General features: G+C 39.0%; 3 protein-coding genes and 1 long non-coding RNA gene across 6 annotated transcripts; 2 read left to right on the plus strand and 2 right to left on the minus strand.

The window, feature by feature from the left end:
* Positions 1–1143: 1143 nt before the first annotated feature.
* Positions 1144–15113, minus strand: LOC143437390 (uncharacterized). 3 transcript variants are annotated; one of them, XM_076922219.1, is made up of 6 exons: positions 15051–15113; positions 12710–12820; positions 10457–10570; positions 7295–7421; positions 7036–7096; positions 1144–5859 (listed from the first exon to the last, which is right to left on the minus strand). In XM_076922219.1, the coding sequence occupies exons 3-6, from the start codon at positions 10541–10543 to the stop codon at positions 4815–4817; spliced, it is 1320 nt and encodes a 439-aa protein (XP_076778334.1). In that variant the 5' UTR covers positions 10544–10570; positions 12710–12820; positions 15051–15113; the 3' UTR covers positions 1144–4814. The 3 variants fall into 3 exon arrangements, with proteins under 3 accessions (XP_076778334.1, XP_076778335.1, XP_076778336.1); XM_076922220.1 differs by having other exon boundaries at positions 14948–15113; XM_076922221.1 differs by lacking the exons at positions 10457–10570; positions 12710–12820; positions 15051–15113 and having other exon boundaries at positions 1144–6494; positions 7295–7358.
* A 762-nt stretch (positions 15114–15875) lies between these two features.
* On the plus strand, positions 15876–19463 carry LOC143437391 (uncharacterized). Its single transcript, XR_013106887.1, has 3 exons — positions 15876–15980; positions 17966–18068; positions 18324–19463. It is a non-coding gene; the product is annotated as an uncharacterized LOC143437391 (long non-coding RNA).
* A 4518-nt stretch (positions 19464–23981) lies between these two features.
* On the plus strand, positions 23982–27753 carry LOC143437392 (uncharacterized). Its single transcript, XM_076922223.1, has 2 exons — positions 23982–25172; positions 25477–27753. The coding sequence occupies exon 1, from the start codon at positions 23982–23984 to the stop codon at positions 24756–24758; it is 777 nt and encodes a 258-aa protein (XP_076778338.1). The 3' UTR covers positions 24759–25172; positions 25477–27753.
* LOC143437284 (uncharacterized) lies at positions 26366–59369 on the minus strand. Its single transcript, XM_076922096.1, has 8 exons — positions 58880–59369; positions 56628–56738; positions 54250–54362; positions 48739–48865; positions 48480–48540; positions 46316–47289; positions 26710–26801; positions 26366–26626 (listed from the first exon to the last, which is right to left on the minus strand). The coding sequence occupies exons 3-8, from the start codon at positions 54334–54336 to the stop codon at positions 26366–26368; spliced, it is 1602 nt and encodes a 533-aa protein (XP_076778211.1). The 5' UTR covers positions 54337–54362; positions 56628–56738; positions 58880–59369.
* Between the last annotated feature and the right edge of the window lie 12720 nt (positions 59370–72089).

Below are 72089 nucleotides of genomic sequence, written 5' to 3' on the forward strand. Positions count from 1 at the left end.
GCATGTGGTTCAACAAACTGATGGCTTCTGTACGAGATGCTATTCAAATGAAACCCATACAGGTCCACTATTACAGGCTGGAAGTAAGGGACTCTGAAACCTGTATCATCAAGACTGACGAGGATTAACCCCTAACTTACAGGCTAAGCCGGATAGTCAATGACAGGTAAGAGAGCATACCGAGACCCTTGCCCCTAAAAGAAGGGAGGCCTCACCATCCTAAGACAGGAGCTCAACCAAGGGCTGTTGAGTATCCAAGGATGGGAAAGGGAAGCTGGGGTCCTTTGCTCCAACCTAGGACAGGCATAGTTTCCTTAAGTTTTCCCAGCCTTCCCTTTTGAAAAAAAATTTTAAAAGGTGGACCTGTTGGGGGCCGACTTTTAGCAGAAAGCGGTTACCATCTTTGCAGACATCTTGAGCCATATACCCTGACATGAGACTTGTATTACAATAGCCTACAACAGCTGAGCACACTCAGATAACATCTTGCTTCAGATACCCAGGGCTTTCCTTGGGTATGTGAGATTAAGGTGTGTGAGATTAAAGGTGTCTAACTTAAGAGTTTGACTTAGAAATCAGATTTAGAGACAAGACCTAAGGGCATGATTAAAGGTGTGACTTAGAGGCATGGCTTAGAAGTGAGACATATAAAGGTGAGAGGCAGACAGAAGAGTAAGAGAGAGAATCAGACACTTAGAGGAAGCATACTCTTTAGCGAGACTCTTTAGAGAGTACAGCTAGACTTGGGACTTGGACTAGAAAGAGAGACTGAAGAATAATCGGGATTGAATCACACTATGTCTGATCTCCATTCTTCGAGTCTGTCCTCACTCTCTCTCTTGCAGAACCCCAACCTGAAGACCTGAGAGGCAGCTTGGGCCTGGATACAGTGGCCAACCAAAATCGGGGCAGCCCGAGCCTCAACTTTTTGCTCAGGTTGAGACAGTGAAAAGGTTTTATCTCACTGATTACATTTGTAAGATATGTCTTCAATATGTGTTCTTCTATGTATTCAAATATGTCTATAATATACAAATGTTGGGAAGAAGCAAAAGAAAGTTGCCCTAAGGACTGCCTTTTTGTTATCAACCTCCTTTTAATCATAAATTCAAACTAAATTTTAGGTCATAGGGGACCTGTGTATTTAACAATATTTGATCAGCTTTCAGCACTCATGTTTTCTTACCTAAAACATAACAAGTTTTCCTAACCATGATTTTTGTTATTCATGTTTTATTCCTCAAAACATAATGCAAGTTCCAAACCACAAAAGAACAAATGACACTGATAGTGTAGACCATACAACCTACATTCTGTATCATTTGACATACTGTAAAACAAACAAAAGAAAAAATCAAGATTGGGAGAAATTTTTAACTGTAACTTGGCACAGGACTTTGTGGTTTTGACTTCTGGAAGCTATATAACTTTCTGGTTAAGGGTGGGGGTGAGGTTGGAGTATTGCAGATAAGCTTCTGAGTGGAATTTTGTGGCCCTGATTTATCAGCAGTGACTTGATTACAATGAATTCTTATCATATACCTTGTCCTGTGTTTGACTTGTGTCAGATCTCAGTGGACCCCATGATATAATGGCTTTGGCACAGTATATAACCACTGTCCAGTATGAACAGTTTCATAATGATGAAGACTACATAGGTGTGCAAAATCTTCATTATTCTAAACATGTCCATTAGGACTCTGTGGGTGTGTCCTGAGTCACAGAGGGTATGGTTAAGTCTCACGGGGCATGTCCTAAGAAACAGGGGGACATGCTTAAAACTCAGTGGGCATGTCCTGAGACATGGGGTGCATGATTAGCACTTAGGAGGCAACTCCAGAGGCATAGGGGCCATGCTTAAGACTCATGGGAATGTCCTGAGTCATAGGAGGGCATGTTTAAGACTGAGCGGCATGTCCTGAGTCACAGGGAGCATGTTCAGGACTCTGGGGGTGTGTTTAAGACTTCGGAGGCATGTCCTATGTCACAGGGGGCGTGCTTAGACTCTAGTACATATTCTTTCGTGATAATGAAGACTAGAAAATTGTGCAAAGGCTTGACTGTATTAAATACACTCACATGGTTTCTGTCTTAGTGTTTCCATTGCTATGAAGAGAAATCATGAAAAAGGCAACTTCTATAAAAGCAACAGGATAATTGGGACTGGCTTACAGTTTCAGAGATTTAGTTCTTTTTCATCATAGCAGGAAGCATGGGAGGCATAAAAGAAAACATGATGCTTGTGAAGAAGCTGAGAGTTCTGCTTCTTGATCCAAAGGCAGCCAGGAAGAGACTGTCTGCCAGGGAGCTAGTAGGAGGGCCCATTCTGCACTGGGTGGAACTTCAAAGCCTTCAGTGATGCACTTCCTCCAAGGCCACATCTCATAATAACTTCCTCCCACTCCCTGAGCCAAGCATATTTATACTACCACATTCCACTGCCTGGCCCCCATATGATTGTGCAAACACATGAGTGTATGGAGACCATATTTAAAAATAGCATAATACAAAATATGTGAGGTTCAAATTAAAAAGTCCTCATCATCTATAGAAGTCTCATAAATGTTAAAAGTCCAAAGTTCAAAGTCTCTTCTGAGATCATTCTAATCATGTAACTGTAACTTCCTATACGTTCATAAATATAGCACATAAGATCCATCCAAATTCAAAGGATATAGGTCACCATTCCTTACCACCATTCTGAGGAAATACTGGGCCAAAAGGAGACCAAAAGCCAGCAAGGCAATTTCCAAACTCTGCATCTCCATGTCTGATGTCAAAGCATTCTTCAGATCTCCAACTCCTTCCTGCCTTGCTCACTGCAGCACAATTCTTTCTCTTTGGCTGATTTTATTTCCTGAAAGTAGTTTCCCTGAGAATGTATCCCACAGCTCAGGAATCTAAAACTCTTGGGGTTGCCAAAGTAACTTCAAAATTACAGCTTCTTGTTCCAGTATCTGGGATCCACAGATGATCTTCTGTGCTCCTCAAAAGAAGCTGGGTCTCTCTCCAGCTCTTCCCTCTGTAGTACACTAGGTTCTGCTTGACTCCACTCAACTGCTGCTGCTGTTCTTTCTGCTCCTTCCATGGGACTTACATCTTCAGCATGCTAGATTCTTCTGTGACAAACATTCTTGACTGTGTTTCTCTCATGCTCCCTTCATGGTACCAAGCCTTAGCTACAACTGCATGAAACATTCATGCCTTAAAACCAGTGCCACCTGGGTGAGTCTTACATAGGACTGAGTCAAGCTGAACCACAAGGGACAACCTTGGCTACCTCTGGAATACAACTTCTTTGTCCTCTCAGAAAACACTTAACAGAATGTCACCTCAGTGATGCTGGTTTCTTCTTTATCCCCACTAATTTTCTAACCACAGCCAACCAGCATCAATTGTCTCAGTTGTCCCTTCTATTCTTGCCTCTAAAAGCAGAGCCACATGGACAAAGTTCCTGAGTTCCTCTGCCTGCTGGGGCTGGAACATGGCCCCTTCTGCTACTTCGTCACCAGCTTTCTATTTTTCAACAATCTCACTGCCTAAGCTTGACTGTCCTGGATCTTATTCAGTAGATTAACCTTGAACTCAGAGATCTGCATATGTCTGTCTGCTGAATGCTGGGATAAAAGGTGTGTGACACTTTGCCTGTACCTAAGCTTTTCATTGCCCCAAATTTGTTCTGTACTACAGGGAGCCAGCCTGGCTCTGAGAGGGTAGTGGCAGGGGCACAGAGTAAGACTCTGGTAATGACATTAAAGTCTGAGGGTCTCAGGGCTCTCTGGCTTTCTGGCCTGTACTGAAATGCTGGTGATAACTTATAAAAAGTCCTAAAAACTTCTTCTGAGGGTAAGAGACTGCAGGCTTAGGTGATTAACACCTGCAGCCTAACAGCAGAGGATTAGGCAATGTAGCCTTTGTTCTATCTCAGCAGGAACTGCTGGGCTCTAACATGCTAGTCTGAGATCACAGGAAGAAAAGACACTTTAAAAAGTTGCTATAGATTTATTTAAGTGTAAAAGGTATCCTATGCAGCTATCTGAGGGGAAAGGTAAAAAAAATCCTGAGTGGGGAGAAGGAAAAAATTCTAACAAAGTAAAAATTCTAAGGGAGAAAACTTCTAAGCAGGGGGAAAGGAAAGGACTAAGGGCCCCTAACTAACTCACTCACTAACTCACTAACTTTACCTTTGTCTTTGTCTTCAGTATTTATACATCATTCTGAGTACATGATCACATGTCACAAAGTTCATCACAAGTTCACACCAAAATTCAAATCATAAATTGAAATAGAAGTTTACAACACAGAATGTTTACATGAATATCCATTAGGAGCAATTATCTAGCTAGACATTCATCAGCTGTCTAGCTCCACAGGTTCACTGAAAGATTGAAACTATAACTTAAGAAATTAGTGAAGTTTTGCATAGACAAACCCAGGGAATGTTTTCTCTTCTGTCCATGTACCTATAATAAATCATTAATTCCCTTTTAGTGACCATTGGTTAATTGTTTTACTTCTTGGAATGTGCTCTGAGCTAGAGAAAGTCTGGATACTATCTCTCTTGGGGCAATTAACTGATAACACTTTGGAGACCGGCAGAGTTCTTACTGCAGTTTTGACCATGCCTGAGGGACTTAATAGCAGTCCTGTTAAGGTTTCTCTCCAGTATGTGTTCTTTTATGTTTTCAAAGATTACTGTGAAATGAAAAGGCTTTACCACATTGATTACATTCATAAGGTCTCTCTCTGGTATGTGTTATCTTATGACATTGGAGACCATTGTGACCTGAAAAGGCTTTACCACATTGATTACATTAATAAGGTTTTTCTCCAGTATGTGTTCTTTTATGTATTTGGAGATGACTGTGACATGAAAAGGCTTTACCACATTGATTACATTCATAAGGTTTCTCTCCAGTATGTGTTCTTTTATGGATTTGGAGATTACTGTGACTTGAAAAGGCTTTAACACATTGATTACATTCATAAGGTTTCTCTCCAGTATGTGTTCTTTTATGATATTGTAGACCACTGTGACATGAAAAGGCTTTACCACATTGATTACATTCATAAGGTTTCTCTCCAGTATGCGTTCTTTTATGTATTTGGAGATTACTGTGACATAAAAAGGCTTTACCACATTGATTACATTCATAAGGTTTCTCTCCAGTATGTGTTCTTTTATGGATTTGGAGACCACTGTGACATGAAAAGGTTTTACCACATTGATTACATTCATAAGGTTTTTCTCCAGTATGTGTTCTTTTATGTGTTTGGAGATTACTGTGACTTGAAAAGGCTTTACCACATTGATTACATTCATAAGGTTTTTCTCCAGTATGTGTTCTTTTATGATATTGTAGACCACTGTGACATGAAAAGGCTTTACCACATTGATTACATGCATAAGGTTTCTCTCCAGTATGTGTTTTTTTATGTATTTGGAGACGACTGTGACTTGAAAAGGCTTTACCACATTGATTACATTCATAAGGTTTCTCTCCAGTATGTGTTCTTTTATGATATTGTAGACCACTGTGACTTGAAAAGGCTTTACCACATTGATTACATTCATAAGGTTTCTCTCCAGTATGTGTTCTTTTATGATATTGTAGACCACTGTGACATGAAAAGGTTTTACCACATTGATTACATTCATAAGGTTTCTCTCCAGTATGTGTTTTTTTATGTATTTGGAGACGACTGTGACTTGAAAAGGCTTTACCACATTGATTACATTCATAAGGTTTCTCTCCAGTATGTGTTCTTTCATGAATTTGGAGATGACTTTGTTGTGTAAAGCCTTTACCACATTGGTTACATTCATAAGGTTTCTCTCCAGTATAACTTTTTTCATGCCTGCAACAGTAATGGGCATATGTGAAAGCTTTACCACATTCATTACCGTGATCAATCATTTTACCAATATGAATAAATTTTACAGTTGGTCTAATAATAAAGAACACTCAGATCATAAGGATTTATCACTTTGATGTTTTTAACATGTCATAAGAAATATGTGATAACTCAGAGCATTAAAACACTGAATGCATTCTCAGATTTTTCTGCAATGTGCATCACACCACAGCAGCACTGTGAACCAAGGTTTAACAAAAGAATTTACATATCTAGTACCCACAGAGTTTTTCTGCAGTGTGACTTTGTGGATATTCCCAGTAAAGTCAGAAAACCAATTAACTGCAAACATCTATCATATTCAGAATGTCTACCAAAGGCAGAATACTACATATCTTCTCATTGTTCTGAAGTAGATAGAGGCACGTTGTTCTTTTTAGTATCTCTATGCTCACAAGGTTTCATTCATTCTGACAATGGATACACCCATTAAAAAGGAATTACAAGCCAGGCGGTGGTGGTGCATGCCTTTAATCCCAGCACTTGGGAGGCAGAGGCAGGCGGATTTCTGAGTTCGAGGCCAGCCTGGTCTACCGAGTGAGTTCCAGACAGCCAGGAATACACAGAGAAAATCTGTCCTGAAAAAAAATAACAAACAAACAAACAAAAAAAAAAAAACAAAAAAAGGACGAACAAATGAAAGTTTTCTACGTTGAATTCACACACATTGACTTTTTGTTCATTGTAGACATGATTAATGTTCCTCCAGGACATTCTTGACTCTCATAAACTGACCTCACAATAAACTTAAAAGTTTCACTACAAGAATATGAGCATCACCAACTTTATCATGGACTATTTGCTTATTAGAAAGTTATGAATACATGTTTATCACTATTCAATGAGACTATACAAATTGGTAGTTCCACAACATAGTTCTAATGGAGATACAAATCAAATGAAGGAATCACTGAAGGCATTGTTTCCTTCTCTTATGGAATTGCCTTGCAAACACCAATCAGATAACTGACATTGAGGTACATAGTTTTGGGAGACTGTTATAATCATAGCTACAATAAAAGAACTGATATTTTACACACTTGCTTTACTTTAGAGCTTCCAGATCATATACAAATTTCCTCACAACCATATTTATATCAGCTTAAACATTAAAATTACCTTTCATGACTTCTAGAAGTTTGACATTGTTCTTCAATATGATGGTCTTCCAAATTATAGCCTATAACACGGTACCAGAAAGTAAATGATATGGTATTGGAATTAGGCAAAATTCAAGTTACACTGAATTTTCACAGCAATGAACCTAATTTATTCAACTCAGTATTACTTGTTCTCTATTGAAATAAGAGATGATCATCATTATTCAAGAAACATTTTTCCCTTATTTTGAAAAGCAAAAGAAAATTCACAGTCTTACCTATAGCAGTGAGGTTCCAGTAGGTTTCCAGCATCACATCTTTGTAGAGATTCTTCTGGGAAGGATCCAGCAAATTCCACTCTTCTGAAGTGAAGTTCACATGCACATCATCATAAGTCACTGCATCCTAAAATATCACACATATGTGTCCAACACAAAGCCTGATACTGACATCACTACAAAGTAAATGTGTGCTTCCTAGACAATATAATCATATAATTCAGGTGATTCCTCCACTTATTTCCTGACACTCGAATTATAATATAATCACTATGTCAGTTTAGAAGGAACATGAAATATAAGGTTCACCTGCATCACTTCTGAACCCTTAGAATAGGATATAGCCTTGCAACACAAATGGCAATTGAGAGGGATATGCAGGGGGAAACAGATCAACTGTACTGAGCACACATCTGAAAAGCTGTATGAACAATTACTAACTACAAAAGTGATGGGCAAGCTGTGTGTATTTACTCATGTCTTTAATCGCAGAGGTACAGGCAGGTGTATGTCATATAGCTGGATGCCAGCACAGTCTATGAAATGAGTTTCAGGACAGCAAAATGTACATGTTAAGAACCTCACTCTGCTACAAAAATAAACCAGGAAAAAAATGATACAATGAACTCACAGTTCTTTACTGTAGTTCCTGCAAAGAATTATAAGTTCACTGCAGTTCTGTATTCATCTTGCATAAACGTAAAATGAGCCACTTTAAACAGCAACATTAATTAAATTTTACTAAAAGGGAATGTATGTTTAAACAGTTAAAATGGACAGATGAAAATATTAGTAATGTGTATGTTTTGGTTTTTTTGGTTTTTTATTTTTGAGACAGAGTTTCTCTGTATAGCCCTCGCTGTCCTGAAACTCACTCTGTAGACCAGGCTGGCCTTGAACTCAGAAATACTGCCTCTGCATCACAAGGGCTGGTATTAAAGGTGTGCGCCACCACCGCCCGGCAGTAATGTATATGTTGATCAGAAATAAAGAATGCAGTTCAGGAGACATAGCTTAGGAGTGGAAAGATCTTGCTGGTCTTCCACATAATAGTGGTCAATGTCCAGCATACACATGTGGACCAACACCTGTCATTTCTTCAAGATCAGGAGTTCTGAGGCCATCTTCTGACAACAGTAAACATTAGGCACACATGATATTCATATTCATGCACCCAGCCATAATACACTTATTTATTCAAAAATTTCACAACAAACATAAGAGATAGGCAGGACATAATACACCTGCAATTCAATGACTCGGAAACATTAGATAATATTGATGACATGAGCAAAAGCCATCCAGAGAAATAGAATATAATCTACATATTAGGCTGAATTTCAAAATGAAAGATGTGAATAAAGAGCAGCACAAAAGCATGTGCTTATTTAACAAAAGCATGTAAGGGGGCTTATGTGGTTTCTATATCTACAATCAGGACAGTAAGGGCTTCACAGAAAAACTTGTCTAGAAAAACAAAAACAGAATAAATAAAGTTAAAAATATAAAATCACCAGGTTTGGAAAATAGCATAGCATTGAACAGCAAAGGTGTGCACAGTATCTTATGTGATTTAGGGACAGAGTCCAAATGGGGAATGTATGGGAGAATGAGAAGAAAGCTGAAGGATCAGATTCAACCACAACACTGGAGACACCCAGAACAAAATTTATCCTAAGAGAAATGCAGAGGTAAAGTTGGAGCAGAGACTGAAGGAGTGGCCAATGAAAACTCAGAGCAGCGAAGGATACACTGTACCCTTCCCCCTGTTAGGAGCCATGCTGCGTTTGCTGAAGTAGCTATACGCTCGCCATTAGAAGATGGCACTGGCTTCCTGTTCCTGGTTCTTCTTGGCCTTGGTGTCTGCAGCTGTGCGCACGCGTAGGCACGAATTTTCCCGCTGAAAGTACTATCAGTGGATATGTAAATGAGACCCCAGTCTGTAAGCCAATGAGGACAGATCATGTCTCTTTGATAGTATATAAGTCAGTACATTCTGGGGCTTGGGGTCCTTCCTTTGTTCTCCATCTTGCATCCTTCTAACTAAAAGAGCTGTAACAATAAAAGACGCTGTCAGAAGAATCTTGAGTGTGACGTGCTCCTTATCGGCGAGGTAGCGTGTCGCATCCCCCCACCATGAGTAAGCCTGAAGAGACCTTGTTTACCACAAAAAGGTCAAGTGACAGGATCTAGGTGGAGTTACCCACCTTGACTGCCCAGAACACAGAAGCAGAACTGCCCCTGGGCTTGCCTTGAGACATCTCTGGCCGTGAACTGGATTGGACTATGGATTATCCCACCCATCTGAAACCAGGAGGGGTTGTGGGTTGGGTCTTCTCCTTTAAATTGAGAGCTGAACATTAAAGCTTGGGGCCTTGATCAGAGAACTTTGTCTTGGCCTCATCTCTTCTCACCCTCCTTCCCCCTTCAATTCCCAGCCCCCCTTTCAGGTGAACCCAGTTGACTTGTGGCTGCGGGCAGTTACAATACACTGGAATGGGGAGCTCAGAATCTGTGCTGACCTGGAGTGAGGCGTCTTTAACACTGGGTTGCCGAGGGAGTGCTACCAAAGATGTGGCTAAAACAGCTGGAAGGTGAAGAGAGAAGGATATTGCCCCATAGACCTGGAAAAGACCACCAGCAAAGAACAGGGGCTCTGATCCAATAAAGATATGCTAAATTTGTGAGAATCAATGAAGAACAATCTTCATCTTATGACAGCTCCAAGTTCAAAATTATAGAGTCACATATGAACTGCACAGAGTGTAGTTCAGGAGGTGGGAAATGAGGTCTTTTTCTTTCTACCCTGTAAAATAAGGTAGGCAGAGCCTGATTTTGCCCTGGATGCTGTCTCAAAGAGCTCTCTGTCATGGACTAGTCAATGGGTCTAGGTCCTGTTGTTAAGGATTTAACCCAAGGTGTGGGGCTAGAAACTAAATTGACTAGGGTGGAGTCTGTCTAATTTCCTCAGTGAAAGAATAACAAATTGCAACACACAAAATAGACAGCCACAAGGGGGCGGTAAAAGCTACCCAGCAGATTCCTCCACTTGGACAGAGGAGAAAATGAAGGCAGGATGGCAGCTGTGAGCCCTGTAGCAGGGTTCCAAGTCTGCTCTAACCTTCCCAGAAATTAAGACCAGAGGCACACTGTCCACTATACCAGGCTCTGGAACATCTTCGAAGCACTTTGGGGCTGCGACTCTCCAGCGTATCCACTGTAGCAGGGTTCCACATTCAATTTAGTCATCTCCTTCCACAGATACTCAAGAAAAACCTGAAAAGCAACGCACAGAGACACAAATCTGGCAGATAAGCCACTGACCCAAAAAGAATGGTGGATATTAACAACTGGCCTTCCAATCCTTTAGTTGGGAGTCCTGAGGGTCTTGGGTCAATGCACTAAGATGTTATGTCCAAGTCACAGAGACCCCAAAGACCAACATGTAGCCTGTTGTAATGCAAACACATGGAGGTCTTTATTATGAGTTCTGTAATAAGGATTCTCACCAGTCAGCCTCACGTGAGATCGAAACTGAGAGTCTAGAGGTACTGAGTATTTATTGTAGTTACAGCAAGATTGGGGCATTAACATACAGGTCAGCAACTTAGTATTTTAAAAACTACATGACTGGCATAATCTGCAGGAACCAATCAAGGGGGCAAAATCATCTGACAAACATGATGGGTAGACTAACTTTTTCTCTGTAAGGTGTATTAGTTATCAATATGTAGCTTAACCCTGCAGTTGTACCTTGACTGGCTGTTGACAAGGGGGGATTGTCATAGGATGTTTGTTCAAGTGGACTTTGTGCACTCTCAGAAACAGAATTGATTGTGCTTTACAAACTCATCTTTGGCCTGAGGTCCTGATTATTGAAAGATGCTCCTGTTCAACCACAAGCTATGCATTTCAGTAGAAAAGGTACTTTGTCCAAAGACCTACCTCACTATCTGTTATTGCAGATCCAATATCAGTTGCACTTACTCTGAGACAGAATACCAGTGGAAGTTGCCTGTCCCCCTGTGCATCATCTTATAGGTAAGATAGACAATCCCCACCTGCCCTTCCTTTCCTGCCTCATCCCTGTGTCTCAGCCCCACTTGGGCAGACAGTCCCTGTTCAACCACATGCTTTACCTGCCAGGACACAGGTAAGCTATCTATAGATCTACCACACTGTCTGTTATCCCAGATGCAATGATCACAGTTTTCCCCTAGCACTGTACTAAACACCGGAGGCAGCTTTACCTCTGTCCTGACTATGTCTGTCTGTGGATGCTAAGATCATCTCTTCCTGCCCACCTCGTCTCCCTGCTCCCAACATTACCCAGCATTCCCTATTGAAATTTAAAAATTAAAAATTAAATTAAATTGAATTAAATAGTTCTTCATCATTAAAAGATATAATTATTTCTTCACGTATCTTTTATTTCCAGTAATGCCAACCTATGGTTAGAAAAGTATTTATATATTTATATATATTATACACATTATATATATATTTACATACTTACATATATTATACACATTATATATATATTTACATACTTATATATATTATGCACATTACATATATTTACATATTAGTATATATTATACACATACTTGAACATCCGTATCTCATCGACATGTTTATATATATTACGGCACATGGATCTGAATATTTGTTTCTTATACACATTTTTGAATATCTGTTTATTGTACACATTATATGTCTATAATATACATAAATGTCTGTAACATATATAAATATGTATAATATATATGTCTATAATATGTATAAGTATGTCTAGTGTGTATGTCTGCAGCAATATATATGAATGTCTGTAATATATGTAAATATGTCTGCAATATATATAAATATGTCTATAATATATGTGTCTGTAATATGTATAAATATGTCAATAATATATATAAATATGTGTGTAATATATATAAGTATGTCTGTAATATATGTAAATATGTCCGTAATATATGTAAATATGTCTATAATATATATGTCTGTAATATATGTAAATGGCTGTAATATATATAAATGTCTAATATATATAAATGTGTCTGTAATATATATAAATGTCTATAATATATATGTCTGTAATATATGTAAATATGTCTATAATATATATAAGTATGTCTGTAATATATACATATATCTGTAATATAAATATGTCTGTAATATAAATATGTCTGTAATATATATAAATATGTCTGTAGTATAAATATGTATGTAATATATATATATATATGTCTGTAATACATATAAATATGTGTATAATAAACAAAAATTCAGATATGTGTATAAATTCGCAGGACCCCCTGAAATAATACCTAATTATTATTAATCAATAATTTCTAGTGCTTTCTTTGCCGCCTGCCTTGGAGAACCATGTCCGCCAGGGTCTCAGGGCCTCACCTCGTCCCTTATGGATTTGTCTCCATGTTGTGTCGGCTGGGAAATAAATCATCGGAAAATCGATAGAGATGATGAAGCCACGTCTCCGAATTCATCAATCAGATGCATCAACTATAAAACATAAAACATAAAATATAAAAATAAAAATAAAATATAAAATACATCGAATATAAATTCTAAAATATAAAATTAAAAATTAAATTAAACTAAAATGGAAAAAATATTAAATATAAAACATCGATAATTACAATGTAAATGTAAATATAAAATATAAAATAAAAATAAAATAAAACAACACATAAAATTCGGTAATATAAAATTTAAAATACAAAATTAAAAAAAGTAAATTAAAATGGAAAATAATAAAAAATACAAACTAAAACATACAATATAATATAAATATTAATATGAAATAATATAAAATATAAAATGAAATAAAAAAATTTAAAATTTCAAATATATGTAAAATATAAAACATAAATATAAAATATGAAATAAAATAAAATATAAAATAAATCAAATATAAAATATTAAACATAAAATTAAAAAATAAAGAAAACAAAATATTAACTAATAAAAAATATGAAATTAAATGTAAATATATAAAAATTATAATTTAAAATTAAAATATATAATAAATATGCAATGTAACTTATAAAGCATAAGTATAAAATATAATATAAATATAATGAAAATTAAATAAAAAGTAAATAAAATGTAAAATACATCAAATATAAAATATAAAATTAAAAAATGAAAACAAAATAAAATAGAAAATAATATAAAATATAAAATATGAAATAAAACATAAAAACAAAATATAAAACATAAAAATATATAAAGTATAAAATAAAATTTAAATATATATTAAAATATAAGATGCAAACTATAATTATAATATATATGTAAATGTAAATAAAAAACACAATTTAAAACATAAAATAAAATAGAAAATAGAAAATAAAAAACTAAAAGTAAAGTAATATATAAAATAATTTAAAATATGACATTAAGTATAAAATACAAAATATCATAAATTATATATATGATATATTATATATATATAAAATAAGAAATAAATATTAAATAAAATATGAAATAAACTAAAATTTTGAATATACAATAAAATATAAAATGTAAAATACAAAACATAAATATAAAATATTAAATAAAAAAATACAAAATACATCAAATATAGCATATAAAAAATAAAGTAAAATATAAATTTAAATATAAAATATAAAAAATTATATATGTAAAATATAATGTAAATGTAAAATGTAAAATAAAAAATAAATATAATTTAAAAGAAAATATAAAAAAAGAAATAAATTTAATCTTTAAAATATATAATAAAATATGAAGTGTAAAATATAAAACAAGTATGAAACATACTATGAATATAAATATAAAATCAAAATAAAATGTAAAATACATTAAATATAAAATATAAAACATAAAAATAAAAGTATATCATTTTAAAACGATTTAAAATATGAAATCAAATACAAAATATAATATAAAATAAATTAAATATTTAAAATAAAAATCTGATCGGACTTTTAATTCTACACCGGGCTGTGTAACGGAAATAAAATTGTTAAATATTATACTACACGTGTCACTTCCTGTCAGATGCTGTTTGACCAACTGTGCTTCACCGTACGTCATAATATTGATAATAATAAATAATAATAATTTGTCTCTCTATAGCTTGTTTTATATTTTATTTTATTTATTTGTTATGTTATATTTTATATTTTACATTTTATTTCATATTTTTATTTATTTCATTTACTTAATTTTATATTTATACTTTATTCTATTCCATTTTCATTTACTTTACTACATTTTTATTCGTTATATTTTATATTTTTATCTTATTTAGATTTTTTCGTATTTAATATTTTATTTTATGTTTTTATTCATTTTATCTCATATTTTATACTTTGCATTTTACTTCATTATAATTTTATTCTCATATTTCGTTGCACATTTTATATTTATATTAGGATCCTCCCAAGTTGACTATTGATTTGCATTGACTGCTGTGGTCAATTATGGATCAGCATTGGTTATTAATTATCGATAATTGATTAGGGATTATTGATAGGCTTTGATTACTGATTGGCAGTAGCTGCTGGTTATCGATCATTGGTTATCATGGTTACTGATCATTTTTAGCATCGATTATTCGTCATTGATTAGTACTGATTACCGATTATCACGATTACTGACCGTCATCGTCATCCCATCACCGTCATGCCCCTGCCTCTGCCTCCCGAGTGCTGGAACAAAGGCCTGCGGCACGATTTATTGATTGGTTACTGTTTATTGATACCTGATTAGTATCGACAGAGCCGGGGCCGCTGCAGGAAATCACGATATAGACCGCAGCCGCGGCCGCCGGCAGACCCCGTCGTCGGCTGTGACGTCACGGGCAGTGCGACGCCTTCAGGGTCCGCGGCGGTGGCGGCGACGACGATCCCGGTGCGGCCGCTGACAGGACGCGGTCGGGTTCGCGGGATTCAGTCGCGCTCCCTGTGACGTCATAAGCCCGCGGAGAGGTCAGCGGGCTCCGCGGGGCATCACGGGATCGCGCGCCGTCGCCACTGACCTCGGGGAATCGCGCGGCCGCTGCCGTGCGCCGGAGCGGGTCCTCGTCGCCGGCTGTGACGTCACGGTCTGCGCGACCGTGTAGGCGGGAACCGCAGGGAATCAAGGGATCGATCGGCGCCACCAGGGTTTTGTGGAGACGCCGCCGTGGGCCGGAGCGGGTCCTGATCGCCGGTTGTGACGTCACGGAGAACGCGACGGGGCCGCCGGGAGCCGCGGGGATCCCGGTACGGCCTCCAGCCGGGCGCGTTGACGTCACACCCAGTGACAGGGACGGGGACGGGGGGGGGGGTGTGACGGCCGCGAGTCGCGGACGCCCCCGGTTACCGGAAACAGCGTTGCTTCCGTCCCGCAGGGTCAGAGGTGAGCCTGACCGGAAGTGCCCTCGCGGGAGACCGGGAGCCGGAAGCGGCGCCACGTCTCCGGGTGGAAGGGCCTCGCCTCCTTTCCGGAGGGGCAGCCCCGCCCTCCCCGGAAGCGGAAGTGCGTCACAGACGCCCTCGGCAGCAGAGGCGGACGGAAGCGGTGGGCGGGGCGTAGCGACGGTGAGCCGAGGCTCCGCCCACCCCGGGCCGCCCGGATCCGGTTCTATCCGGCTTCGTATCTCCTGCGGCTCCGAACTGGGCCGAGGCCGAGGCAGGAACGCGGCGCCCGCGTGAGACATGGCGACCGGGGCGGGGCCAGCCGAGGGCGGGGCCAGCGCGGGGGGCGGTGTCAGTGTAAATTCCAGTTTATTTACAGTTCCTGGGTGGGTGGGGTTTATGGGGCGTGGCTGTGGTGACCTGAGTGTGGGAGGAGTCAGGTCGATGTAAGTGGGCGGGGCCAGGCACTGTGGGCGGGGCCAGAGGAATCCTGTTAGTATTTACAGATTCTGAGATCCTTTTATGCGTGTGGGCGGGGTTTATGGAGTAGGCGTGGCCTGTTAAGTGTGGGAGGAGTCGGTGTGAGTGTTGTGGGTGGGGCCAGGCCTGTTTGGGTGGGGTCTTTTTACACTGTTTTCCTGTTGGCGTGTGTGGGTGGGGTTATGCAAAAGGCGTGGCCTTGTGCATGTGTGAGGAGCCTGGATGAGGGAAGTGGGCGGAGTCAGGCTGTGGTGGGAGGTTTCAGTGGCTATGGAGTTTACAGTTCCTGAGTTCTGTGAGCTTTATTGTAATTTATGCTAATTTATGCAAGTCAGCTCCTTTCAGCCCCATCCTTTGCCCTGTGCTGTATTATAATTTAACCTAATTTATTTAAACCAGCTCCTTTCAGCCCCATCCTTTGCTCTGAGCTATATTATAATTTAACCTAATTTATTCAAATCAGCTCCTTTCAGCCCCATCCTTTGCCCTGTGCTCTATTATAATTCAACCAAATTAATTTAAATCAGCTCCTTTCAGCCCCATCCTTTGCTCTGAGCTGTATTATAATTTAAGCTAGTTTATGCAAATCAGCTCCTTTCAGCCCCATCCTTTGCCCTGAGCTGTATTATAATTTGAACTAATTTATGCAAATCAGCTTTCAGCCCCATCCTTTGCCCTGAGCTGCCCTAAGACCTATGCTAAAGGCCTCCAGCTGACCTGTCACTCTGTGCGGTGATGTCATTATGGGCGTGGCCAGAGGACGGTGTGGGCGTGGCCTGAGTGTCCCTGTCCAGACTCTAATGCCTAATTCTCTGTTCTTCCTCCAAGTGCCAAGTACCTAATAACTGATAATTCTTCTGAGTTCTCTAGTCCAAGTGTCTTCTTCCTCAATGCCTAATTCCTACTCTGCCGAATTCCTACCCATAATCTAACTCATAATTGTACTCCAAGTTGTACTCTCCTAATTCCTTCTCTTAATAATAATTTCTTCTGTCTGCCTCTCGCCTTTTCTATGTCTCACTTCTAAGCCACGCCTCTAAGTCATACCTTTAAGCCATGCCCTTAGGTCTTGTCTCTAAATCTGATCTCTAAGTCACGCCCTTAAGTCACACACCTTTAATCTCACACACCCAAGAAAAGATCCTGGGTATCTAAACCAAGATGTTATCAGAGTGTGCTCAGCTGTTGTAGGCTGTTGTAATCAAGTCTCTTGTCAGGGTAGATGGCTCAAGATGGCTGCAAGGATGATAGTCACCTTCTGTCTGCTCCCCACAAGCCAGCTGATTTGTGGTTGAATACAGGACTTCAATCCTATATGTGGTGGTATAGGGTTTAATGTGTTAGAAAACGGCTTCTATAAAAAGCAAATGCAAAACCAGGAGCAGATGCTCAGGAAAAACGTATTGTTCATTTTATGAAAAACATATGCTATTCACATAGTAAATAAATGACAACTCCTATATTATAGATGATAGGTTCTAGTTAATCTTGTAGAGAAAGTTACAGAACACCAGTGGATGTGCCTTTGTGTTCTTGTAATTTCAGTACTTGATAAATGTCAGTAGAAGACCATGGAAATGGTAGAAAATTTAGAGCCTATTTTGAAAATAGATGAAAAACAAGAAAACAAAGAAAATGTTCATGTCTTTAGTTTGGACAAGAATTATCCTTTGCTCAAACAAATATAATGTTTATGGTTTAGCTTTCTAGAACTTAGATGAGAAACAGTAAGTAACAGCGAATTTGTAGTTTAAGCTTTCAAGTCAGATACATTAACTTAAATTCTTTTATTCTTTAGAAATCACATAATTAAGAAGATTGAGACAGAAAATAAAGAAAAAGCAAATGGGCTGAGCATCTGGACTGTTTTCACCTGATATGTATAAAAGAAAACCCTTGAGGTTCGTTATAGTATATGAAATATTTACATACTCTGCGTATCTATGTGTGCGCATGTATGGATGTGGTGTATAGGTGAGATTATCTAGTTACACTGGCTTAGTTTCTGGATAGGAGGAATAGGAAACCAAATTTTCTAAAAATGATTAGTAAGTTATTGTTTAATCAAATGGCTGGCAGAAAGTTGAAATTTCTGTAACATATTAGTTTTAAGTTCTATAAAAACTTCTTGTCTGTTCACTGTTTTCCTATTACAGTGAGCTGCATGCTTCTCCTAAGGCAAGGCGGACAGACTCCATCTCCCTCACCACTTTCATCCTTGCCGACCCCAGGGAATGTATGTTACAAGATAATAGGATAAAACAGTTTGAGTTTATTGTGACATGTTTTATCTTAACTATTGCTGAAGAGTTAAAAAAAAAAGAATTTTACTAGTTTTTGTACTAATTATAGAAAAAAATTGCAATTCATGTAGGTGTTTGAAACTTAAAAATTTGTTCCTGAAAATAATAGAAGCCATATTTCTTTAATAAATTTTAAGGAAAATAAATTTTAACATAATGATTAAATCTTATTTTAATTCAGATACACCAGATTCATCGGTAGGGGAGACTTCAGGTTCTAAACAAAGATGTTGAATTGAGTCTTTCTTTCAAAAGCTGAAATTGCTTCCTGTAGTTATGAAGGCAGGTATGGAGAAGCTAAGTGAGTTCTAGTTCTTAATGGATAGTCAATTCTTGTATATTTATAGAAAGATTGAGTGTTTCAAGTCAATTCTATGATTTCCACATATTAAATACATATTATGTAAGAAAATAATTTTAGCCTTTCTTCTTTTTTACCAGTATATTAATGATTTTAAATAACATAATAGTCCCTAATGACAGAGACTCCAGTAACACACACCCCCCCTAAAAAAAGGCATTGTCATGTTTTTTTCTTTCAGGTATAAAAAGGTAAGAAATTAAAAGCTACATTTTCTTTTTGTATATTAATGGCATTGGTGGGAGCTTTATTTGTTCAGTGTTTTGTTTTACAAATGAAAAAGTAATTTTCCTCACAACTGTCCATGACTGCAGTTGCAGTTCTGGGTGGTCCATCTCTTCATGAACACAAGGAACACATGTTGTGCAGTAATACATTCAAGAAAATACACAGAAAATTAGGCTGAAATTCAATTTCCTTCTAAATTATTAGTAAACTATTTTTTACCATTGCTGATGACCGACATTGGCATCCATGTGGCGGGTAAACTGAGGCAGGCAGCCCTTGTGAATCAGTGCTTAGAGCTACTGACAGGGTTGGATCCAGATACCCATGGGGCTGTTACCAAAAACAGCCAACGATTAGAGATGTTACTGAACAGACATTTTCCTGAGGGAATAAAGCTTAAATTACTAGGGCTGGCTCCTCTCTCTCTCTCTCTCTCCATATATATATATATATATATATATATATATATATATATATATATATATATATATATTGAAATGGCAAAAACCAAAGCATTCTAAGATCAGAGAGATAAGACAAAGGTGCCCATTCTTTGCACTACTGCTAACTATCGTGCATGAAGCCTGAACTAGGCATTAAAAAGGGATGAAAATAAGAAAAGTCAAAGTTTCCCTGTTTACAAATGTTGTAAGTGAAAGAACTTAATGACTTTACCAAAATAACTCTCATAACCTGGGAAACAGAGGGATAGAAAATAAACACACGAATTCAGCAGCCTTCCTTTAGCTCCAGTAACAGATACACTGAACAAGAAGGATTCAAGTCAGTCTTATTCATAAAAACCTTGAACAATAAAGACTAGAAGTAAACATAACCAAGAAAATGAAGGATCTGCCCAATGAAAACTTTAAAACACTAAAAAAAGACACTGAGATCAGTAGAAAATAAATATGTTCTTATATTGACTGTACTGCTCACTAACAGCATTTTTCTTCTCAAATTCTTTCAATTTATGATCCTAAGAAGTGTGGCATAGTTTCTTTTGTCATTTTTTTTATAAATCAATTAACAGCTTCTTAGGTAGGCATTGCTTTGAGGTTCTGTAAAATGAGAGATTTTTGTCTCTTCATGCTGTCATTCAAAAATAAAAAACCTGTACAATGAAAACTTCAAAACACTGAAGAAAGACATGGAGGAAACACTAGAAAATTAAAAGATCTCCCTTCTTCTTGGATTGGGAGATTCAGTCTTTTTAAAATGGCTAATCCTAATTTTTCTGTAAAAGGGACCTAACACTCAACTCCACGCTCACTGTGGATATGAGCTACAGCGAATTCCACCACTTGTTACTACTCAGTAAACTTTGGATTCAGTCTTCAATTCTGCTTATTTTAACAATATATCCTTGTAATCTTTGTAGGAATTATGTAACATTACTAAGGCTTAGATTTCTCATTCCTAAAAATTCACAATTAACGTAGTGCCTGAGTTCTTAAAATCAGCAAATTGTAAAGGTGTAGGATAGTCTGAAGAGAGTGAACCAATACAATTTCAATAGTCTTGTTAACAGCCAGAAATGATGGAATTTGCCTTAACTCTCGCATGATGGAGGCAGAAGTACGAGGATTGCTATGAATTTGAGACCCTCCTGGTCTATGTGAGAGTGTAGCTTTAGAAAAGAATTACAGTGGGGACAGAATATGCTTGATGTCAGCAAACAGTGATGTTTCTGGAGCACTTTGGAAACTCAGCACTCACAGTTTCTTGAGGTTTTGTTGGAGTCATCTCCTGTAGTACCCTGAAGGGCTGCTGTGCCCTGGCTGAGACTTTCCATGTGCAAAGGAACATTCTACAAAGTAACATTCTGCAGTTTTTGTAAGAACAATACATCCTGTTGAAGGTTGATGCCCCAGAAAGGGAATTTACACTTGACATCTTATTGCCCCCAATCGAGTTCCTGTTTTTTCCTCAGTTTCTGTTTTTCCTTCCCTGGCTGGGTGTATATATTGAACCTGCTCAGTAAAGGCATTGGCATTCTCTCATAATGGATGACCCAAATCTCAGTCTTTCTTTAATCACCCAGGCCTATGCCCGAACTTGGTATGTCGGGCAGCTCTGGAGCTGTCAACCTACACAGTTTGAAAGACCCCAGCTTAGCCGAGTTGTTTTGTTCAGCAGAGTTGTTTTGTTCAGCAGATTTATTTTGCTCAGCAGAGTTGTTTTGCAAGGCTGGAAAAATACTGGGCCCCTGAGCAGGTCAAAGATAGTGCCAAAACAGTGCACCTGGCCCCAGGCAGGGGACGGAAAGTACCCAGAAAAACACCAGGTGATCCAAAGAACAATAGAGACTGCCCCGAGCACCTCGTTCCTGGAACAGGGTGTTGACCCTAGGTTGAACCCAGCTTTATTTGAATTGTCCAATTAGAGCCCTGTAACCATGCTTCTCGCTTCTGTAAACCTTGCTTCCTGCTCTGAACCCCTATAAAAACCCCAATCCCTAGACCACCGGACGGCAGTCCTCCAGGGAGACGCTGTCGTCTGGGTACCCGTTTGGAAGAATAAAGCCTCGCTGTTGCATCCGAATACCTGGTCTCGGTGTCTTGGTGACGGGGGTCTCTCAGAGCGAAAGACCTGAGGCCTGGGTCTTTCATTTGGGGGCTTGTCCGGGATTCTAGAGACCCCTCCCCAGGACCACCAACCCCTCTTCGGGAGGTAAGCTGGCCAGCTCGTCTTTATCTGTTTGTCTGACGGCCGTCTCTGTCTCTGTCTTCCGTACGATCTAGCTAGATTGCTCTGTAATTCCGGCGGACTTAGGAAGGGTTGACGGACCCAGATTCCTCCTCCGCACCCCCAGGATATGTCCTGGGGGAAAGTCTGAAAACACGGCGTCCATGGGACTTTTTGGGGCTCCACCCCTGACCTGCGGATACGTGTCTCTGGAGATAGAGGATACTCCGACCTCTTCTCAAACCCCTTCAGGTTTTTTGGTTTCATTCTTGCATCGAAGCCGCGCAGCGCGTTTGTCTGTGTTTGTGTTCTGTTTTGTCATTTGTTATTTAGTCCTAAGTGTTTCTTTGGGAGAAATTATGGGCTAGACTCTGGTCACCCCTTTAAGTTTGACTTTACAGCATTTCAAGGAGGTCCGCGGTGTGGCCCACAACAACTTCGTGGATGTCAAGAAAGGCAAATGGCAGATCTTCTGTACCTCCGAGTGGTCGATCTTTTCAGTCGGGTGGCCTCGTGATGGTACTTTTAACATTTCCATTATTCGGCAGGTTAAAAAGAGGGTGATAAATCCTGGAACGGGCGGACACCCGGATCGGGTTTCATATATCATCACCTGGGAGTCGCTGGTGGTAGACCCGCCGTTATGGGTAAAACCCTTCCTCTCTCCCGTTCCCCCTCCGATCCTACCTCCCTTGCCGGACCCCGCCATAGTCCCAACTGCCCCTCCTGCTACCTCTCCCGTTGCCCTCTACCCTGCCCTTGTCAAACAAAGGGAGGACAAGAAAAAATGTCCCCCAGTCCTGCCATCCGATTAGGGCCCTCTTATTGATCTCCTAACTGAGGACCCCCCTCCTTATGGAGAACAGGGACTGGAGGGCCAGTCTGCGACGGCAGGTGGGGCCCCCTCCTCCTAGGTAGATCCTCCGCAGGGACAGGAAGCGTCCCCTGAGAACCCCGATTTCTCTCTGGTAGCGGGTCGGATTAGAGGTCGAAGGGAACCCCCGGGGTCGTCACAGGCCCTCCCGCTGAGAACTGGGAACGATGGTCGCCCCCAATATTGGCCCTTCTCTGCCTCAGACCTTTATAATTGGAAGAACAATAACCCTTCTTTTACACAGGATCCCTCCAAGCTGACTAGTCTTATTGAATCTGTCTTAATTACCCACCAGCCCACTTGGGATGACTGTCAGCAGCTCTTACAGGTGCTCCTCACCTCTGAGGAGAGGCAGAGGGTCTTCCAGGAGGTCCGGAAACAGGTACCGGGCGAAGATGGACGCCCCACCCAGATACCGGCTGAAATTGAGGAGGCCTTCTCCTTGAAGCGACCCTAGTGGGACTTCACCACGGCTGCAGGTAGGGCCAGCCTACGTCTCTATCGCCAGTTGCTTGTAGCGGGTCTCCTAGGGGCAGGTAAAAAGCCCACCAATTTGGCCCAGGTCAAGTCAGTCACTCAGGGACCGGAGGAACATCCATCTACGTTCATGGAACTTCTGAAGGATGCCTACCGGGTACATACCCCATATGACCTGGAGGATCCGAGCCAGGCCACTCACCTTATCATGTCTTTTATCTGGCAGTCAGCTCCAGATATTAAAAGGAAGTTAGACACAGGAAGAGAAGGAGGAGAGGTTGAGGAGAGAAACAGAAGAGAGAGAGGCCCAGAGAGATAGGAAACGCAACAGAGATCTTAGTAAAATAATGGCCACTATAGTAACAGGGCAGAGACGGGAGTAGCCAGAAACCGGGAGAATGGGAAAAGAGAGCCCCAGCAATAGATCGAGATCAATGTGCCTACTGCAAGGAAAAGGGCCACTGGATAAAAGATTGCCCCAAGAGACCGAGGGGCCCGCATAGGCCAAGGCCGGCGCAGACCTCCCTCTTAAACCTAGAAGACTAGGGAGGTCAGGGTCAGGAGCCCCACCCCCCGAACCCCGGATAACCCTTCAAGTGGGGGGGGGCAGCCAGCCACCTTTCTGGTCGATACCGGCGCCCAGCATTCGGTTCTCACCCGCCAACCGGGACCCCTGAGTGAGAAGACAGCGTGGGTCCAAGGGGCAACCGGAAGAAAATCCTACCAGTGGACCACTGAGTACAAGGTACATCTGGATAACTATGAGAAACAGGGATATACGAAGGGGGTCTTGACACAGAAATTGGGGCCCTGGCGACGACCAGTGGCCTACCTGTCGAAGAAATTGGACCTGATTGCTGCCGGATGTCCACCGTGCCTCAAGATGGTAGCGGCCATCACCCTCTTGCTCAAGGACTCTATGAAGTTAACATTGGGCCAGCCGGTGATGGTGTTTGCCACGCATGCGGTGGAGTCCCTGGTAAAGCAACCTCCAGGAAGGTGGCTCTCCAACGCCCGAATGACACATTATCAGACTTTATTGCTGGACTCCGAACGAATCACCTATGGATCCCCGGTAGTGCTTAATCCGGCCTCTTTGCTCCCCCTCCCTGGGGAGCCCGACCCCCATGATTGCATCCAGATCCTAGCGGAAGTACATGGGACACGCCCCGACCTGACAGATCAGCCCCTCTCCTCTCCGGACTACACCTGGTTCACCGATGAGAGCAGCTTCGCTCACAACGGGTTGCGAAAGGCAGGAGCTGCAGTTACCACCACCTCAGAGGTGATCTGGGCAGAAACATTGCTGCCGGGAACGTCGGCTCAGAGGACAGAGTTAATTGCCCTGGCCCAGGCCCTCTGCATGGCAGAAGCCCTGAGCATAATTCAAACCCCAGGCCATCAGAAAGGAGACAACATCGAGGCCCGGGGCAACCGCTTGGTAGATCAAGCAGCAAGAGAGGCGGCGGTGAGGGACTCTGCTGAGGCCCTCCCGGTCAGAGCCGACCCCGAAGATGAACCCCCACTGGCAATCACATATAGTCAAGAGGATCTAGAGCTGATCAAGAAAATGGGGGCCACCTATGACCCCATCTCCAGACTATGGGTCCACCAGGGAAAGCCAATCTGGCCCACACAGCAAACCAAGGCTCTAATTTAATGCCTACACAGGATGACCCATTTGGGTCAGAAGAAAATAAAAATGCTGGTAGATAAACAAGAGGAGAAACAACTGTTCCTGGGCAAAGACAAGATTCTCCAGCAAGTCACAGCCAATTGTGACATTTGTGCCCAGGTTAATGCAGGACACAACAGGGTGCCCTGTGCAGCCCGTGCCCGGGGCAACCGACTCGGAACTCAATGGGAAATCGACTTCACAGAGGTAAAACCTGGGCTCTATAGATACAGGTATCTGTTGGTTTTTGTAGATACCTTTTCAGGCTGGGTAGAGGCTTACCCGACAAAACATGAGATTGCGAGGGTGGTTGCAAAGAAACTGTTAGAGGAAGTCATCCCCCGCTACGGGATACCACATATTCTGGGCTCAGACAACGGACCCGCCTTCATCTCCCAGGTAAGTCAGTCAGTGGCCAAAGCACTGGGGATAAATTGGAAACTGCATTGCGCATATAACCCCAGGAGTTCAGGTCAAGTAGAAAGAGTAAATAGAACTATAAAGGAGACTTTAACCAAATTAATGCTGGCACCTGGCACTAGAGACTGGGTGACCCTGCTACCCCTGGCTTTGTATCGAGACCGAAACATGCCTGGGCCACATGGACTTACCCCCTTTGAGATTCTTTATGGGGCACCTCCCCCGGCGGCCAGCCTCTTGAATCCTTACCTCCCATCCCTTGCTGATAGCCTCCCCTTTCCAGATCACTTGCAGGCACTACTGATCGTCCAGAAGGAGATTTGGCAATTCCTTACAGGTGCCTACCAAGAGCAGGGAGACCAACTACCGATACCTCACCGGTTCCAAGTGGGAGATTCGGTTTGGGTTCGACGGCATCAATTAAAGAACCTGGAACCGGTGGAAGGGACCCTTTGTTGTGCTACTAACCACCCCAACGGCACTGAAAGTAGACAGCATCGCTCACTGGATTCACGCCGCCCACGTCAATTTGGCTACCTCCGTTCCAGAATCGAACCAGGCCACGAGATGGAAAGCCCACCGTACCCCAAACCCTTTAAAGATAAGACTTGCACGCTCCTAGTTTTCCTTTATTTTGCCAATAAGACGACTTCTTCCAGTCCCCACGCTCCCAAGTCATTAACTTGGGAGGTCCTAAACAGTCAGGGGAGGTCGTCTGGTCTGTCTCCGGAACGCATGCCCTTTGGACTTGGTACCCGGAACTGTACTCAGACTTGTGTAAGCTGGCAACAAGAGCGCCAGGGTGGGACTTTGAAGGGGGCTACCCCTGGCGCTGCTTCTGCCTCTGTGACTGCAGACAGAGGGTGGTTGAATCCTCTTCTGAGTCACAATTCGTTTGTAGAATTGCAGAACCATCTCCACTTATTTCCGTCATCCCAGGGGCTAACTTTAGTCCCAGTTTATACAATGGATTGACCTTTGCAGTAGCTTCAAAGACACCAGTGATGGATCAAACGTATCAAAAATGTTAAATGCGGGCTCACAGGAGCGGTATGCTGTTTGATCGGATGCCACTTTTGTGCTAAATCTGAGCCAGCAGGAAAAAGACATTTCTCAAGCATCAATTCAGAAAGATATATTTTTTTTTTTCGAAAAAGAGAGGCTTTGACTACTTACTGTAAGTTCTCATGGGAAAGCACAAACCCACAGTGTCCTGGAGCCTCTGCCTCAGAGAGCGGTTCCCTGTCCATGTCGTGCATGGAACTGACTCCGTAGCGCCACTCTCGCCTCTGAAGGCCGCTTCGAGTTCTACCAAACTTTTTCTCAGTATCCAAGGAACTCTGGCTGGCGCTGCTTCTGCGGCCCCCACAGGCATGTCCTGCTGAGGGACGACCGGTGCCCAAAGGAGGGCGAGCCGGGGTCTCCTGGGGGTGCTGCCGCAACCCCCAATCGGAGGAGCCAGCTCAAAGAAGTAACCTTTTATGTCTGTCCCGGATCACACCGACCCCGGGCATACCGCTACCATGGGGGAGGTTCGGACTTCTATTGCAAGTCCTGGGACTGTGAGACGACTGGCCAGGCCCATTGGAAGCCCTCCTCTGGCTGGGACTATATCACAGTAAGTGCCAATTACACCCTGTTCTAGGAATGCTGGCTGTGCTTGAGCTCAGCACCCCCTTACTATGAGGGGGTTGCTGTGATTAAAAACCTTTCCAACCACACCTCAGTTCCTCAACTTTGCTCACAGGGCACCCAAAACAAGCTGACCCTGTCCGAAGTATCAGGCAAGGGACTTTGTTTAGGGACAGTTCCTCTTACCCATCAGGCCCTTTATAATAAGACCCTCCGGGTACACCCTGGGAACTATTGGCTTACAGGCCCGAACGGGACCCAGTAGGCCTGCAACATGGGACTGACCCCTTGCATATCGGCTCAGGTCCTCAATCAAACCAGAGATTTTTGTGTCCTCGTTGAGCCGTGGCCCAGGGTTATCTATCACAGTCCAGGCTATGGTTCTAACTCAACAGTATCACCAACTTAGACAGGAGACCGAGTTAAACTAAGATAATAGCGAATGGAAGATTCCATTCCATGTATAAAGAAAATGGGGAAATGAAAGACCCCAGCTTAGCCAACTTGTTTTGTTCAGCAGAGTTGTTTTGTTCAGCAGAGTTATTTTGCTCAGCAGAGTTGTTTTGCAAGGCTGGAAAAATACTGGGCCCCTGAGCAGGTCAAAGATAGTGCCAAAACAGTGCACCTGGCCCCAGGCGGGGGACGGAAAGTACCCAGAAAAACACCAGGTGATCCAAAGAACAATAGAGACTGCCCCCAGCACCTCATTCCTGGAACAGGGTGTTGACCCTAGGTTGAACTTGGCCTTATTTGAATTGTCCAATTAGAGCCCTGTAACCATGCTTCTCGATTCTGTAAACCTTGCTTCCTGCTCTGAACCCCTATAAAAAACCCCAATCTCTAGACCACCGGACAGCAGTCCTCCAGGGAGACGCTGTCGTCCGGGTACCCGTTTGGAAGAATAAAGCCTCTTGCTGTTGCATCCGAATACCTGGTCTCGGTGTCTTGGTGACGGGGGTCTCTCAGAGCGAAAGACCTGAGGCCTAGGTCTTTCAAGTTCTGTCTGACAGATGACAATTTCAGACTTTCCCAAGAAAGTAGGCAATCTGCATAATGTCTGTCTGTTCCTTAAATTCACACTTTAAGTATAGTGAAACACTTGTCACTTCTAATCTTGAAACTATGGGAATACTCTGAACATCAAAAGTAAATCTTTCATTGTATTTTCAGACCTAGTAATCTTACTCCCCAGAACAGTACAGTTGCCAAAAGTTCAGAGATCTATAAATCTATGAGCTGTAGCTGTCCTCCCCTCCTCAGATCCCCAGGCCTTTCCCACACTCACCTTCTATCTCTGTGTAGTTACTATACTGTAGTGTATATGTCATATACCAAAATATCCACATTTGATAATGATGCAACTGTTGTAAGTCTAACTTCATGGACTGTGAAGAAGCCATGAGGAGAGACATAGAGGTTGTGGGCTTAGAAAATGACAGGGATTCAGCTGGGTATGGACTCGCAGGATCACATAGAAACTACCAGGACTACCTGTAGAACATATCCTACAAAACAAATTTGAATTGTGAAAAAACTACTATTAATATTTTCAATTTCCTACAAAACAAATTTGAATTGTGAAAAAACTAATATTAATATTTTCAATTTTCTACAAGACAAATTTGAATTGTGAAAAAGCTAATATTAACATTTTAATGGATATTAAGGGAGAGAGTCAACAGAGAGAGTTTTTTTATAAAGGACAGTTTGGCCTCACATAGACTTGGTGCAGGCTTAGAGAATTTGCCAAGTAAAGTTACATAGGAAATCATTTTAGTGATACTGTAATACTTTGCCTGTTGTACCAAGGAAACTACAGTAGTGTGTTTATAACAGAGATCTCTCTTTTCTTGTCATCTTGTTTGTAGTTTATTGAATGCTTTGCTTCCAGCCCTAAAAAAAAAAACAAAAAAAACAAAAAAAACAAAAAAAAACAAAAAAACAAAAAACAGTATTGGAGATTGAAAGAAACTGGCCTGTCAAATGCTGCTTTTGATTCTTACTTCAAAGATATTGAAAGTTTAGTAGAGAGAAAAAAGGTGGTGGCTTGGGCTGACCAAACTACCAAACATTCAAACCAAAGTGATCTTCCAGGGATGTCTCTTCTTGTGACCTTGGACCAATTCAGTCTATTCCTTGTTGTAAGTATTTTTATTTTATTCTATAAATGGAAGCTTATTTCTAAGATTTTCTTTATATTCCAATCTACAGAACAGTTGGTTTCTTTTAAATATACTTGGTTATTTGATTACCGCTAACAAAGAATCTAGCTTCTAAGTATTTTAATTAATAAGAATCTCCCAGGACCTACCAGCATCTATATATTGATGTTCTGAATAACTAGCAGTTTCATTTTCTTCCCATTCTTATTTAAATTTTAACTTCAATTAAGGGCTAAAGTATATAAAAATATTGTGCAATTTATAATAACTTAATCTTAAAATCAACGAACACTATAGAATTCACTGTTTCTATTTACGTTTGTTATCTCTCATCTTTCTACAGATTGTGAATAAGATATTTTCATTGCAAAGCCGACATATAATCTTGGGTTAACATGATACTTTTTGCAGTGTAGAATGTAGCAATGTGGATTGCCCTGTCTTTGAGATAGCCTGTAGCAATGTGGATAGCCCTGTCCTTGAGATAGCTAATGTTCGCAATTTGTTATGCTTATATGCCTTCTGACTTGCACAGTCTGTCTTCCCTTGAGTTCTCTGTGTTTGTTCATAAATAAATTTTATTGGTTAAGCCTAGGTTTTGTGAGGTTTCACTTGTAGATTGGCACATTTTGTTCTGCAATTGTTATCAGTTACTTAGTTTACTGTAAACAGTTTAAATCTACCTATATCAGGAATGCGCTTCATTTAAAAGTTTAAGAACTTATGAAATAAATTTGCAGTGATGTAATCAGGATTTTGGTGAGTAGTGCATCTGATTATTTTTGTGGGTGTTACTTAGAATTTGCATTGCTGTTGCCGGATACCTAAGAATGGATTTATTTTGGCCAAAGATTTTGCAAAAGATCAGTCCATAGTCACAGGGGCAGATCATACTGTGATTTGAGGCCACATTCTGGAGGAGTTGACAGAGAGAGAACCAGGAAGGCCAGAAGACCTTGAAATTCATGTTCCTGCCTTTTCCACTGATGCCACACTTCCTCCCACAACAGCACATTCAGCTGGTTTAACACGTGAACCTGGGTGAGACATTTTATATTTATTATTTATTTTATTATTATTTTATAGTCACATCATAGCCATGTATATTTGCTTCCGTGCATTCATAGAACATGATTTGAAAAACCATGATTAGAAAACCAAAACTTTTTTTCAATTTAAGTACTTTATTGATATTTTGGCTCCCCCCAAAATTAATTTTCCTGTTGTAGATACCTACAATATCTGATGCCTCAAAACCGAAACTGGGAAGCCCATGTAACAGTCAGAAGTGTTGACTGTTGGATCATTTTGTGTCTTTGAGATACACCTCTATCAAAACTTTCCAAAATAAAAAAGATAGTGGCTGAACAATCGTGGCCTCTAGTTTTTATGATAAAGAATGCTGTACCTAGTGCTTAGGAGGGCATATGTTTAATTTTTTAGTAAACTAAAATAGTAACACATTCTTTATTTTTTTTTTTTTGGAGGGATTTTTTTTTTCAAGACAGGGTTTCCCTTTGTAGCCCTGGCAGTCCTGGAACTCACTCTGTAGACCAGGCTGGCCTGCCTCTGCCTACCAAGTGCTGGGATTAAAGGTGTGTGCGAACAATTATTGATCATTATTTGTTATCAATTAGTATTGATGATTATTGATTACTGTTTATTGATTATAGATCGGCATTGATTATTGATTGTTATTCCATCACAGTCATCCCCCTGACTCTGCCTCCCAAGTGTTGGGATTAAGGGTGTGTGCCATCAATCATTGACTATTATTGGGTATTGATTAGAATCGAATATTGATCAGCGCTGAAGGCTGATTATTGATTATTGATTATCATGATAATCGATCACTTTTGGTTATTGACTAGTGTTGATTATTGATCATTGATTGGTATTTATTATTGATTGGCATGATTATTGATCATTATTCCATCACCATCATCATCCTGCCTCTGCCTCCCAAGTGCTGGGATTAAAGGCATGTGCCACCACTGCACATTCTAAAGTAACACATTTCTTTAACATCATCTCTTACGTATCTTTGTATTTGAGTTAGTTACTGGGGGGGTTTGTTCTTATTTTGGGTTTTCGGGGAAGTTTTGGTTTTTAGACAGGAATTTAACTATGTAATCAGACTTCACTGAAACTTGAAACCAAGGCTGTCCTCAAACCCGAAATCCTCCTATTTCTGTATTCTGAGTGTTGGATTATGGATATATACCATCATGCCCAATGATTTATCAGTACTTTAATTTTGCTGGGTTTTTACCTGGATGTATCCAGTATGGAGAATTGTCTAGTGTCTGGCAGCTTGAGGGTCTTTATTACTCCTGTCATCGGTGTCCCAGTGTTGCTGAGCTTTCTTGACAGCGTCCTCTGGCCATGGTGCGATGGCTTTTCTTGGTTGTCTACTTGATGCACCTTAGAAGAGGGAGTCACGACTAAAATAAAAGCCTCTATCAGATTGGCCAATGGCTGACCCAACCCACAGGTCTCAGTTATTCATGGGGATGAAGGGGGATCTCATCTGAAAAGGAAGATGGGTGAGAGAAAGAAGTGAGACCAAGCAGAGACTTGTCAGTGTCTGATTTTAATGCAAAAATAACTCTCAACTTATACAGTTCCTAAAAAGGAAATGGGGAGGGAGGACAATATGAGGAAAAAGGAGCATATCGAAGTCAGCCATACATTCCCAGAATCCACCTGACTACCTCACCTTTACCTGGGAGAGGCTATGTCACCGCCCATATAAAACAGGCAGAACCCCCTGATCTTACTATCTTTGTCCATCTCGGGGGACATCCTGTGGTCTATTCTCCTATTGATGTCAACCACCCAGAGTATCAATAATCAATAATCAATGACAGTCTATAATCAATAATTAATAAATGGTAATCAATACTAATTGATAACCAATAATGATCAAAAATTGATGGCACACGCCTTTAATCCCAGCACTCATGAGGCAGAGGCAGGCAGATTTCTGAGTTCCAGGCCAGCCTGGTCTACAGAGTGAGTTCCAGGACAGCCAGGGCTACATAGAGAAACTCTGTCTCGAAAAACCAAAAAACAAATAAAAGAAAAAAAAAGAAAAAAAAGAAAATGATGTTTTTACTTCGTACAGATTCTTTAGCTGTCTTCAGAAGAAAGATTGGCCTAGGTTAGGTCCATCTATTTTACTAGCAGAAATTCTCTACTTTCTTTTTTTTAAGTCAGAAAAATGTTCACAAGCAGGATATTGATCCTACTCTTTCCCTACCTTCAACTTCTCTTCAATGCTGTCCACCTCACTCACCACACATCTCCATGTTCTTTCTGTCTGAATGCATTCAGTCTTGCATGCTCTCAGGACCTAAGTAGGATCAAGCCTTGTTAGTATTGGGTGGGAGCTCTCTATATTTTTACTTAATATAGTATTTATGTGATATATGTAACATGTGTATGTTATATATGTAATATATAAAATATATGTATGTAATGTATGTAATATATGTAATACATGTGTAATATATAATATATGTATATATGTATTAATATATGTAACATGGGGATTCACCTCACTTGTTACATGAAAAGGTACAGTATTTTTAAATCTCTCAGTTTCATTCTCCCCTCTATTTACTCTCAAATAGGCGTGTATACAAATATTAGTCTCTTTTCTTTGCTGAAGCATTATCACCGTTAGAATTTACCTAGGTAAGATCTGGAAAGCAATACTTAAAATATAATTTCATTTTTGCAGTTGCTTCTTTATAGTGAATTGAAGATGTTGGGAAGGAAGTGGGGTTTTAGCACCAACACTGAAGACTATCAACCAATGTATACATTTATATATGTGTATGCACATTCATAAGTTAAAATAATGAACAATAATCATCCAACAGCAGTTTGGATTAATAATATTAATAATATCAATAATATTAATATTATATAATAATGTTATATATTTTATAATGTAATATAAAATGTAATATATTAATATATTATTTTATATTAATTATATTATATATTATATATTATATAATATTATTACATATATATTATATTATTACATATTATATAATATATATACCCTAACCCTAATTATATATAATATATAATGTATTATATATTACATAATATAATAATGTTCATGTTATTAATTAATATTATTAATCCATATCTCACATATGACATACTTGTACAGATTATGTCAGCAATAAAGTAAAACGTTTATTTGACTACCTTTCATGTTTTAAAAGCAAAGACGAGATGTTGAATTTTACAAACATGAATTTTCCTTTAGAAAAATAACCAGTAGGTTTAGTGTTCAGTATTTTTCTATTGGTTGTTTTGAGTATTTACTTCAACTGATTTCATAGATTAAGTAATTGCATGTATTTTTGTTCCATGAGATGTATATGTTGCATCTATATATACAGTCTTAGAAGGATAGAAGAAAATGCCTGAGGCTATTTATAAACACACTTATAAATCTTAGATATATTCAATTATGTTCATAGAGAGGGACAATCAGTTCAGTTTAAGTCCTGTGTATAATCATAAACATTATCAACTGGTTTTGTTCTTAAGTTTACAACATACTGAATAGTATTAAACTTGACTTTTTTCAACTGGTTTAAGAACCTTTAAATCAGAGGCAGTATTTTTATTTAAAGCATGTACACAACATGCTTTCAAAAGCTGATTAGATTAACCATAATAAATTTAACTTGAACTCTTATTGAACATTTAAAATAATAAACGATAGAAAATAATATTACAAAAAGCAAGGATTTTGATTTCCCCTGGTGTTTATGTCTAAAGAAAGAAAGCAGAGTCCCATCTGCTTTCTTCTACCTCAGCTTCTCCAGGTTATTCTGAAGTCAATCTTACATCTATATTTTTTTCATTTATATCATTTGTCTCTAAGTGGACATATCTAATGTCTATACACCTAGTGTTATTTACTATATCATCAGTGTTTACATTTCCCTGTCACAGAAGTGACTTGTTTATGTACTTGAGGTACTAAGTCAAAAATTGAGGTAGAAAGTCAGGCAAATGCTTTATTTCATCACTGATTGATTAATCAGCCTCTTATAACTCTTTTTGGCCCAGGGTCTTATTATGTAACCCCAGCTAACCTAGAACTGGCTATGTAGACCAAGTTGACTGAACTCACAGATATGGATTCCAGATCCCCCTTCCAAGGGCTGAGATTAGATGTATACAGCACCAGTCCCAGCCGTACTACCTTTTAAATCTCAGGTTCTGTTGCATTTTTGTATTTGGTAATTGCGTGTTGCTCATTGTCTACTTAATGGACATTAATATAATTTACATTTTAATTTTTAATTTAATTTTATTTTTATTTTAATTTTACATATGCTTCCTATATAATTTACATTTTTTGCTTCTTAGCATATGTGATTTCTTTTTCCATTCCTTTAAGTGTCTCTTTTCTGTGAATTGCCTACTAATTATTTCAGCACTTTTATTGTACAATTGCCCTTTGCAAAATATTGTTTACAGACACCTAGATATTTATTTGTTCATTTTGTAATACTGAATTACTAAATATAAAGTACTTAGGAAATATTTATATGCTTAGGAATATGCACACAGGCACACACACAGACCCACAGCAACAACTAGATTCATTGAGGAAATGAATAAAAAGATGTATGTCATATTTGTAATATATAATATATATGTAATATGTGTAATATATGTATGTCATATATGTAATATATGTATGTAATATATGTGTAATTTATATAATATATGTAATATATTATATATGTATGTAATATATGTAATATATAATATATATGTGTGTAATATATATATAATACATACATGCATATATATATATAGCCAAAGTATCTAGACTTGTTTTCAAGTAGGGGAAATGAGCCATACTAAATCATGACATGGGGATTCATCTAACTTGTTCCAAGAAAGTCAAGAATGTAACAAAGGAAAGTAAACACTAAGAATCAGAGTTAGAGAGAAGGCAGAGCACATGCGATTATTGTCAGGAATTACACATTTATTTTCAATGATACAGGTATGTTGAGCATGATCTCAGCACATATGTGAGCTTGGCTGTGTATTAAACCTGACAATGTTGATCAGATCATAATGTGGTCAGGAAAGGTCGCAGCATTAGGAGAGTATTACAGAAGCAAGTAAAGATGGAGTTGCCGCAGATGAGAATTAGAATTGCTGAAAATGGTATGGTTCGTGAGATTTTTGAGCCTGAAATCTAAAAGGACGGGTTCATGTTAAAATGGTTGGAAAAGACTTCACATGTTACAGGTCTTCAGAGTCAAAATAGTTTATATACAGGAGTTTGGTTAGTGCTTTGTTAAATTTGCCTTAGAATAGATCTGAAGTGGAGATGTCCTGGTGCACAGGTAAAACTCGGCCATTCAGGAGAGAGGTCTGGTAGTGAACTATAGCTTTGATGGTTAGTGACATTTACATAATATTTAATAATAATAATTAAAAATAATAATTTAAAGCTGCAGGACTGGATGAGGTGGGCAGGGATGTTAGGTCTTTCCTTCAGTTCCTCTCTCACCTTCATTGGATTTCAGATGTCAGGATGTCCTTTTAGGTGCTTAAAAATTTAGTTGAACTTTTTCTCGATACTTTTAGAATCATTTCCCATCCATAAATTTTAAATTTTGTCCTTTCCGCTCTCTCCTAATTTATTTTAATATAATAATCTTATACCTTGTTTTCTTTTCTTTCTTCTTCTTCTTCTTTTTTTTTTTTTTTTTTTTTTTTTTTTTGGTTTTTTGAGACAGGATTTCTCTGTGTAGTCCTGACTGTCCTGGAACTCACTCTGTAGACCAGGCTGGCCTTGAACTCAGAAATTCCCCTGCCTCTGCCTCCTGAGTGCTGGGATTAAAGGCGTGCACCACCAATTATTGATCATTATTGGTTATCAATTAGTATTGCTAATTATTGATGACCATTTATTGATTATTGAATATTGATAAGCATTATTGATTGTTATTCCATCACCGTCATCCCCCTGCCTCTGCCTCCCGAGTGCTGGGATTAAAGGCATGTGCCACCACTGCCTGGCGGCTTTAATACTTTAAACACTATCATGTCCTCACATTCTTCCCTCTTCTCCAATTGCCTTTAAACCTGCTAATCTAAATTGCTACCATTTAGGAAAGCCCGCCCCCTCGCGGTCATCCTAAGTAAATACAGTAAAACGCGCTTCCATTTCTGTGGTCTGCTTAAAGCTGCCTTTCCTTCCTTCCTTCTTTTCCTCCTCCCCTCTCTCTTTTCTCCTCCTCTTCTTCAATTTATTTATTTTCATGTGTGTAAATGTTTTGCCCAAATGCATGCATGCATGTGCCTAGTGTCCACGGAGGTCAGAGTAGTGGGCAGATTCCTAGCTAAGGGCTAAGCCAGAACTCTAGTGTCTGTCCTAAGCTTTTAAGTGGAAACTCCTGAGTTATGGAGCCCAGACAAGTTAACAATATAAAATATCTATTATAAGATGATGTTATTAACAAACTTTGAAAAGTACTGACACAGTTAACATTCCTTATATACCACCCCACTTTAATGCATTTGTGCACAGGAGTCATCGTAAACACAGAGACCTTCCCTATAGAAAAGTCACAAGATTTGGAGTCCTGGGCTGTAGGCCTTCATCTCCACAATCACTGCATGGGTTTATCCGGCCACTTCCAAAGAGCAAGGGTTACAAAGCATTACTCTTAGGACTTGTCTGAGACCCTGCAATGCTGATGTATATTCTGAATTTACAAGCAGTGACTCAGGCTGGAGAGATGGCTCAGCAGTTAAGAACACCAACTGCTCTTTCAGAAGTCCTGAGTTCAATTCCCAGGAAACAGCAACCACATGGTAGCTCACAACCATCTGTAATGGAGTCTGGTGCCCTCTTCTGGTGTGTCTGAAGAGAGCAATTGTGGTGTACTCATCAAATATATATATATATTACATGTATTATATATTATACATTATTATATATTATAGATTTTAAACCTTTAAAAAAAAGAAGTCACTCTAGCCTCTTAAGACCAGTCTGTGGCAGACCCCTCTTCCAGTATTCTGCAGCACTACAGTATTCCATTGAATATTGTTGAAAATGCTGGTCTGTGCCACAAGTAAATTTGGTAAGTATTTTTACATCCTCTCATTGCATTGAAACAATCATCTCTCATTGAATCAACCCATTGAGAGACTTTCTTCTGTTACCCTCAAGCTGAGTCTGAGAGAAACAGCATAGCTCACCTAAAGTCAGAAAGTACTGGAGTGAGGGCAGAGCCAATAGTTAGGGTGACTGTGGGAAAATTTTGTTCAAACTCATATACTGTTGAAGGAAGGGCTCTAAAATTCACTGTGTGGCTGTGAACTTAGTGTGTTTCGTGGGGGAATGCCTCGGTGTACATGTGATGGCCAGAGGGCAAGCAGCAGATGTCAGTTTCCCTTCTGGGAATTGGTGAAACCCAGGTCATCAAGCTTGGCAACAGATGCTTCATTTATCTCTCACCAGACCTTAGTTTTTGAAATATTTATTTATTTTCCCCCCTCAAGTAGAATTTTACTGTATTGTCATATGAAATCTATTTTCTTTCTTTCTTTCTTTCTTTTTTTTTTTTTTTTTTTTTTTTTTTTTTTTTTTTTTTTTTTTTTTTTTTTTTGCTTTTCGAGACAGGGTTTCTCTTTATAGCCTTGGCTGTCCTGGAACTCACTCAGTAGACCAGGCTGGCCTCAAACTCAGAAATCCGCCTGCCTCTGCCTCCATAAAATCTATTTTCAAAAATGAACCTTTGACCTGGACAGTGGTGGCTCAAGCCTTTAATCTCAGCACTTGGGAGGCAGAGACAGTCAGATTTCTGAGTTCAAGTCCAGTCTAGTCTACAGAGTGAGTTCCAGGACAGCCAGGGCTATACAGAGAAACCCTGTCTTGAAAAAAACAAAACAAACAAAAAAAAGAAAGAAAGAAATTTTGTCTTCATTTGTGATTTCTCTTGGACCTCTCTTTCTTTGTCTCTTATGACCATTTTTCTTACTGAAGTGTCAGAACACTAAGACTAATACATGATGTGATCTGGTAGGTACATGCTGGAACAAAAACCAGAGCCCAGTTCTGCCAATACTCTTGTTCTTTCCATTTTGAGTCTGGGAAGAAAAAGTTATTTTAGAAAGAAGTATGTGGTACTCTGGTACATTTTCTCCTGCATCCCACAGGTTGGGTCAAGGGATATTTGTATAAACAATGCCCATTTCTGAAGGAGTTGATGTGAGTGTGAAATAAAGTCAGAAATAACTGTATCTGTCTTGGCACCTGATTCATAGTTTATTCAATCGATGATGATTAAGTCTTGACTGGAGGGGTCTATGAAACACAATGGAGACGAAATAAGAAAGAAAGACACCAAGTTCTGAAATTACAGCCTTAAGACACCACTGTTGGTCACCCCTGAGCTAGAACAGCCTGTCTGGATTGAGGCTCAGCCCAGTGGACTTGATGCATGGGCAAGACTGTTCTATGTAGAGAAAGGGGGTAGAAAATTCTAGGCAAAGCTGAGCAAAGGCTCCGAGTAGTGAATATGTGGCCAGCATGTGCTGTACTCCATCACTGCAGGGCATATTCTAGAGACACACTGCCTGGTTTGGGATCACAACTCTACTGCTTTACATCTGAAATCTTATGCGGTTCTTTGTTCCTCCACTTTCTCAACAGAAAAAAAAAATAGTATGACAATAGTAGTTACTCTTAGAGTTGTTGTAAGGCTTAATTGACACATCCAAAACACCAGAGCTTATAATAATAGCTGATGAGAGAAAAGACATGAAATAACGCTGCTGTGAACACAGCAGTAAACACTGCTGACCATGATGGTAGAGAAGGATGGGAGTATAGCAACTACATTTGGCAGTCTTGGTGTCCTTATCTGCCTCAACTGCAAAACAAACCATCTAAGTTGAGTGACAGATCCTGGTGTTGAGTGGGCAGTCACCCACTTCCTGGATGAATAAGCAGCTAAGACAAACTTGGGAGCATAGGACAAAATGGCAGTGGCAGGGGCATGAGGCACATGGCAAAGTCTGCCTCATCCCTTGGTTTCCTTCCATATCTAGCATCCTGTTCCAAAATGTTTCTTTTTTAATTTATCCTATTTTACCTTCTACGTGAAGCTTTAAGACAGACTTTGGGCAAGATTAACTATTTCATGCCATTTATGGGTCCTTTTCTCTTTCTTTCTCTTTTTTATAGGAAAGAACAACTGGAAGCAGCAGCCAGGTACATTTTTTTATTATGAATACCCTCCCCATTTCACCATTGTTTTGCGGGGAGTGTTCAGTCCTGCATGGTGGAAAGCTGCTAGGTAGCCATGTTGATCACACATTAGTTAGTCTTTGGGGCTTACTCTGTTGCTGACCTCCAATTCTTCTGTCATTTTCATGTGAATTTAGTCAAGGACAACTTCATATGAATAATAGCAACAGCTACGATGTACTGAATGTCTATCTCCTAAGAGCTAAGCTCCATAAAGGTTATCACAGCTGATCTGCAGTCACCATGTAAGAGAAGTCCTAGTATCCTCCTTTGTGTATAAGGAGACCAAGGCTCAGAATGGTTCCTCTACCCCTTCTGAATTCCCACAGGAATTAAGTAGCAAAACCAAAAATCAAAGACTGACCTGAATGTTAAAAGGATGTTTACCATTGTACATTTTGCTGTTTGTTCACTGGGCTCCTAGATGGCATTTCTGAAAGCAAATCCCGACTGCAATTCATGATCCCCATACACCTGAGGCTTTTCAATAAATCATAAACACTGCAGACTGCTGCAGAGGCAAGAAGAGGCTCAGGCTTGTGTATGACTACTTTTCTCAGCTTCCTATCCTGATGTCAAAGGTACCCAAGGTCTGGACCCTATTCTAGTTTATAAAGCAAGATGGATGATTCATTTTGACAAAATAGTGTGAGGTGATAAGAGATGACAACATTCAGCTAAGAGCAGTATTGATTTAAACTTATGGATTGTTTTCTGGAAGTTTCCATGTAGCATTGTTGGATTAGAGCTCACACACACACACACACACAGACACACACAATTTTCTGAAGTGAACTATAGTTGCAAGTAACTGAAACCATGGATAAGTGTACTAAATATTACTCCTAATATGCCTTACAATTTCTGATTCTGGTTCAATTGGTAACCAAACTAAACTCTGCTTCTCTGCAAGAGCAGCAAGTACTCTTAACAATTGTGCCATCTCTTTAGCCCCAGCTTATTCTGAAAGTAGAACTTAAAAGATCTCTTGCCCTTTTCCCCTAAATAACAAATAAAATACCTCAAGTGTTAGACACTCCACAGGTTACCTCACCACGCAATACTAGGATTGTCTAAGTGAAATTGCCCTTTACTGGTTAACTGATTGCTAATTCTATTTAGATGGCTTTTTTCTGCAGGTACCCTTGCATGCCAGTAGAGGGCATCAGATTTATTTGTCATGAGCCACCATGTCTTTGCTGGGACTTGAACACTGGTTTTCTGAATGAGCAGATGGTCTATAACTGCTGAGCCATCTCACCAGTGTCTGTTTACTGGTTAACTGTCCAAAAAGCAAGGACTTAAAAATTGGAACAACTAGTTAATCAAAAAATAATGGAACAAGTGACATGGCAAGACCACATTTTTGTGAGGAATGAGTTGCAGAGTGCTTTGCACATGATCCTGAATCATTTAGGTTTGGGCTCCTCTGGAATGTTTGACTATTTTTATGTTATGTATCCTTGACAACCTCTCACCACCCTTCTCACTCCCCTGGTTTGTGGTTTTCCCTTTTTAAAAAGCCCCTCAGCTTGCTGGTCTTTTGTCAAATTCTACTCCTGTATGAGTGAGCAGTTTGACTGTTGGTTGCCAACTCTCCTCTCTAATAAACCTCTGCTGCTGGCATTCATGTACCGTGTCTTGAGACTTTGTGGTTGGCCGAAACTTCGTGAGACTGGAGTAAGGGTCTCCCGTGTTTGGGGGTCTTCATTCCTAACGATAATCTCTGTTATTCATGTTTTATTCCTCAAAATATAATGCATGTTCCTAACCACAAAAGAACAAATGGCTATGATTGTGTTGACCATACAACCTACATTCTCTATCATTTGACATAGAGTAACTATAGAAAAAAAAAAACATGATTGGGAAAAATGTAACTGTAATTTGGCACAGGACTCTGTGGTTTTGACTTTTGGATGCTATATAACTTTCTGGTTCAGGGTGGGGCTGAGGCTGGGGTATTGCATCTAAGCTTCTGAGTGTAATTTTGTGGCCCTGATTTATCAGTAGTGACTTGATTACAACAAATTCTTATCATTTGCCATGTGCTGTGTTTGAGTTGTGTTGGATCTCAGTGGACCCCATGATGTAAAGGCTTTAGCACAGTATGTAAGCACTGTCCAGTATGAATAGTTTCATGATGATGAAGACAACAGAGGTGTGCAAAGGCCTCATTATACTAAACATGTTCATTAGGACTCTGTGGGTGTGTCCTGAGCCACAGAGGGCATGTTTAAGTCTCAGGGGGGCATGTCCAGAGTAACAGAGAGTGTGCTTAAGACTCAGGGGGCATGTCAAGAGTCACAGGGGGTGTGATTAAGACTCAGGGAGTGTGTCAAGAATCACAGGGGGTGTCCTGAGTCACAGGGGGCGTGTTTAAGACTCAGGGGGTGTGTCTTGAGTCAAGGGGGCATGTTTAGACTCTAGCATGTATTCTTTCATGATAATGAGGACTAGAGAATTGTGCAAAGGCTTGACTGTATTAAATACACTCACAGGGTTTCTGTCTTAGTGTTTCCATTGTTATGAAGAGAAATCATGAACAAGGCAATTCCTATAAAAGCAACAGTTTAATTGGGACTGGCTTACAGTTTCAGAGATTTAGTCCTTTTTCATCACAGCAGGAAGCATGGCAGGTATGCAAGAAAACATGATGCCGGTGAAGAAGCTGAGAGTTCTGCATCTTGATCCAAAGGCAGCCAGGAAGAGACTATCTGCCAGGGAGCTAGTAGAAGGGTCCATTCTGCACTGGGTGGAACTTCAAAGACCACACCCACAGTGATGCACTTCCTCCAACAAGGCCACATCTCATAATAACTTCCTCACATGAGCCAAGTATACTTATACTACCACATTCCACTGCCTGGCCCCCATATGATTGTGCAAACACATGAGTGTATGGAGATCATATTTTAAAAAAGCATAATACAAAATATGTGAGGTTCAAATTTAAAAGTCCCCATCTATAGAAGTCTTAAAAATGTTAAAAGTCCAATGTTCAAAGTCTCTTCTGAGATCATTCCAATCATGTAACTGTAATTCCTTATACTTTAAAAAAAATAGCACATCATATCCATTCAAATTCACAGGATATAGTCACCATTCCTAATCACCATTGTGAGGAAATACTGGGCCAAAAGAAGACCAAAAGCTAGCAAGGAAATCTACAAACTCTGTGTCTCCATGTCTGATGTCAAAGCGTTCTTCAGATCTCCAACTCCTTCCTGCTTGGCTCACTGTAGCACAATCTTTTACTTTGGCTGATTTTATTTCCTTAAAGGAGTTTTCCTGAGAAGGTATCCCACAGCTCTGGAATCTAAAACTCTTGGGGTCTCCAAAGTAACTTCAAAATTACAGCTTCTTGTTCCAGTATCTGGGATCCACAGATGATCTTCTGCGCTCCATTAAAGAAACTGGGTCTCTCTCCAGCCCTTCCCTCTATAGGACACTAGGTTCTGCTTGACTCCACTCAACTGCTGCTGCTATTTCTGCTCATCCCACGGGACTGACATCTTCAACATGCTGGGTTCTTCTCTGACAAACAGTCTTCACAGCATTCCTTTCATGTTCCCTTCATGCTGCCAAGCCTTAGCTGCACTGCATGACACATTGATACCTTAAAACCAGTGCCACCTGGGTGAGTCTTACCCAGGACTGAGTCAAGCTAAACCACAAGGGACAACCTTGGCTACCTCTGGAATATAGCTTCTTTCTCCTCTCAGAAAACACTTACCAGAAGGTTTCACCTCAGTGATGCTGGTTTCTTCTTTGTCACCACTAATTTTTTAACTATAGCCAACCAGCATGAATTGTCTCAGTCGTCCCTTCTCTTCTTGCCTCTAAAGTCAGAGCCACAAAAACAAAGCTGCTGAGTTCCTCTGCTTGTTTTTGCCAGAACATGGCCTCTTCTAGTACATCATCACCACCTTTCTATTTTTCAACAATGTTACTGCCTAAGCTCGGCTGTCCTTGAACTTGCTCTGTAGATGAAAGTTGAACTGAGATCTGCATGGCTTTGTCTCCTGAATGTTGGGTAATACATATTTAACGCTTTCCCTGTACCTAAGCTTTTCATCACCTAAAGCTTGTTCTTTACCAGGATGACTTGAATCAGAGATCTGCTTGATGTTCATCTCCTAGGATTTAAGGTGTGTATCACCATGTCTGGACCTAAGTATATCCTATATCCTTTTAGATTTTAAATTGAAAACCCACTATAGTAATCACAATCTGTCCATTGTCAATTTGACACATAATTGTATCTTCTTATGTCCACATAAAAACAATAACCAGTTAATAATAATGCCTAACATTATACAGTTCTCATCCATACAACTTCACATCCATATGTTTAGGTGGATGGAATCTTGCCATAATATCACCATTTCTTTAATAACGTTGTGGGTCTGTGATCACAAGATTTAGCTTCATTCAACTTCCTTGTGAGGTTTTCTCTTTGAACCTAAGATTTTATATTTTTCTTTCCTAAGATTACTAAGTGTGATCAAAACAATCACCATGAGAGTAAACAGAGGCTAAAGGCTGTACTTGGCTTTCCTGAGACTTCCTTTGTCAATGCAATTAACAAAATAAACCTCTTTACCTTCAGATGGGAGTAAAAACAGCAACTTTCTTCAACAAAGCATTATAAAAACTATATACAAAGTTCAAACCACCCTTAGTACATATGTATTCTACTAGCATGGCCCCTGAAGTTCCACTTAATGCATGTACAAACCCAACATCAAACCCACATTGCTTCACACAAAAGCCTGGTCAGGCCTCCCAATAAGAATACTTAAGTCTGGGGTACCAACTTCTGCCTTAGATAAAATTTCCATTGCTAAGAAGAGACACTGTGACCAAGGCAACTCTGTTAAAGGCAAATAGTTAACTCGGTCTGTCTTACACTTTCAAGTGTTTAGTTCATGATCAACATAGCAGGAAGAATGAAAACATACAGGCAGCCGTGATGCTTGAGAAGGAGCTGAGAGTTCTGCATTTTCTTGAGAAGGTAGTCAGGAAGAGACTGTCTTCTAGCCAGGTGATAGGAGAGTCTGTTTTTTATGGGCCAGAGCTCCAAGACCACCACCCTAGGAGTTCACTTCCTTCAAAACAGTAATATCTATTCCCACAAGGCCAAACATATTAATATTGACATTTCTTAGGGCCAAGTATATTCAAATCATCACAGTTCATTTCTACTATGAATTCTTCCATGCATTTATATATGATTAGGACATGCAGATGCTTTACCACATAGATTACTTTCAGAAGGTTTCTCTCTAGTACGTGTTGATTTTTGCATTCAGAGAATACTGTGGCATGTAAATGATTTTCCAACTTGAGTACATTCACAAGATTTCTGTCCAATTTGTGGTCTTTTATGTCTTTGGAGACTAGTGATAGGCATAGGCTTCTCCACATGTTACATTCATAAGGTTTCTCTAAAAAGTGTGTTACTTGAAGTGTTTGGAGAGCACATTGTCATGCAAAGACTTTACCTCTTTCATGGCATTCATGCAGTTTCTCTTCAGTATGTGTTCTTTTATGGATCGGGCACTGCCTGTGACATGCAAGGGCTTAGCACCTTGATGACACTGAGTCACTTTCTTGAATGTGTTCCATTATGTAGTCGCAGATAAAAGTGAATTGTCAGTTTTTCCACAGTGATTACATTAATGAGGATTCTCTCCAGTGTGATTTCTTTGTGTATGTGTAAAGAACTATGACAGGCAAAGGCTTAACCACATTGTAAATATTCAACCAGGTTTTCCTCTGGTATGTGATCTCTCCTGTCACTGCAGATGACTGTGACTTGCAAATGCTTTACAACACTGATTACATTCATGAGGCTTCTCTCCTGTTCTTGTTCTTTTATAATAATGGAGATGCTCATGTTGTGAAAAGTCTTTACCACGTTGATCACATTCATGAAGTTTCTTGCAATGTGGGATCTTTTATGTTTCTGAGTCTAGTGGGACATGCAAAGACTTTAGCACAATGATTACATTCATAGTTCTGTCCAATATGGGTTCTTTTATGTTTTTTTAGGAAAACTCTTTATGGAAAGGCTTTTACCACAATGATCACATTCATAGGTTTCTTTCCAATATGGGTTCTTTTATGGTTTTGGAGACAAAAACTTTGTGAAAAGGCTTTAAATATATTAATTACATTCACACAGTATCGCTCCAGTATGTGATCATTTATTTCTTTGGAACGTTTTTACTTATGTTTTTTTCCACATTGATTATATAATTAAGGTTTCTCTCTGGCATGTGATCTTTTATGTATTTGGAGATTACTGTGACATGAAAAGGTTTTGCCACATTGATTACATTCATATGGTTTCTCTCCAGTATGTGTCCTTTTATGGATTTGGAGATGATTTTGTTGTGTAAAGACTTTACCACATTGATTACATTCATAAGGTTTCTCTTCAGTATGTGTTCTTTTATGAGATCGGAGATGACTGGGCCTTGCAAATGCTTTACCACATTGATTACATTCATAAGGTTTCTCTCCAGTATGTGTTCTTTTATGTCTTTGGAGACTACTGTGATCTGAAAAGGCTTTACCACATTGATTACATTCATGAGGTTTCTCTCCAGTATGTGTTCTTTTATGTATTTGGAGATTACTTTGTTGTGTAAAGCCTTTACCACATTGATTACATTCATAAGGTTTCTCTCCTGTATGTGTTCTTTTATGTATTTGGAGACTACTGTGATGTGAAAAGGCTTTACCACATTGATTACATTCATAAGGTTTCTCTCCAGTATGTGTTCTTTTATGATATTGGAGATCACTGTGCCATGAAAAGGCTTTGCCACATTGATTACATTCATATGGTTTCTCTCCAGTATGTGTTCTTTTATGTCTTTGGAGACTACTGTGATCTGAAAAGGCTTTACCACATTGATTACATTCATAAGGTTTCTCTCCAGTATGTGTTCTTTTATGATATCGGAGACCACTGTGACATGAAAAGGCTTTACCACATTGATTACATTCATGAGGTTTCTCTCCAGTATGTGTTCTTTTATGTCTTTGGAGACTACTGTGATCTGAAAAGGCTTTACCACATTGATTACATTCATGAGGTTTCTCTCCAGTATGTGTTCTTTTATGAGATCGAAGATGACTGGGCCTTGCAAATGCTTTACCACATTGATTACATTCATAAGGTTTCTCTCCAGTATGTGTTCTTTTATGTCTTTGGAGACTACTGTGATCTGAAAAGGCTTTACCACATTGATTACATTCATGAGGTTTCTCTCCAGTATGTGTTCTCTTATGTTTTTTGAGACTACTGTGATCTGAAAAGGCTTTACCACATTGATTACATTCATGAGGTTTCTCTCCAGTATGTGTTCTTTTATGTATTTGGAGATTACTTTGTTGTGTAAAGCCTTTACCACATTGATTACATTCATAAGGTTTCTCTCCTGTATGTGTTCTTTTATGTATTTGGAGATGACTGTGACATGAAAAGGCTTTACCACATTGATTACATTCATAAGGTTTCTCTCCAGTATGTGTTCTTTTATGATATTGGAGATCACTGTGCCATGAAAAGGCTTTGCCACATTGATTACATTCATATGGTTTCTCTCCAGTATGTGTTCTTTTATGTCTTTGAAGACTACTGTGATGTGAAAAGGATTTACCACATTGATTACATTCATAAGGTTTCTCTCCAGTATGTGTTCTTTTATGAGATCGGAGACCACTGTGACATGAAAAGGCTTTACCACATTGATTACATTCATGAGGTTTCTCTCCAGTATGTGTTCTTTTATGTTTTCGGAGATTACTTTGTTGTGTAAAGCCTTTACCACATTGATTACATTCATAATGTTTCTCTCCAGTATGTGTAATTTTATGAGAATGGAGATGACTTTGACATGAAAAGGTTTTACCACATTGATTAAATTCATGTGGTTTCTCTCCAGTATGACTTCTTTCATGCCTGCAACAATAATGGGCACATGTGAAAACTTTACCACATTCATAGCCTGATCAATCATTTTACAAATATGTATAAATTTTACAGTTGGTCTAATAAAAAGAACACTGAGATCTTAAGGTTTTATCACTTTAATGTTCATGGTTGTACTTGCTCACTGTGTGTTGCTTTAGGTCTTTGAAAATACCTGTGATGGTAAGACAATTTATTACATGGCTCACATTTACAGAATCCTTTTTCTATATGAGATTTCTATATAATGTTTTTAACATGTCCTAAGAAATATGGGATAACTCAGAGCATTAAAACACCCACTGAATTCTTAGTTTTTCCTGTAGTGTGCATCACACAACAGCAGCACTGTGAACCAGGATGAACAAAATAATTTACAAACTTCTAGTACCCATAGAGATTTTCTGCAGTGTGACTTTGGAGATGTTCCCAGTAATGTCACAAAATCAATCAACTGCAAACACCTATCATATTCAGAAAGTCTACCAAAGGCAGAATACTACATGTCTTGTCATTGTTCTGAAGTAGATAGAGGTATATTGTTTCTTTTAGTATCTCTATGCTCACATGGTTTCATCCATGCTGACAATTGATACACCCATTAAAAAAGAGTAACAAATGAAAGGTTTCCACATTGAATTCACATGCATTGATTTTTTGTTCACTGCAGACATGATTAATGTTTCTCCACAACAACATTCTTGACTCTCATAAACTGACAAAACACTAAACTTAACAATTTCACTGCACGTATATGAGTATCACCAACTTTATCATGGACTATTTGCTTATTAGAAGGTTATGGATACATGTTTATCACTATTCAATGTGCAACATCTAAATATTATGAGACTATACAAATTGGTAGTTCCACAACATAGCTCTAATGGAGATACAAATCAAATAAACTGATCACTTAAGGCATTGTTTCCTTCTCTTCTTTCTTAAAGAAATGCCTTGCAAACACCAATCACATAACTGACATTGAGGTACATAATTTTGGGTGAATTTATAATCACAGCTACAATAAAAGGACTGATATTTTACACACCAATCACATAACTGACATTGAGGTACATAAAAGGACTGATATTTTACACACTTGCTTTCCATTAGAGCTTCCAGATCATATTAAACTTTCCTCACAGGCATATTTGTATCAGCTTAAACATTAAAATTACCTTTCATGACTTCTAGAAGTTTGATATTGTTCTTCAGTATGACGCCCTTCCAAATTATAGCCTAAAATACGGTACCAGAAAATGAAAGATATGGGATTGGAATTAGGCAATATTCAAGTTATTCTGAATTTTCACGGCAATGAACCTGATTTATTCAACTCAATATTACTTGTTCTCTATTGAAATAACATATGATCATCAGTAACCCAAAAACATTTTTCCCTTATATTGAGAAGCAAAAATAAATTCACAGTCTTACCTATAGCAGTGAGGTTCCAGTAGGTCTCAAGCATCACGTCTTTGTAGAGATTCTTCTGGGAAGGATCCAGCAAATTCCACTCTTCTGCAGTGAAGTTCACATGCACGTCTTTGTAAGTCACTGCTTCCTAAAATATCCCATACATGTGAACAACACAAAGCCTGATACTGACATCACTACAAAGTAAAGGTATGCTTCCTATAAAATATAATCTTATAATTCACATGATTTATCAACTTATTTGCTGACACATGAATTATAATATGATCACCATGTCAGTTTAGAAGAAACTTGAAATGTTGACACTTGAACCCTTCACACAGGGTTCATCTGTGTCATTCCTGATCCCTTTGAATAGATTATAGCCTTGCAACACAAATGGCAATTGAGAGGGATATGCAGGGGGAAACAGATCAACTGTACTGAGCACACATCTGAAAAGCTGGATGAAAAAGTACTAACTACAAAGGTGATGGGCAAGCTGCTTGTATTTGCTCATGTATTTAATTGCAGAGGGACAGGCAGGTGTATGTTACTGAGTTGAATGTAGCACGATACATGCAATGAGTTTTAGGACATCAAAAGTCACATGTTAAGAACCTTACTGTGCTACAAAAATAAATCAGGAAACAAAAAATGATAGAATGAACTCACATATTTTTACTGAACTTTCTGCAAAGCATTATACATTCAGTGCCGTCCTGTATTCGTCTTGCATAAACATGAAGTGAACCAGTTTAAACAGCAACATTAATAAATCTTAATAAAAGGGAATGCATGTTTAAACAGTTAAAAATGCACAGATGAAATTATTAGTAATGAATATGTTGATCAGAAATAAAGATTGTATTTCAGGAGTTCAACTACTGAGTATTTCAGCTCAGTAGTTGAGACATCTTGCTGGTCTTCCACATAATAGTGGACAATTTCTAGCATACACATGTGGACCAACACCTGTCCATTTCTTCAAGATCAGGAGTTCTGAGGCCATTTTCTGACAACAGTAAAGATGAGTCATACATGATATTCATATTCATGCACACAGTTGTGGGGAGCCGACAGAAGGCGGCTATCATCCTCACAACCATCTTGAGCCATATACCCTGAAAAGAAACTTGATCACATCAGCCTACAACAGCTGACCACACTCTGACAACATCAAGTTTTAGGTACCCAGGATCTTCACATTGGTGTGTGAGACTTAAAGCTGTGATTTAGAGCCAAGACTTAAGGGTGTGACTTAGAGATCAGATTTAGAGACAAGACCTAAGGGCATGACTTAAAGGCATGACATAGAGGTGAGGCTTAGAAGTGAGACATATAAAAGGTGAGAGGCAGACAAAAAAGAGTAACAGAAAATCAGACACTTCAGAGAGAACAACTTGGAGTTGATTATTAGGCATTAGGCACTTAGCACTTAGAGAATGAACTTGGAACTTGGAGGCACTAGGATCTGGGAACTAGGGACTAGGAACTCAAGACTTGGAAATTGGACTAGGAAGAGAGACTGAAAAATAAACAGGATTGAATCACACTCTGGTCTCCATTCTTCAAGTTTGTCCTCATTCTCTTGCTTGCTGAACCCCGACCCGGAAACTGGAGCAGCTTGGGGCAGTGTGGGCTCTAATAGTTTAGCCCCCAAGGTTTTTGGCAGTGCGGGTTTCAACATTGACAGAGTGGTCCGTGACATTTTGGCCCCCAAACGTAGGGCAGCTTGGGGCACAACACACAGGCATGATACATTATTTATTCAAAAATTTCACAACAAACATAAGAGTTAGGCAGAAAATCACAAACCTGCAATTCAATGAATCTGAAGCATCAGGTAATATTGATGACATGGGCATAAGCCATCCGGAGAAACAGAATATAAACTATATATTTGGCCAAATTTCAAAATTAAAGATATGGATGAAGAGCAGCACAGAAGCATGTGCTTATTGAACAAAAACATGTCAGGGGGCTTATGTGGAATTGCTTCACAGAAAAATTTAGTCTAGAAAACCAAACACAGAATGAATAAAGTTAAAAATATAAATCCATCAGGTTTGCCAACTAGCATAGCATTGAATCGCAAATGTTTATACTGTACCTTATGTGAATTACAGACTGAGACCAAATGGGGAATGTATGGGAGTATGAGAAGAAAGCTGATCAAATTCAACCACAACACAGTAGACATACAGAACAAAATCTGTCCTGTCTAAAAGAAATGCAGGGGTAAAGCTGGAGCAGAGACTGAGGGAATGGCCAATGAAAACTTGCCCAGCTGGAGACCATCCTTATAGACAAACACCAATCCATGACATTATTAGGGATACTCTGTGATGCTCCCACACAGGAGCCTTGCATCATTATCCATTAAGAGGCTCCACCAAGCAGCTGACTTGAAACAGATGCAGAGAACCACAGTCAAACATTGAATGGCCCTTGGGGACTGTTATGTTAGTTGGGGGAAGGATTGATGTCCTGAAGAGGATAGGAATCCATGAGAAGGTCAACAGAATCAACTAACCTGGACCCTTGGGGACACAGAGAGCCTAATCTACAAACAAAATAATACACACAGTCTAGACTAAGGCCCCAGAACATATGTAGCAAATGTGTAGCTCAGTCTTCATGAGGGTCCCCCAACAACTGTAGCAGGGGCTGTCCCTAAACCTGCTGTCTATCTGTGGAATCTGCTCCCTGAACTGGGCTGCCATGTCTGGCTTCAATGGAAAGGATAAACTTAACCCAGCAGAGACTTGATGCACCGCTGTGTGGAGATACCCAGGGGTCCACACCTTCTCAAAGGAAAAACAGAGGATATTGGATAGAGGGACTCTGTGCAGGCGGTGGAACTAGAGTAGGGAATCCACTAGGTTCATAGCCATTTTATTTATAACAGCTTGAAACTGGAAAAATCCCAGATGTCACTCAACCAAAATATGAATATAGAAAATGTGGTTCGTTTACAAAAGGAAAAACTATTCAGCTATAAAATACAAGGACATCATGAATTTTGAAGGCAAATGGATACAACTAAAAACTATTATCCTGAGTGAGGTAACCCAGATCTAAAAGCACATGCATGTATGTACTCACTTACAAGTGAATAATAATCATAAAATACAGGAAACCCACACTACACTCCATAGACACAAAGAAACTACACGAGAAGGAAGGCCCAAATGAGCATGGTTGAATCTCACTCAGAATGGGGAGTAAAGCAATCATAGGAGGCAGATGGAAGAGAGAGAACTGCATGGGAGAACAGATAAGAAAGGGGAAATCGGGGAGAACCAGCAACAGGTGTTTCGAGAGACAAAAGAGGGCCAGAGTGGGAATATGAATCAAAATCTGCAGCTGCCTGAGTGGAGGGGGTACATTTAGGATGTGCCAGAGACCATAAATATGTACCAAGGAGTCTAAGGTTGATCTTAGCTGAGATGCATAACAGTGAGATATGGACTCTGAAGAGGCCACACCCTGCATCAGGCAGGACTCTTAATGGAGAGTTAAAAACCCAACCAGTCCAAAAATCTTTCTACCCAAAATTTGTCCTGTCCACAAGAATACAATCTACAACAAAGATTCTGCACAGCAGCAAAATAACGTTGTTGCTGTTGTTCTAACTTGCTACTCCACTGCTGTGATTGAATCCTCTAAGCAAAAGCATCTCAGGTAATAACTGGTTGTGGTACATGGTTCTGTCAGATCACAGTCTATCATTTTGGGAGCTTAGATTAGAAACTGAAAGCAAAAAGCATGGACAATTAACTCAGCCATTCTGGATATCTGACGGGGCTGATAACTTATAGACTCATAGCCAATCCTGGCTATTTACCTTGAGAGAAAAGTTTTGAGTGGATAGTTTTCAGCTGACATTCATTCTAAAGCAAAGGAAAAATCCAGGTTCAGAACTAAGAGTTTTAGTTTGGATAGATGAGAGAGGTTCTGGTTAGTCAACAAAATGATGGACTGGGTATTAGGACTATCTTGTACCTCACTGGTACAAATTGGCATAATTATGCTCTAATTGTATTTTGAGAGAGAAGTTTTATTTTAACAGGAAGGGTCATATGTAAAAGGAACTTAGGTGGGAAGGAGTACTGAGAGGAAGAGAAGGAGTAAGGAGAGGAGGAGAAGTAGGAAAGGAGAAGCTAGGTGATGAGAGAGAGAAAGAGAGAAAAAGGAGGGGACATGGAGACAAATGTTCACGTGTCTCCACCAGTCAAAGATAGTTTATATATCTAGGTTGGGTATTGGGTTACACTTCTGATTCAGCATTAACAAACTTATAATGCCGTTAATTAATATTTTTTTTAAAAAAGTGTATAAAAGCAAAAAGAAAAAAAGGGCATGGGATAGGGGTTTTCATGGGGGTGGGGGGTGGGGAAAGGGGATGGCATCTGAAATGTAAATAAAATATACAATACAAAAAACATGGACAAACACTGTCTCCTGGCTTGCTCTCTTGCTTGGTTACAGTCTCATGCTCAGGCTGCTCTCTCATCCAGCCCAGGACCACTTGCTTAGGGATATTGCCACCCTCAGTGGAAGAGCCTTCCTACTCAATCATCAACACTATCTCTCACAGACATAGCAACCAGCTATTCTGATGAGGACATGCCCTGAATTGAGGCTCCTTCAGATGACTGTAGCTCTGAAATGCCAAGAACTGAAAACTACTATGACACAGACAAAATAATAAATGTGGAAGTTGTTACAACCCCAAACCAATGATATAACCATATCAATTACAGGAGCTCCTGTCACCCCATGAGGAACTTGGAGTTGTGGCTGAGCAAGGACAAAATAGGGAGGGCACCTGGCTCAGAGCAGGGAAGGATACACTGGAATGGGGATCTCAGAGGCTGTGCTGACCTGGGGTGAGTTTCTTTAACCCTGGGTTCCCAGGGCAGTGCTACCAAAGAGGAGGCTAAAACAGCTGGAAGGTAGACAGAAAAGCAGATTGTGTCACACAACAGAAATGACCACCAACAAAGGACAGGATCTCTGACCCAAGGAAGATATGATAAATTTGTGACAATCAATGAAGAACAACCTCCCATCTTATGACAGCTCCAAGTTCAAAATTACAGAGTCACATATGAACTGCACAGAGGGTAGTTCAGGAGGTGGGAAATGAGGTCTTTGTCTTTCTACCCTGTAAAATAAGGTAGGCAGAGCCTGACTTTGCCCTGGATGCTGTCTTTAAGAGCTCTCTGTCATGGACTAGTCAATGGGTCCAGGTCCTGTTGTTAAGAAGGATTTAACCCAAGGTGTGGGGCTGGTAACTAAATTGATTAGGATGGAGTCTGTCTCATTTCCTCAGTGAGAGAATAACAAAGTGCCACACACAATACAGACAGCCACAAGGGGGCAGTAAAAGCTACCCAGCAGATTCTTCCACTTGGACAAAGGAGAAAATGAAGAGAGGATGGCAGCTGTGAGCCTTGTAGCAGGGTTTTAAGTCTGCTCTAACCTTCCCAGAAATTAAGACCAGAGAAACACCATCCACTATACCAGGCTCTGGAACATCTTCAAAGCACTTTGGGGCTGCGACTCTCCAGCGTATCCACTGTAGCAGGGTTCCATGTTCAATTTAGTCATCTCCCTCCACAATACTCAAGAGAAACCTGAAAACCAAGGCACACTATCTCAAATCTGGCAGACAAGCCACTGACCCAAAAAGAATGGTGGATATTAACAACCGGCCTTTCAATCCTTTAGTTGGGAGTCCTGAGGGTCTTGGGTCAATGCACTAAGATGTTATGTCCAGGTCACAGAGACCCCAAAGACAAACAAGTAGCCTATTGTAATGCAAACACATGGAGGTCTTTATCATGAGCTCTGTAATAAGGATTCTCATCAGTCAGCCTCACATGAGATCAAAACTGAGAGTCTAGAGGTGCTGAGTATTTATTGTAGTTACAGCAAGATTGGGGCATTAACATACAGGTCAGCAACTTAATATTTAAAAAGCTGCATGTCTGGCATAATCTGCAGGAACCAATCAAGGGGGCAAAATCATCTGACAAACATGATGGGTAGACTAACTTTTTCTCTGTAAGGTGTATTAGTTATCTATATGTAGCTTAACCCTGCAAGTTGTACCTTGACTGGCTGTTGACAAGGGGGGTTTGTCATAGGATGTTTGCTCAAGTGGACTTTGTGCAATCTCAGAAACAGAATTGATTGGGGTTTACAAACTCATCTTTGTGCCTGAGGTCCTGATTATTGAAAAATGCTCCTGTTCAACCACAAGCCATGCATGGCAATAGAAAGGGTACTTTGTCCAAAGACCTACCTCACTATCTGTTACTGCAGATCCTAATATCAGTTGCACTTACTCTGAGACAGAATACCAGTGGAAGTTGCCTCTCCCCCTGTGCATCATCTTATAGATAAGATAGACAATGCCCACATGCCATTCCTTTCCTGCCTCATCCCTGTGTCTCAGCCCCACTTGGGCAGACAGTCCCTGTTCAACCACATGCTTTACCTGCCAGGACACAGGTAAGCATTCTATAGATCTACCACACTGTCTGTTATCCCAGATGCAATGATCACAGTTTTCCCCTAGCACTGTACTAAACACCAGAGGCAGCTTTACCTCTGTCCTGACTATGTCTGCCTGTGGATGCTAAGATCATCTCTTCCTGCCCACCTCTTCTCCCTGCTCCCAACATTACCCAGCATTCCCTATTGAAATTTAAAAATTAAAAATTAAATTAGTTTCTTTCCTTCTTGATCATTAAACTAAATTAATTACATTAATTTTAATTTAAAAAAATAAATTAAATTGAATTAAATAGTTTTTCATCATTAAAAGATAGAATTATTTCTTCACGTATCTTTTATTTCCAGTAATGCCAACCTATGGTTAGAAAAGTATTTATATGTATTTATATATTTATATATATTATATACATTATATATTGACATACTTAGATATATTATGCACATTACATATATTTACATATTAGTATATATTATGCACATATCTGAACATTCGTATGTCATCGACATATTTATATATATTACGGCACATGGATCTGAATATTTGTTTCTTATACACATATTTGAATATCTGTTTATTGTACACATATGTCTATAATATATATAAATATGTCTGTAATATATATAAATATGTCTAATATATATATGTGTATAATATGTATAAGTATGTCTAATGTGTACGTCTGCAGCAATATATATAAATATGTCTGTAATATATGTAAATATGTCTGTAATATATGTAAATATGTCTGCAATATATATAAATATGTCTGTAATATATATGTGTCTGTAATATGTATAAATATGTCTGCAATATATATAAATAGTCTGTAATATATGTAAAAATGTGTGTAATATATATAAATATGTCTGGAATATATATGTAATATACGTAAATCTGTCAGTAATATATGTAAATGACTGTAATATATAAATGTCTGTCTAATATATAAATATGTCTGTAATATATAAAAATATGTCTATAATATATATAAATATGTCTATAATATATATAAATATGTCTGTAATATATGTAAATATGTCTATAATATATATAAGTATATCTGTAATATATAAATATATCTGTAATATATATATGTCCATAATACATATATGTCTGTAACATATATAAATGTCTGTAATATATATAAATGTCTATAATATATATATATATATATATGTCTGTAGTATATATATATACATATATATATGTCTATAATTTATATAAATATGTGTATAATAAACAAAAATTCAGATATGTGTATAAATTCGCAGGACCCCCCCCTGAAATAATAACTAATTATTATTAATCAATAATTTCCAGTGCTTTCTTTGCCGCCTGCCTTGAACAACCCCTGTCCGCCAGGGTCTCAGGGCCTCACCTCGTCCCTTATGGATTTGTCTCCGTGTTGTGTCGGCTGGGAAATAAATCATAGGAAAATCGATAGAGATGATGAAGCCGTGTCTCCGAATTCATCAATCAGATGCATCAACTATAAAACATAAAACATAAAAATAAAATATAAAATACATCGAATATAAATTCTAAAATATAAAATTAAAAATTAAATTAAACTACAATGGAAAAAATATTAAATATAAAACATTGATAATTATAATGTAAATGTAAATATAAAACATAAAATTCGGTAATATAAAATTTAAAGTACAAAATTCAAAAAAGTAAACTAAAATGGAAAATAATAAAAAATACAAACTAAAACATAGAATATAATATAAATATTAATATGAAATAAATAATATAAAATATAAAATGAAATAAAACAAAATTTAAAATCTCAAATATATGTAAAATATAAAACATAAATATAAAATATGAAATAAAATAAAATATAAAATAAATCAAATATAAAATATAAAATATGAAATAAAAATAAATAAACCAAAATATTAAATAGAAAATATGAAATTAAATGTAAATATATAAGAATTATAGTTTAAAATTAAAATATATAATAAATATGAAATGTAACTTATAAACCATAAGTATAAAATATAAATATAATGAAAATAAAATAAAAAGTAAATAAAATGTAAAATACATCAAATATAAAATATAAAATTAAAAAATGAAAACAAAATAAAATAGAAAATAATATAAAATAAAAATATGAAATATAACAAAAATAAAATATAAAATATAAAACATAAAACATAATATACAAAGTGTAAAATAAAATTTAAATATATAATAAAATATAAGATGCAAACTATAAATATAATATATATGTAAATGTAAATAAAAAACACAATTTAAAACAAAATAAAATAGAAAATAGAAAATGAAAAACTCAAAGTAAAGTAATATATAAAATAATATAAAATATAACATTAAATATAAAATACAAAATATCATAAATTATATATATTATATATATAAAATAAGAAATATTAAATAAAATATGAAATAAATGAAAATTTAAAATATACAATAAAATATAAAATGTAAAATACAAAACATAAATATAAAATATTAAATAATAAATACAAAATACATCAAATATAAAATATAAAATAAAGCAAAATATAAATTTAAATATAAAATATTAAAAAATTATATATGTAAAATATAATGTAAATGTAAACTATAAAATAAATAAATATAAATTAAAACAAAATATAAAAGAAGAAATAAATTTAATCTTTAAAATATGAAGTGTAAAATATAAAACAAGTATGAAACATACTATGAATATAAATATAAAATCAAAATCAAATATAAAATACATTAAATATAAAATATAAAACATAAAAAAAAGTAAATCGTTTTAAAACGATGTAAAATATGAAATCAAATACAAATTATAATATAAAATAAATTAAAGATTTAAAATAAAAATCTGATCGGACTTTTAATTCTACACCAGGCTGTGTAACGGAGATAAAATTGTTAAATATTATCCTACACGCGTCACATCCGGTCAGACTGTTTGACCAACTGTGCTTCACCGTGCGTCATAATATTGATAATAATAAATATTAATTTGTGTCTATATAGCTTGTTTTATATTTTATATTTTATTTATTTGTTATATTTTATATTTTATTTTATATTTTTATTTATTTCGTTTACTTAATTTTATATTTATACTTTATTTTATTCCATTTTCATTTACTTTACTACATTGTTATTTGTTATATTTTATATTCTTATCTTATTTAGACTTTTTTCGTATTTAATATTTTATTTTATATTTTTATTCATTTTATCTCATATTTTATACTTTGCATTTTACTTCATTATAATTTTATTTTCGTATTTCGTTGCACATTTTATATTTATATTTATATTATGATCCTCCCAAGTTGACTATTGATTTGCATTGACTGCTGCCGTCAATTATGGATCAGTATTGGTTATTAATTATCGATAATTAATTATCGATTATTGATCGGTATTGATTACCGATTGGCAGTAGCGGCTGCTTATCGATCATGGTTACTGATCATTTTTAGCATCGATTATTCGTCATTGATTAGTATTGATTACCGATTATCACCATTACAGACCTTAATCGTCATCCCATCACCGTCATGCCCCTGCCTCTGCTTCCCGAGTGCTGGAACAAAGGCTTGCGCCACAATTGATTGATTGGTTACTGTTTATTGATACCTGATTAGTATCGACAGAGCCGGGGTCGCCGCGGGGAATCACGGGATCGATCGCTGCCGCCGCCGCCGAGAGACACCGTCGCAGGCTGTGACGTCACGATCAGCGCGACGGGTCCCGGGTCCGCAGCGGCAGCGATCCCGGTGCTGCCGCATACAGGACGCGGTCGGGTTCGCGGGACTCAGTCGCGGTCCCTGTGACGTCAGAAGCCCGCGGTCAGCGGGCGCCGCGGGGCATCACGGGATCTAGCGACGCTGCCATTGACCTTGGGGAATCGCGCGGCCGCGGCCGTGTGCCGGAGCGGGTCCTCGTCGCCGGCTGTGACGTCACGGATACCACGACGGGGTCGGCGGGAGCCCCGGGGATCCAGGTACGGCCGCCGAGCGGGTGCGGTGACGTCACACGCCAGCGCCGGGAACGCGGGGTGACGGACGCGGGTCGCGGACGCCCCCGGTTACCGGAAACAGCGTCCAGTGCGAGCCGCGTCTGCTTCCGCCCCGCAGGGTCAGAGGCGAGCGCGACCGGAAGTGCTCTCGCGAGCGCGCGGGAACCGGAAGAGGCACCGCGTCTCCAGACTGAAAGGCCTTCGCCGCTTTTCCGGAGGCGCAGCCCCGCCCTCCCCGGAAGCGGAAGTGCATCATAGAGGCCCTCGGCGGCGGCGGAGACAGCTCTGCGGGCGGCGGCCGGAGGACCGCGGCTGCGGCAGCTCAGACGGACGCAGTGTGGGCGGGGCCTAGCGACGGTGAGCTTAGGCCCCGCCCACCCCGGGCCGCGCGCATCCGGTTCTATCTGGCTTCGTGTCTCCCGCGGCTCTGAACTGGGCTGAGGCCACGGCAGGAATGCGGCGCCCGCGGGAGACATGGCGGCCGGGGCGGGGCTAACGGGGGCGGGGTCAGGGTGGAGGGTCAGGGCCAGGGCGGGTGGGCGGGGTCATGGCGGAGGGGCGGGTTCAGGGTGGAGGGGCGGGGCCAGGGCGGGTGGGCGGGTTCAGGGTGGAGAGGCGGGGCCAGGGCGGATGGGCGGGGTCGGGGGAATCCCAGTTGGTTTTTACAGTTGCAGAGTTCTCCTCTGACTGTGGGCAGGGCTTAGGTAATGGCCTATGACGTCAGTGTGGGAGGAGCCAGGAGCCAGTCATAAAAATAATTTTATAGTTTTAGCTTTATGTTTGCGTACTAATTTTTGTCAGCAGTTGAATGCACCACCAACACTGTTTATAGCTTCCAGTTTTAAATTTTGTTTGCTTTTATTTTCTTTGTGGAATGTTTAGATACACAGAAAAACAAAATTGTTGAGTTTTTTTTTGTCGTTGTTGTTGTTGTTAAATTGCACTTTCTCTGTTATTTCATGGTGCCCTCACATCCTAATAATTCTACGCTGTCTGCTATCACATGGGCTCTCAGGAACTGCTGACTTAAGTGAGGAGGAGCTTTTATGTTTCTCAAAGTTTTTATTCATGTATTTAAGACCTGAATGCATGTGGATTATTATTCATGTTTGACACAGGACAGAACTCTGATTTTTACATCCTGTGTGTTCTAGCTTCATTGATTAGATATCTTCCTTCTACAGATACACAAAACTACCTAGGTTTTCGTATGTGCCTGGGTCTTTTTTTGTGTGTTACTATAACTTTCTAAGTCTCCATGGCAAGGCAAGTCTCTAGTTTTTCAAGAGAGTTTGGCACTTCTTGGCCCCTTGTTCTTCTGCATAAATGCTGGAGTCAGTTTAAATAGTTCTTACCTGAAATCAGTCAGTACCCTTTCCTTGGGATTTTCTTTTTTCTTTTTTCTTTTCTTTTTTTTTTTTTTTTGGTTTTTCGAGACAGGGTTTCTCTGTGTAGCCCTGGCTGTCCTGGAACTCACTCTGTAGACCAGGCAGGCCTCGAACTCAGAAATCCGTCTGCCTCTGCCTCCCAAGTGCTGGGATTAAAGGCGTGCGCCACCACTGCCAAGCTCCTTGGCATTTTCATTAGCTGTTCTTTAACTGAGTGTGTTTCTCAACTCCAGAGGATTTCATCTCTGTATATATTTGTGAATGTGAATTTTGTAAATTGTATCCAAGTCTTTCAATCCATTAATAGTTCATATTCCTTTACACACTAAATCATCTTTAATGTCAGGGGTTGTTTGGTGATATTTGAAGGTCTTACCCACCATTTGTTAAGCAAAGCCTTCTGAACTTTTCTCCACTTTGCCTAATCCCCAGGACTTGCCCTACTCTACCTGTACTGAGTACATATGGAAGTCAGAAGAACCTATAGCTACCCCTTGGCATGTTATGGTGATGGAGGGCATTACCATGCCACTTGATTGGGTTTCATGTGGGTTGCTGCCTGGTCGACTTACCTGCTCCAGTACCTAATGGGAATATCCAGGGCTATCTTATTTAGCCTCTGAGGAGATGAGGGCCTGAGGAGGAGGGATTTTTCCTTGGGTCACTAAGTTTGCAGTGGTGGAACTGAGATATGAATTCAGTCTGTTGAACCTCAAAAGCCCACATTCTTTCTTTGACTTTGTCTGGGGGGTCATCCTGATGTAACTCTCCTCCCCAATCAGCTTCTAGTTGTGCTTATCTTGGGTCTGTGCTGGACAATGGGTGGTCCTGTAGTGACAGGGGCAGTTTGTTCACATGTGGTATGATTCAGTTGACAGGCTGTTTTCTCCTTCTCCAAGCCCCATTTCCAGAAAGTGGGATAAAAAATTGCCACATGTGGTCTTTAGGGACTTTTGTAGTTGTCAGTTGTATGCAGTATAAAATGTAAAATATAAAATAAAATGTAAATATAAAATGAAATATAGAACATAAAATAAAATAAAAATAAAATAAATAAAAATATGATAAAATAAAATATAACATACAAAATGTAAAATATAAAATAAAATATAAATATGATAATGACTGTGTCTACATTCTGAGAACATTCTCGGTATAAAGATTTGCAAAAAAAGTACTCCTTTCCTGTCTCCCCACGGCACAACTGCATGTCAATTACCCCAGGACAGCAGGATTTACTATCAGAGCTGTTGAGTTTTTGCTTTTGTGTTTTTGCTTATGACCCCTGCCCCCACTGCTAACATTTACCTACTTGCCTTTTCAAGAGCTTAGGTTTGTCTTACAACTTTATTTTTCTCACTCATAGCAGTTCAGTGCATGTGTGTTGGTTCATAGCTGGACAGTGGGCTACACAGTAGTCGTAGGCAGGGACATGGTCTGCTATGAGCCACACCCTTTAAGTAGCTATTTGGACTCATTGGAGGAGAGATTCTTCTGGGGGTAGGTTACCTCTGGACTCAAACTGGCATAACCCTTAGACAACAGGATCCTCTCAGACATTCTTTTTAGGTCTCATCCTCCAGAGTTGCCTGCATATTCTATCCAGCCACATGCACTTTTTGGTTCTAGAAAGTACCACTGCCTCCACTACTTCATTTCTAGAGCTATTGACTCTGCTGTGCAGGCTGTTGGACTGACTATTACAGCAGGAAGCTGTAACTGTTGTTTATTGTCTTGCCTTTTCTGGGTTGTAGGATCAGTACATGGCTGCCAAGATCCAGATGCTGGAGGAGCAGATCTGCTACACAGGAGGATGGGACACTATCTGAAATATTTAGTGGAACACAGAGGTTGAGTACATTTTACTTTTTTGGTGCCCAATTTTTTTGACTTTATTTTTTTTTAATTTTATATTTTATTTACATTTAAGATGCCATCCCCTTTCCACATTTCCCCTCCCTAGAACACCCATGTCCCATGCCCACCCTTTCCTTTTTGCTTTTATATGATTTTTTTAAAATGTTAATCAAAGGATTTATAAGTTTGGTAATGCTCAATCAGAAGCATAAACCAATACCCAACCTAGATATAAAAACTATCTTTGACTGGTGGAGACATGTGAACATCTGCCTCCATGCCCCCTCTTTCTTTCTCTCGCTCATCACCTAGCTTCTCCTCTTCTTCATCTTCTCTCCTTGCTCCATCTCTTCCTCTCAGTACTCCTTCCCACTTAGCTCCTCCTACATATCACTCTTCCTGTTAAAGTAAAACTTTTCTCTCAAAATACAATTAGAGCATACTTATTCCTAATTGTACCAGTGAGGTACAAGATAGTCCTAATACACAGTCCATCATTTTGTTGACTAGCCAGAACCTCTGTCATCTCTTCTAACTAAAACACTTACTTTTGATCCTGGCTTTTTTGGCTTTAGAATGAATGTCAGCTGAAAACCATCTACTCAGATCTTTTCTCTCAAAGTAAATAGCCAGGATTGGCTATGAGACTATAGGTCTTCAACCCCGACAGAAATCCAGAATGACTGAGTTAACTGAAGTTATGGGAAGCACTAAACATAACTTCTAAAACTTAGCCAATTTATAGAGACCACTGAACACCTGAAAAGCCCCTATACTACCGAACGTTGGAGCATCAAATCTTCAGCCTTCTGGCCCAGAGTCATCTGACAGACCTTAGTGATGCAGGATTATTAAGGGCTGATTACTCTGTCTAGGCAGATATAATCAGTCGACTATTCTGCATGTGTGTCCTTTTCTGGACAGTAATTTGTCTGTAGAAGAAAAGTGGCAATTCTTGCCTAGTGGCTGTCACCATACAACTGGCGTAACTCCAAGGATGCTCAATTTCTTCTTACAATCCATGTCAGGAAGCTATCAGGAGCAGACAGGTCTCTAATCAAAATGAACATTAATATATAAATATTTGTTGCATCAGTTCTATGGACTTCTGATGTTTTGAAAACCAACTATCCATGTAAGGTAACCTGGACTGTTGTCTGTTCACTCCTCTCAGCTATTTCTAAATAAAATATGAAAAACACCCTAACAATAAACTCAAAACCATGAATTTGCTATAGTCCCTTAACTCATAGGTTAACCATCCCAAATCAGTTAAAAAAGTTAAAAAAAGGGCTGGGTCTAGGCCTTGTATTCCTAAGTGTGTTATACAGGCACAATGCTCATGAGAGTATCAATATTCATCTCATTTTTATATTAATAAGAGGCTTGTACCAATGAAAACCTTAAATTTGAAATCAAAGTAAATTTTGTACCATTTAAGAAATTATAACTTCATCTTGATAATAATTATACAGATTTCTACCAATAGGTTATGGCTATGTAATAAGTCCTAGCTAATCCCCCCTGTTCCAACAAAACCACTACTTTTCCCTAGAAAGACAGACCATTATTATCCACATTAGTCCCCAAGCTCACAGAACTTCTTTAAGCTGATTAAGGGCGTTGAGAGTTTAGAAGAGGGGTGGGGGGAAGAGTAAGTTGATAAGCCTCTGACGCTGTGTCTTCACTGAATCCAGCTGGAATTCCAGGACATCAGAGGTTTGGGCAGGTCTGCTCAGTATGCTTGATGAGTAGATACACCAAGGTGTGTATTCTGCAATATACAATTCTCAGAACAAGTTTTAGTATCAAAAAAAAAATTTTCCCACCCCCAGGGGGCTGACTTTTTTTAAAGATGTTGGTTTTGAAGACTTTTTTTTCCCACTTGTTAAAATTGGTTGTAGTATTTACGTTTCAGATTTTATCCCCTTAGCCTACTTCCTCCCACCACCCAGAAACCTCCTATCCCATCCCCCTCCTCATGCTTCTGTGAGGCAGTGACCACACCTAACCCCCCTCACTATCCCCTCCCCGCCCTCACATTCCCTCCCCCCACTGTGTGTTTATTTTTTTTATGGGACCAAGAAACTCCTCCCCCACCTATGTCTGACAAGGCCATCCTCCCCTACATATACCTCTGGAGTCTTGGGTCCCTCCCTATGTGTTCCCAGGCTGGTGGTTTAGACCCTGGGGGGCTCTGGTTGTTTGGTATTGTTGCTTTCCACCTGGGGTCAATAACCCTTTCTGCTCCTTCAGTCCTCTCACTAAGTTCTCCATTGGGAAACCCCTGATCATATCAGTGGTTAATTGTGAACATTGTCCTCTGAGTGTGTTAGTCTTTGGCTGACCTCTAAGGAGACAGCTATATCATGTTCCTCACATTATGCACTTCCAGCCATCCACAACAGTGTTTAGATTAGGTGGCTGTACATGGGGTGAATACCCAGGGGCAATGGTCTCCTGATGGCCCCTCCTTCAGTTTCTGTTCCATGTTTTGTTTCCCTATTTGCTCCCTTGAGAATTTTGGTTTCTCATTCTAAGTAGAACTGAGGCATCCCCTCTTGGTCTTCCTTCTTCATGAGCTTCATGTGGTCTGTGGGTTGAGTCTTCGCTAATCCAAGCTTTTGGGCTAACATCCGTGGAGATATGTTTGTGTAACTATCTTCTTTTGGGGTTTTTGGGTTTTCTTGCTTTTTCTAGGTTGTAGTTTCCCTCCTTGTGTTGGAGTTTTCCACCAATTATTCTTTGAAGTGCTGGATTTGTGTTGAGATACTGTGTAAATTTGGATTTGTCATGGAATATTTTGGTTTCTCCATCAATAATGATTGACAGTTTTGCTGGGTATAGTAGTCTGGGCTGGCATTTGTGTTCTCTTAGGGTCTGTATGATATCGGTCCAGGATCTTCTGGCTTTTATGGTCTCTGGTGAGAAGTCTGGTGTAATTCTTATAGGTCTGCCTTTATATGTTACTTTGCCTTTTTCCCTTACTGCTTTTAGTATTTTTTATTTGTTTTGTACATTTGATGTTTTGACTATTATATGGCGGGAAGTATTTCTTTTGTGGTCTAAACTATTTGGAGTTCTGTAAGCTTCGTGTATATTTATGTACATCTCTTTCTTTAGCTTAGGGAAGTTTTCCTCTATAATTTTGTTGAGGATATTTACTGGTCCTTTTAGTTGGGAGTCTTCCTCCTCATCTATACCTATTATCCTTAGGTTTGGCCTTCTCATTGTGTCTTGGATTTCCTGTATGTTTTGGGTTAGTAGCTTTTTGTATTTTCCATTTTCTTTGACAGTTGTGTCAATGTTTTCCATGGTATCTTCTTCAAATGAGATTCTCTCTTCCATCTCTTGTATTCTGTTTGTGATACTTGTGTCTATGACTCCTGATCTTTTTTTTATGTTTTCTATCTCTAGGGTATTGTCCCTTTGTGATTTCTTTATTGTTTCTACTTCCATTTTTAGATTCTGCATGGTTCTGTTTAATTCCATTTCCCGTTTGGTTGCATTTTCTTGCAATTCCTTAAGGGATTTTTGTGTTTCCTCTTTAAGGGTTTATATCTGTCTAACAGTGCTCTCCTTAAGTTCTTTGAGAGTGTTATTTATGTCTTTCTTAAAGCCCTCTATCATCATCATGGGAAGTGATTTTAATTCTGATTCCTGCTTTTCTGGTGTTCAGAAAAGGTGTTCTGGTGATGGGGTGTTCAGGGCTTGCTCTGATGGGGGAGCTGGGTTCTGATGATGCCATGTAACTTTGGTTTTTGTTGCTTATGTTCTTGCTCTTGCCTTGTGCCATCTGGCTAACTCTAGTGCTGCCTGTACTTGCTGTCTCTGACTGAAGCCTGTCTTTCTAGTTATCTAGCTTGTGTCTGATCTCCTAGGGGTCCAGATGTCTCTGTGATCTTTTCCAGCTGCACTGATTACAGTGGTACCTCTAGGATGCCTCAGGATATGGTGCCTCCAAGATAGTAGTCCAGCTAGGTGTCTGCTGTTCTGGGTGCAGTGTCTCCTCTAGAATATCTCTGGATATGTTGTCTGAAGCTCTGAGTTCATTTGTTCCTCTGTGGCTCTGGATTGAGTGGACCTTCCAGTATGTCTTAGGTGGAATCCGGGGTCCACACAACAGCAGACCTGGCAGAGGTCTGATCCAGGCCTCAGATCTGAGAACTAGTTTCTAAGACACTGTCCAAGTTAGAGCGCCTGGGATCCCTGCTTCCTCTGGGTTCTTGGAGGTTGGGGACAGGGCTGCCACCCAAGATCTGCTCAGTGCTCTGGCCCAGACTGAAAGGAACCAGTGTTCTGGGCTGGGAGTGACTTCCTGGGTTCTTTTGGTTCCCAGTTACTCCCTGTTTAGGGCGGGCCCTGCTGTCTGCTTACCTAAGATACTGCCTGAGTTCGAGCGCCTGGGATCCCTGCTTCCTCTGGGTTCTTGGAAGATGGGGACAGAGCTGCCACCCAAGATCTGCTCAGTGCTCTGGCCCAGACCAGAAGGACCTAGTGTTATTTACTAAAGTATCAATGTTTACATTATCCAGTCACAGAAGTGACTTGTTTCTGTACTTGAGGTACAAAGTCAAAAATTGAGGTAGAAAGTCAGGCAAATGCTTTATTTCATCACTGATTAATCAGCCTCTTGTAACTCTTTTTGGCCCAGGGTCTTATTATGTAACCCCAGCTAACCTAGAACTGGCTATGTAGACCAAGCTGACTGAACTCACAGATATGGACTCCAGATCCCCCTTCCAAGGGCTGAGATTAGATGTATACAGCACCAGTCCCAGCCGTACTACCTTTTAAATCTCAGGTTCTGTTGCATATTTGTATTTGGTAATTGCGGGTTGCTTATTGTCTACTTAATGGGCATTAATATAATTTACATTTTTAATTTTTAATTTAATTTTAATTTTTATTTTAATTTTACATATGCTTCTTATATAATTTACATTTTTTGCTTCTTAGCATATGTGATTTCTTTTTCCATTCCTTTAAGATTCTCTTTTCTGTGAATTGCCTACTAATTATTTCTGCACTTTTCTTGTACAATTGCCCTTTGCAAAATATTGTTTACAGACACCTAGCTGTGAAGACATTTATTTGTTCATTTTGTAATACTGAATTACTAAATGTAAAGTATTTAGGAAATATTTATGTGCTTAGCAATATGCACACGGGCACACACATAGGCACACACACAGGCACACAGCAAAAACTAGATTCATTGAGGAAATGAATAAAAAGAAAAGAAGGGCAGTATATAGGAGGAAAGGAAAGGGGGAAATGTAATTGTCTGAAAAAACTTTAAAAAGGACAAAAAGAAAGTCCAGCCCTGTGCAGTACAAGCCCCTGCAGAACTGCACTGATCCTCTAATAAGGAGCATAGGTCAACAGAGATTAGGAGCAGGTTGCAGGTAATATGCTGGTTATAAAACATAGTCCATTAGTTTTCACTAATAAATTTGAAGCATCTTACATATATATATATATATATATATATTCATGTAATATATGTAGTATATAATATATATAATTTATATATATTTATGTATTATATGTAATATATGTATGTAATATATGTAATATATAATATATATGTGTAATATAATAGTATATATGTATGTAATATATGTATGTGATATATGTAATATATAATATATATGTGATATATATATATATATATATAGAGAGAGAGAGAGAGAGAGAGAGAGAATCTAGACTTGTTTTTACCATAACTGCTGCTCTTTCTATATCACCCCTTTGGTGAGTTTAACAATCAAGAAGGATCCATTGCATAAACACCAAAAAGGAAAGATATCCTCTCAAAGGTGACTGCAGTGCCAGCCCACTCATATTCATCCTGTCACAGCCTCACCAGTGATGGAGTCATGGAAAGACAGGAGAATTCGTGAGAAACCTGAAGAATGGGAAAGGCTAAACACAGGAATGTAAGACACATTGGCATTTTTTCCTACTGGGCCACTAAGGGTGGTAGCTTTGGTGTGGGTCTTCTTTATTCTTGGGTGGTTGTTAGCCACCAACCAGTGAAGACAAAGGGAACAGCCATGGCAATCTGGCTTGAGATGGCTGAGAGTATTATAAAATTAACTCCTGAGACCAGCACAGTGAGTCAAATCTACTTTATTGTTCCAGAAATAAGGTATATGAGGGCTTTTATGGGTACAGGTGGAAAGGATTAATTGGTCATAATAGTATACATAATTATCATGTGGGCAGGGAAGCCAGAATGGAACCTGTGTGCTGAGTTTAAGTAGCTCCACACAGGGACAGTTTTTTGATAAGGACAGCCACCTGTGTTCAGGGTCATTGTCTAGATAAATTGAGGCAGAGAAATGGAAGCCTTGCTGATAAAGGGAGTCCTCCATTTTGAGCTGAGTACCACTCACATTTGGGGGACTGCGGCCTTCACACAGGTTTCCAACAACCTTGATTCCTGAAACCATGAATCTTGGCTGTGAGAGAAACTGTACCAAATACTGGAAGCTGATTCAAAATACAGAAAGCCTAGGACTCTGCCCAGCTCTCCAGGTGGCTGTCCCATAATTGGCTGTGTAAAAGTGTCTTCTAAATGTCATTGTATTTTACTATCAGTTCAGCACCTTTATGGTAACAAGGACTATGGTATTAATGGTAATTAATACCATTATAATTTATGATCATTGGTCCACTGTCTCACTTCTCTGCTGTGAAATGAGTTCCTTGGTCAGAAGCAATACTGTGTGGAATGCCATTGTGGTGTGAGGCACTCAGTGTGTCCATGGATCGTGGATTTGGCAGAAGCAATATGTGCATGAAAGGCAAAATCATAAGCAGAATACCTGTCTATTCCAGGAAGTAGAAAGCTTTGTACTTTGCCCAAGAGGAATGATCCAATGTGAGAGAACGACTCTACTGTTGTAGTGGTCCTATATTGCAAATTACATTTGAATGTTAACTAGTCCTATATTGAAATTTACCACTTGATGTTAACTAGTCCTAGATTGCAATTTCCCATTCTAAGTTAAATACTCCTAGATTGCAATTTCCAATTTCATGTTAATTAGTCCTGTATTGAAATTTACAATTCCATGTTAACTAGTCCCAGATTGCAATTTTCAATTTTATGTGAACTAGTCCTATATTGAAATTTTCATTTATTATTAAGCAGTCCTATATTGAAATTTACATTTTAATATTAACTAGTCCTATCTTGAAATTTCCAATTTAATGTTAACTAGTCTTATATTGAAAATTTCAAGTTAACATTAAGTAGTCCTATATCCAAATTTCCAATTATTTTTAACTAGCCCTATATTGAAATTTCCAATTTTGGTGACAGCCACTAGGCAAGAATTGCCTCTTTCCATTTACAGACAAATTACTGTCCAGAAAAGGACACACTTGCAGAATAGTCGACTGATTATATCTGCCTAGACAGAGTAATCAGCCCTTAATAATTCTGCAGCACTAAGGTCTGTCAGAGGATCCTGGGTAAGAAGGCTGAAGATACTGATGCTCCAACGTTCTGTACTATAGGGACTGTCTAGGTGTTCAGTGGTCTCTATAAATTGGCTAAGTTTTAGAAGTTATGCTTAGTGCTTCCCATGATTTCAGTTAACTCAGTCATTTTGGATTTCTGATGGGGTTGAAGACCTATAGTCTCATAGCCAATCCTGGCTATTTACCTTGAGAGAAAAGATTTGAGTGGATGGTTTTCAGCTGACATTCATTCTAAAGCCAAGAAAAAAAAGCCAGGTTCAAAACTAGGTGTTTAGTTAGGAGAGATGACAGAGGTTCTGGTTAGTCAACAAAATGATGGACTGGGTATTAGGACTATCTTGTACCTCACTGGTACAATTAGCAATTGCTGGGAGGCAAGACCACCTTCTGCCTGAGAACAAATGTCAGTTAAGTAAACAGCCTGAGTTTAGGAATACTATATTTATTGCCCTTCTGCCAGAGAGAAAATATTAATCAGATAAGCAACTCGACCTGAGAAAGTTTTAATTGCCTTCTTGTTTGTGAGAAAATATTTGGATAAGTAATTTGGGCTAGGAATTCTTGTGGGCTTAGAGAACTCTGCAATTATGGGATGACCCTGGACCCTGACTGTCACATGACCCTCCTGCCTGCTTGCCTTTTTGCAAGCCTGAACAATAAAATTTAAGCACTTGATCAGACATTCAGACAGGTGCTTCTTCCTTGTGTCTCTTGTCTCTTCATTCTTTCGCTCCCTTCCCTAGGGTCTCGTCAAATCCCCACAGGCAAGGGCAAGGAATAATTATGCTCTAATTGTATTTTGAGAGAGAAGTTTTATTTTAACAGGAAGGGTGATATGTAGGAGGAGCTAAGTGGGAAGGAGTATGGAGAGGAAGAGATGGAGTAAAGAAAGAAGATGAAGGAGAGGAGAAGCTAGGTGATGAGAGAGAGAAAGGGGGGGACATGCAGGCAGATGTTCACGTGTCTCCACCAGTCAAAAATAGTTTATATATCTAGGTTTGGTATTGGGTTACACTTCTGATTGTGCATTACCAAACTTATAAAGCCTTTGATTAACATTTAATAAAAAAAGAAATTTCCAATTTTATGTTGACTAATCCAGTATCAAAATTTCTAATTGAATATTAACTAGTCCAATACTGAAGATTCCAATTTAATATTAACTAGTCCTGTAATAAAATTTACAATGTGATTTTTTTTTTTTTTTTTTTTTTTTTTGGTTTTTCAAGACAGGGTTTCTCTGTATAGCCCTGGCTGTCCTGGAACTCACTTTGTAGACCAGGCTGGCCTCGAACTCAGAAATCTGCCTGCCTCTGCCTCCCAAGTGCTGGGATTAAAGGCATGTGCCACCACCGCCCAGAAACAATGTACTTTTAAATAGTCCTATATTGATATATCCAATTTAATATGTTGTAGTCCTATATTGAAATATCCAAATTAGTGTTAACTAGTACTATATTGAAATATCGTATTCTTTGATATTTCCAATTTAACATTAACTAATCCTATATTGAAATTTACAATTTAATAATAGGTAAGACTGTATTTAAATTTACAACTTATGTTAACTAGTCCTACACTAAAATTTCTAATTGTTTTAAACTCATTTTATGTTTAAATTTCCAATTATTTTTAACTAGTCCTATATTGAAATTTACAATGTAATATTAACTAGTCCTATACTGAAACTCCAAATATTTTTAACTAGCTATATATGGAAATTTCTAATTAACATTAACTAGTTCTATATTGAAACTTCCAATTTAATATGAACTAGTCCTATATTTAAATTTCCAATTATTTTTAACTAGTCATATATTGAAATTTCCAATTTAATATGAACTAGTCCTATATTGAAATTTCCTATTCAATATTAACTTGTCCTTTATTGAAATTTACATTTTAGGGGGCTGGAGAGGTGTCTCAGTGGTTAAGAGCACTGACTGCTCTTTCAAAGGTCCTGAGTTTAGTATTAGCCCAAAAGCTCAGAATAGCTGATACAGTTCACAGACAACATGAAACTCAAGAATAAATACAAGGCGAGCAGTGGTGGTGCACACCTTTAATTTTAGCACTTGGGAGGCAGAGG

This window comes from Arvicanthis niloticus, chromosome Y (assembly GCF_011762505.2).
Source record: "Arvicanthis niloticus isolate mArvNil1 chromosome Y, mArvNil1.pat.X, whole genome shotgun sequence".
Taxonomy (NCBI): Eukaryota; Metazoa; Chordata; class Mammalia; order Rodentia; family Muridae; genus Arvicanthis; species Arvicanthis niloticus.

Coding starts and splice junctions, on each gene's coding strand:
- LOC143437390 (XM_076922219.1), bottom strand. CDS start 10,543: ATGACTAAATTGAATGTGGAACCCTGCTACAGTGGATACGCTGGAGAG. Junction 7,422..10,456: donor CGAAGATGTTCCAGAGCCTG/GTATAGTGGACA, acceptor GTGATATTTTAG/GATGCAGTGACTTATGATGA. Junction 5,860..7,035: donor ACTTCTAGAAGTCATGAAAG/GTAATTTTAATG, acceptor TTACTGTTGCAG/GCATGAAAAAAGTTATACTG.
- LOC143437392 (XM_076922223.1), top strand. CDS start 23,982: ATGGTAGCGGCCATCACCCTCTTGCTCAAGGACTCTATGAAGTTAACA.
- LOC143437284 (XM_076922096.1), bottom strand. CDS start 54,336: ATGACTAAATTGAACATGGAACCCTGCTACAGTGGATACGCTGGAGAG. Junction 47,290..48,479: donor ACTTCTAGAAGTCATGAAAG/GTAATTTTAATG, acceptor TTATTGTTGCAG/GCATGAAAGAAGTCATACTG. Junction 26,627..26,709: donor GAACCTCCCCCATGGTAGCG/GTATGCCCGGGG, acceptor GGGTTGCGGCAG/CACCCCCAGGAGACCCCGGC.